Genomic DNA, 72,089 nt, shown 5'->3' on the forward strand with positions numbered 1-72,089 from the left:
CATAAACATATATATTTACATCCCTAATATAGTATCTATATACACCCTTTCTTTTATAGTCCTCAAAAATGCTAAAATGCCCTCGAGCCCCTAAGCCTGACCTCAAGGATGTCCCGAAAAAGAAACATTCATATTTGGGTGAGACACATCTCAGTAAGGGAAGAAACATACATATCAAAACAGCATGTGGCCAACGTGAGGTAAATAGACATCATTTTAATTTCATTTGCAAATCATCAAGTAACATTGAAATCATTTTCTAAACCAAATCAACCATATGCAAAAATTTAACCCACGAGATTACTTAAGGATAGGGGTGATTACCCGCCCATACAAGTAGCACCCCTCTGCTCTAATACATAGGTAACCCTAAGGTCACAACTAAAGCATACCAGGGTACTTACCTTACTCAGTAAGCCCTCAAGTGTTAGATTAATCTCATACTCATGCATTCAATAACAGTTTACCGGCAAAGGCCCTAAGGATAGGGAAATCTACCCACCCATACAAATAGGTTCCTTCTGCCCTAGTACATTATGCAGCTACTGCCACATCTGAAGCTATTAGTGCACTCGCCTTTCTCAATAAGCCCTTAGGCAAAGAGTTCGCCTTGCCCAATCGTAACATGTTTTACGTACATACATACTTCTAATATCATAATACATAATTCCTTTTTGTCATTATACATTCATACACAATCATTCATGTTCATAGCTTAACTTTGCAATTCATTTCACTTTAAGTGACTCTTTCCCATTCATATCGTTCATATTTCACATTTCATTTCATTGCATAACATTTCATTTCATTACATCGTTGTACAGCTGGTCTTTAGCCATCATCAGTCAGTTTCCACATAAAAAAGCGCTAGAATCTGCTACAGTTAGTTTCCACATAGAAATGCGCTAAAATCTACTAACATGGCTGTCTTTCAGTTGTCTTACATTTACATGGTTGTATTTAATATACACAAGTAGCATATTCCATATCATATTTTATTAATAAGCTTTACTTACTTAACCTGCATCTCGTATATCTAACATATATTTGTAAAGAATCTCATGCCACATAGTTTTAGCAGTAAAATTTATACACATACCATACAAAATAAGCCAACCCATAATTAACATTGATATACTGAAAATACATTTCATCACTTACTTAATTTCTCAGAAAATCCCTTTCACTTTCATTCATTTATTTTCACATATACACAACTGTATAAACAATCCTAGGCTTAGAAAACATAAATTTCATGACTGGCATTTTAAACCCACATATAAGCATATATACATAAATAACATAGAATCCATTTTAATTCACGAAAAACCTGATTTAATATATAAATTTCCCCTTACCTAACTTTCAAACTATGCCTGTAGGATCCTTGAACTGATACCCACACGGCATTCACCTGGACCCTGAATCCAAAAATCCTAACTTAATTAAAATAAATTCCAATAAACCTAAATCTTAAAGAAAATACTTATTTACTATTTCCTAGACTCCAAATAACAACATTCCTTAAGAAAATCCAAAAATAACTAACTTACCCTGATTTTGGGATGTTTCCCAAACCTCACAACCCAATGATCAGCTCCTACAGCCTTGAAGAGAATGATCCCATGAAACTCGTGGCGGTTCTAGATCGTCAAATCGGGTCAAAACCAGCCAGAAATCGAAGAGAGAAGGTTGGGAGGTCATTTTCTAGAGAGAGAGAGAGGAGAGAGAGTTCGAGAATTACACTGAAAATGAAGAAAATCCCTTTTTATACGCAGGGCTTTGTCGACGAGACACGTGGGTTCGTCGACGAGGCACTATAGAGTCTTCATCGACAAGAAGGTACCTTCATCGACTAAATTCAGGGTTTTCAAATATACTCTCTCGAGATTTCTTTGTCGACGAGAAGCAAACTTCATCGACGAGCTTAAAAGGACACTCGTTCGACGAATACAGGACATTCGTCGATGAGGCCTGCTTTTCCTTCTAATAATATTTCCTTTTTCCTTCATTATCCATTAATCCATTTCATTTATCATATTTTCTTATTATTTAAATTCCCGGGTCATTACATTCTCCCCTCCTTAAGGAATTTCTTCCTCAAAATTTTACAATCTAATCATCCTTTTACATGTCTTAAACTCATTTACTAAATACCATCATAAGAAATTAACATGCATATAATCACATAAGTCATTTAATCATCATTCATTAATTTAAATTATCTCATACTTGCTTCTCTAATGGCATCCTCCTCAGCTTGGAGTGTGTATAGTCGAGGCAGACCACCTCTTCCAAGTGGTATCTATTGTTTTCCCCTGTCCTGATTCTGAGTAGCTACCATAGGCAAGGGTTCTCAGCAATCTTTCCTATGGTGCCCTGGCTTACCGCACCTGAAGCAATTCGGAGTGCCATACCAGCATTCGCCCCTATGCCTCTTATCACACTTTGGTCATACAGAGCCCATTGCTTCTTTCCCTTTCTTCGCTGATCCCTGACTAGCCTCATACTGAAAGCCAAATGGTGCAGGTCTCTTCTTCTGCTTTGAAGGCTCAATGCTGCCTTGGATACTCTTCTCTAACACTGAGGCCTTGTCAACTATTTCTGAAAAACTCTGGACCTGAAACCCGGCCACCAGCTCGTAGATCCTACGCCTCAGGCCTTTCTCAAATTTCCTAACCTTTCTTACTTCATTTGGGATCAGAAATGGAGCAAAATGCGACAGTTCCACAAATTTAGCTGCATACTCCATGACTGTCATGTCTCCCTAGGTCAAATTGGTAAACTCTTCAATCTTCTCCTCTTTGACAGATGAAGGAAAATACATATCAAAGAAAAGCTCCTTGAACCTCTCCCAGGTAAGAGCTATCTTTACGACCCTCTGATCCTCCAACAACTTCGTAGGAAGCCACTAGCGCTTTGCTTCTCCTGTCATTTTGAAAGCAGCATAGCGGACCTTTTGCTCGTCCATGCAGTTGAGTACAGTCATAATCTCTTCTATCTCCTATACACAGTTCTCTGCTGCCACTGGATCTGGTCCTCCTGTAAAGGCTGAAGGGTTCATCCTCATAAACTCTTTTATGCTAAAGCCCCGCCCAGCAGGTGGACAATTTTGTTCTTTTAGATCCTTCTTCATTTCTGCTTTAACTTGACGGGCGATACCTCGCAGCACCTTAGAGGTATCTATTTCCTCCTCGCTAGAGGTCACTGAATCCTCTCTTCCTTCAGCCTCTATATTCTCATCTCCCGAATCCATCCTGAAAATGGGACAGAAAAGAGATAAGATTTCCACATTAAACCTCCAAATAACATAATCATTAAATAAAATCCAAAATCTCCTTATAAGGGCTAGTCTCACAGTTCAGAAACAAAAACATCTAAGGTTTACCATGGCTTTTCTGAGGCCGTCGACTGCTTCAGAAAAATCAAAGGAAATCATTGACATAATTTCGCCTCTAAATCACAAAACAAGATCCTTTACTTCCCTACACCAAACCTATTTCTCAATATCTAACATATTCATCAAGTATCCTTATCCTAACTATTTCCTATACTCTGGTATAAATCATTTCCTAAATCCTCAAAATCCAAAATCATTGCTCTGATACCAAAATGTAATGTCTCGAACCCCTAAACCCGGGTCCGGTGCATTAAGCCTAACCTGATAAATCATAAATCCTTACATACATTCGAAGCGGAAAACATAAACATAATCTCCATAAATATAGTTCAACAATATCAAAATTCCATAATACCAGAGTTTGCTATATCCTAACTAGGAATCCATAAAATTTATCCATCACTTGCATTTCCATATATACATATCCCTTAAAACATTTCAGTACTTTCACAATCATTCATCCATTAACATCCTTAAAAGATAACGACATATAACATAATCATATATATTTACATCCCCAAAATAGTATCTACATATACCCTTTCTTTTAAAGTCCTCAAAAATGCTAAAATACCCTCGAACTCCTAAGCCCGACCTCGAGGATGTCCCGAAAAAGAAACATTCATATTCGGTGAGACACATCTCAGTAAGGGAAGAAATATACATATCAAAACAGCGTGTGGCCAACATGAGGTAAATAGACTTCATTTTAATTTCATTTGCAAATCATCAAGTAACATTGAAATCATTTTCTGAACCTAATCAACCATATGCAGAAATTTAATCCACGAGATTACTTAAGGATTAGGGTGATTACCCGCCCATACAAGTAGCACCCCTCTACTTTAATACATAGGTAACCCTAAGGTCATAACTAAAGCATACCAGGGCATTTACCTTAGTCAGTAAGCCTTCAAGTGTTAGATTAATCTCGTACTCACGCATTCAATAATAGTTTATCGGCAAAGGCCCTAACGATAGGGAAATCTACCCGCCCATACAAATAGGTTCCCTCTGCCCTAGTACGTTATGCAGCTACTGCCACATCTGAAACTACTAGTGCACTCGCCTTTCTCAGCAAGCCCTTAGGCGAAGAGTTCGCCTTGCCCAATTGTAACATGTTTTACATACATACATACTTCTAATATCATAATACATAATTCTTTTCTATCATTATACATTCATACACATTCATTCATGTTCATAGCTTAACTTTGCATTTCGTTTCACTTTAAGTGACTCTTTCCCATTCATATCGTTAATATTTCACATTTCATTTCATTGCATAATATTTCATTTCATTACATCGTTGTACAGCTGGTCTTTAGCCATCATCAGTTAGTTTTCACATAAAAAAGCGCTAAAATCTGCTACAGTTAGTTTCCACATAGAAATGTGTTAAAATCTGCTAACATGGCTGTCTTTCAGTTGTCTTACATTTACATGGTTGTATTTAATATACACAAGTAGCATATTCCATATCATATTTTATTAATAAGCTTTACTTACTTAACCTGCATCTCGTATATCTAACATATATTTGTAAAGAATCTCATGCCACACAGTTTTAGCAGTAAAATTTATACACATACCATACAAAATAAGCCAACCCATAATTAACATTGATATACTAAAAATACATTTCATCACTTAATTTCTCAGAAAATCCCTTTCACTTTCATTCATTTATTTTCACATATACATAACTGTATAAACAATCCTAAGCTTAGAAAATATAAATTTCATGGCTGGCATTTTAAACCCACATATAAGCATATATACATAAATAACACACAATCCATTTTAATTCATGAAAAACTTGATTTAATATATAAATTTCCCCTTACCTGACTTTCAAACTACGCCTGTAGGATCCCTGAACTGATACCCACATGGCGTTCACCTGGACCCTGAATCCAAAAACCTAACTTAATTAAAATAAATTCCAATAAACTTAAATCTTAAAGAAAATACTTATTTACTATTTCCTAGACTCCAAATAACAGCATTCCTTAAGAAAATCCAAAAATAACTAACTTACCCTGATTTTGGGATGTTTCCCAAACCTCACAACCCAACGATCAGCTCCTATAGCCTTGAAGATAATGATCCCACGAACCTCGTCGCGGTTTTGGATCGTCAAATCGGGTCAAAATCGGCCTGAAATCGAAGAGAGAAAGCTGGGAGGTCATTTTCTAGAGAGAGAGAGAAAGAAGAGAGAGTTTGAGAATTGCGCTGAAAAAGATGAAAACGCCTTTTTATACGCAGGGCTTTGTTGACGAGACACATGGGTTCTTCGATTAGGCACTGTAGAGTCTTCATCAACGAGAAGATACCTTCGTTGAAGAAATTCAGGGTTTCCAAATATACTCTCTCTGGATTTCTTCGTCGACGAGAAGCAAACTTCGTCAATGAGCTTAGAAGGACACTCGTCGACGAATACAGGATATTCGTCAACGAGGCTTGTTTTTCCTTCTAATTTCTTTTTTTTTTCCTTCATTATCCATTAATCCATTTCATTTATCATAATTTCTAATTATTTAAATTCCCGAGTCATACAGAAACTTGGAGGCGGCGGGGGAACTTGGCGTCGGTGGTGGAGTATGTGAGGTTGCGTGCAGGTGTGAGGGAAGGAACAAGGTGGGTAGGGTGAGGAAGAGAGTTTGGTGTAAGGGAGGAAGCAAGAGGGCTTCAGAGAAGCGAGAGGATGGAGAGGGGTCGAAGGCTTAGGGTCAGGTTTTGAAAAAGGTCACTATTGGCCTAATAAGGCTTACAATTCTTATTTTGATGATAACAAATCTAATGATATGTTAAATATGTTTCAAGTAAAAGTTTTTAGGAAAATAATAGAGCTCAAGTGCATAAGAAAGTTCAATGGATTACAAAGTGCATGAAGAACAAAGCTATATTGTGGAAAGCGCAAAGGAAAGATTGCAACTACAAAGATGATGGAAGAACAAGCTTGAAGACTAAGCAAATTACTTTTTAGGATATTCTAAAATGTAAGTACTTCAAAGTAAATTTCAAGTATAAAGTGATTTGAAGCTCATAGAAAGTCAAAAATATGTTTTTATACATATACCCTAAAGAATAATTTTCAAATCAATAAAAAAAAAAGAAAAAGGTTTAAGGAAAAGAAAATTTTTTGAAATAATGAAGGGCCAGGCGACTGTCATGATGAGGCAGACAACTGCTAAATTAAATAAAAGGTTTTTAAAAAATTCAGTAGCTAGACAAGCAACTGCCTAAACTGATAGGCGCTTGTGTGAACAAATCAGGCGACTGCCTTGGTTCTGGTAGGCGACTGCTGATTACGCGCCGAAATTGCATAATTGAACGTTTAACCCGAGATTTACGGTTTATATTTTTAATTAAATGTCCAAAATTGACCAATATTTTAATAAAGTGCCAAAATCATCATTCTTGAATTTTATTGCACTATTTTTGATGTTTTGGTATTTTTTTGTCGCAGGAAAATTCCCGGGAACCAAAACCAACACCTGTTTGTATTTTATACATAACTTTTCCGTATGAGCTCTGATCAAGATGATTCAAATTTCTGGAGAAAGATAAAAGGATTTTCTACAACTTTTGTGTTTTGAGTTTTGTGAGATACGGGCTCCAGAAGAGTCATATTTGCGATGAACAGAGAATGAAAAAATGAAAAAATATAGCAATTCGGGTCAACTCCAATTGGGTCAAGTCGCCGGGTCGGGTCTCCTATTCGGGTTTAGGGATTTCCCCTCTATCCTATTTAACCCTTCTCTTCCTCTTCCTATGTAGGCAGCCCCCAGGACTCCCCATTCTCCTCTTCTCCTTCTTCTTCTTCTTCTCCTTCTTCTTCTTTAGTTTTTTTTTTTTTTTTTTTTTTTGTTCTTTTAAATTCTGCTTTGCTCTCTTTCTCTTTTCTCTATTTTCTGTTCTCCTTCCCTTTATCCCTCTCTCTCTCGCTCAAACCTCTTTTTCCCATTGTTGCCGCAGCACAAAAAGCTCCTGCTGCACTTTGTTGCTCTCTCCGGCGGCCGCCAACAGCACCAGCAGATCCGTGAGCCACTCTCCCACTGTTCCTTGCTCCATGCCACAGCCGCGAACCAACCCACACACAGCCGCAGCTGCTGCCACGGCTCCGTGGATTTGTTTCTCTCTCTCTCTCTTTTCCTTTCTTTCTTTCTTTTATTTACTTTTCTTTGAATCTTGGAATATTGAAGAAAGTTTAGTTTTTTTTTTTTTTTTTGAATGTTATTGGAGTTTTCTTTCTTTTTGTTTAAGTTGAGTAATGTTGAGTATTTCATTATTATTAAATTAATCTCTTTGTCTATCTAATTGATAGTTATTTTAATTTAGCATTCTTAAATTAAATTCAGATATTTTTTTTGTCGAAATTCGATTTAGTTAGGGTCTATGATTAGTAAAGGTTGTGTTTTTATTGTGTTCCGTTATTGTTTATGTTTTTTAAATTTTCGTTGAATTCATGTTTGCATTTAAATTGTGAGTCTTGATTTAATCTCTTAATTGTGCTAAAGGTTCGATTTTTAGTAGGTTCGGTTTTTTTTTTTAGTATGTGTCTAGTTTAGTTTCCATTGTGTGTTTTTAATTCCATGTTCTAGGTTACCATTTTTAATTAACGCGTGTCCCAGTGTTTCCTTAAGTAGACTAGGGTTTTCATTATTGTTATTTAATTCCGTGCGTGATAGTTTTAGGACTTTAATTTGTGTTTTCATTTAAGTCTCCACAATCTTGAAAACCCGAATCTAAACTAAGTTCAGTACCTTTTTAATTTCTATTGGAAGAAAGTAAAATCTGAGATTAAAACGAATTCCCTGAGGAGACAATCTAGTCATTGGGCTTAATATTACACGATAGAACTCCTATACTTGGGATAGCTTTTGAGTTGCTCATTTTTCGAGTGAGTCAAGTTTTTGGCGCCGTTGCCGGAGAATGTCGTTTTTAGTCTCAAATTTATGTTTTTCCCGTCATTTTTATTAGCTTTATAAAAAAAGAAAAAAAAAAACAGAAAACAAAAACAGAAAAAATTTTGAGTTTTGAAAAATGGCTGCATCTGCACCGCGCACGATAATGGACTTTTTGCAGTTTGAATATGCCACTGCATCCTCTTCCACTGTTTTGCCTTATAACGAGCTTAATTTCACGATGTAGCGCGGGAGGACGTCATTGCTACCCGAGTTCTACGGGACGGAATCTGAGTGCCCTTATCAGCATCTAGCAGAGTTTGAGTTAACCTGCAACATGTTTTTCTCTCATGCTAGAGCTGACAAATCTACTAGATTGAATTTATTTCTTACTACTTTGTAGGATAGGGCGCTGATTTGGTTTCATTCCTTGAGACCGCACTCTATCATTAATTGGGTTGATATGGAGCGTGAATTCCTGCATGCATTTTGTCCCTCACAGAGAACTCAATTTTTGCAGGAACAGATTCTTAATTTTGTGCAGCAGGATGATGAGACATTTCGGGCTTGCTGGGAGCGATTCAAGGATCTACTAAGCACTTGTCCACATCACGGGTTCGACTCATGGAGGTTAGCTGATTATTTTTATACTGCTCTTACCCCTAATTGCAAGTGTTTTGTCCAGACTATGTCTAATGGAGAGCCCGTCAGCGAGGATCCAGATCAGGTATTATCATTTTTTGATTATTTAGCTGACAATGTCCCACAGTGCAACACACGATACGCTCAGGCACCCATGACTGCACATCCTATCAGCACAATTAGTGGTGGTGATGCATATGAACCACCAAACTGCCCAAACAACCCTCCGCCTCAATATCAGCCATAACAGATCTCTCCAAGCTGTACGTCGTCAGACCTTTTCGAGGATAGCATAACACAGATGGTGAACATGCTCCAGCAGTTCACTCAAACTCAAGTCGATCATAATAATGAATTGCGGGACACCATTAATGCGATAAGCACGAAGTTGGACATTTTAGAAAATGAAGAATTGCCCGTGAAACCTCAACCTAGTTTTCAAGAGTACCAGCTGCCACACCAACAAATACACGATGTTTCTCTTGAGATAGCAGAGGCCACTACTACTTCAAGAAGCGAGAAAGAATTTCCCCAACCTGAGATGCTCATCGTCAGACAACCAGTTGTCTTAGAACTAGAAGTCACGGTTGAACTAGAAAAGGTCAAAGAAAAATCAGAGGAAACGGGGCTAGAAGTGGAGCAGTTAGTTGATGAGGAGACTGATACTCATACGAAGTACCAACCTGTGGTACCTCATACTCCGAGCTCAGAAACCATGAAACCGTCACTCCCGCCTGAATCAGATGTTAAGGAGCCTAGTGTGGAGGCAGACTCTTGCAGTGGTATGATGATATGTACACCCGATAAAGAGGGTGACCAGTTTGGTGAGCATATAATTTTCAAAGAATCAGGTAAAACCTTTAATGTTAATGCTTCTGAAGAACTGCAGGTAATTATTCCGATCACTTTCTCTCAACCGTTAGTTCGTAAAGAAGCAAATTTCCTGGAAACGATGTTGAATAAAGACCCATTCTTGTCAACACAAGAGGGTCAACCTGCACACAAATTGTTTGGTATTTTGACACGCATTAATTCATTTGAGATTGATTTTCGTGCAGGTATGACGACTGATCGATTGTGGCGGCTTAAATTTGGAGAACTGCCGGTACAATTTATAAACCTACGGCTACCAGACGAAATTCCTCCAGAGCCTCCGCCAAGACAATTGTGATGTTTTTCTTTTCCTTCTTTTCCTTTTATTTTATCTTATTTTATTTTTGGTTAGTTTTCAGGTCTATTTTCTCGTAGTTCGATCTTTGTTTTCCATTATTTCGCCACTCAAGTACGCCTTACTTTTCCCGTGCACAGTATTTTCTATTTCCCCTATGCTTTCACATTAAGAACAATGTTCCACTTTAGTTGGGGGGGATGAGCATTCACATGTGACACTGTGCACGTACACGTACTGGGTTTAAAAAAAACAAAAAACAAAAAAAAAATCAAAAAAATCAAAAAATCAAAAAGAAAAAGAGAAAGAAAGGAGGAGAACTGAGGAATTACATTGCATTGTGTCATGCTTAACATTGCGTATACCTTTCGCATACTTGCATAAAACTTAAGAATGACACACTTGAGTCAATCATGCGTAGTTTCTCTTTATATGATCTTATGACTCCATGAAGAACTGATTGGTAGTATACTCGTGTTAATTTGACTATATAATTTCCTGTATCTACATGCATATCACGAGGCTGAATAAACACATTCATGTGATTCATTGCACTTAGGGTTTCCAGTGAGCACTGAGAGAGCACCCGTGGCGACTATGACACCTTGTGTGATATCCTTGAGCTATTTATCGTCCTTTTGAGCATTAATATCAAATCAGAGTTCATGGAACTCAATTCTCTTTTTCTGGATGATTCCTTTGTACACTAGTATATGTTTTGATTTGCTAGCCTAAGGTGACACCTAGTGGAGAGATAGAAACCTAGGTCTTGTAGCCTACTCAAAATGTGATGGCTGAGCCATCCCTAGAGATAGACTTAATTCATGAACTCGTATTCGAGCTAAATTCTCATTGATGGTATGAAGATTACAAAAGAAGTGTTATGATTGTCCTTATTGCTCAAGAAAAGACAGAAAATAAAGAATGAGCAGAAAAAAGAATAAGCAATACACATGCGCATGAAATGAAATGTCAATGCCGGCCCAAATACATATCACAAAAAATCAAGAACGACACATATTTTCCACGTATGAAGATTCTTCAACTGATTAATGCCTCAGATGCATTCACGACAAGTTTGTGAGTAAGTTGATCTAGGGTGGTCTCAGTTGGATATGGCGAGTAGGTGAGAAGATGTTAGGGTGAATGACCCGACACCTCATAGATAGGCTAGATCCTTTCCAGACAGTCCACTCCATATACTTAGCGTTGTTCCTTTTAATATGTGGGATGTTTGATCGCGACACTCCTCCTCACATATGATGAGTGAACCCATTTTCTTTGAGTCTTTTTGAGGGTATACCAGTTAGGCCGAGTCAAAGCGATCGTTCTGTAAGTGTCCACTGGCGTCCTAGGTGTACTGAGTCACACACATTACACACACCTCGAGAGTTTACCTATTTATACTCGAACTCATATGATTGCATTAACTCTGAATGTGCCACTGATTAACTTCATGTGAAGTATACTGCTCTCAAATCACATATAAATGATGAAACCTGCATGAGTGACGTGCTTTGGAGTTATGCGTACTGAATATGAACAATTCTGTGTGAAATTCAATAGTATTCTCGTATGTGAAATGGTATGCTTGTGTTGCATGTGCATTGATTTCATGATTCCTGGAGTATGTAGTTGTAGACACCACCTGAGATTCATTCACGTCATTTGCTAGAGACTAGAAAAACGTTAGTTGGGGGGTGACTGCCTACATTCTGCATTAAGAGTTGTTTTGTGACAAGCGACTGCCAAGTCGTGGCAGGCGACTGCCACTCGAACGTTGACAATAAATTTTTTAACGAGAAGATTTTTGGAACCACATTTTTGAATATATTTATTTCAAAATATTTGGAAATAAATTTTAGAAATCTTTGGGAGTAATGGATGATTTCTAAAGCCTCTATAAATAATCTTAATCTCAAAATTTTAAATGTGTGAAAAATCATAGAGAGAACATTGATGAGATATTCAAAAGAGTTTTGAAATTGTGCAATCTTCTAAAGTTCCCAGATCTAGTAATTTTCATTAAAATTTCTGATTCAGAAATATTCAAAGGCTTATAGATCAAAGTAAGTTTTCAAAGGTTTTAGATTGACTGATCTTCAAGTATTCAAAATTCTTTTTTCAAAGAATCTATAACTCTTTCAAGGTTAAATCTCTGATCTGAAATTGATTTATATTTTGAAGCAAAGTTTTTCAACAATCAGAATCTTTCATTTTCTTTGGAAAAATATTAAGTAGTTCGTACTAAGTATTGAGCTTGAAATTTCTTATATTTGAATTACTTTGAGGTATAAAGTGAGCTGATCGTTGTACTAATTTACTCTATTATGAGAGTTCTCCTTTGTACACAAATTTCCTTATTATCTTTCCAAAGCGATTTAGAGTTGTTGAATCGTTGAGCCAAATAAGGGGTTATTATATGGAGAGGCGGGCTCTAGCCTAATCGAAGGAGAGTGTTGTAAATTGGTATTGTTCCACCAAGTAACGAAACTGATATAGTGGAATCTTTTGGTGTTTTTGCCAAAGGCGAGGACGTAGGCTGTGTTGAAGCCGAACCTCGTGAAAACTCTTGTCTCTTTCTCTTTGATTTACTTTACATTCCTTACTTGCTACTGTTATATGATTTATATGTGCAGGTTGCAGGTTCTAAATTGAGAAAGAAACAAAAAATACTTAATATTTAGAAAGTACGTTTTGATTAATCATTTGCGGAAACCCAAGAAGGGAGTACGTTGATTAATCTGCGGAAATCTTGATCAAGTAGAGTGTATGCTAAGAGTTTACAAGGAAATCAACAAAAGCTTTTACATTTTGATTGAGTGATTGAATTATCATGATTTCATTCATTGACTTGTAAATTTAAATTTCAATATTCTTGAGTGTGGTTATCATTCATATATATCTTGTTTTCTGGGTTATTAAAATCAAAAGACTATAAATCATTAAAATAATAAAAAGAATCCAATTCACCCCCCTTCTTGGGAAGCTATTCCTCATTTCAATTGGTATCAGAGCCTAGTTATAGAAATTCCTAACAAGAATCTATAAAAAGATCAAATGGCAAATATTGGAGTAGCACCTTTTGGTGAAGGACAATCCTCAACTCGTCCACCAATCTTTTGTGGACACAATTACACTTTTTGAAAAAAGAGAATGGAAATATATCTCCAACACGTGGATTGGAAAGCTTGGGAAGTTGTCATGGATGGAAACCTTATTCCCTCTAAGTTACTTGATGGAAAACATATTCCGAAAGAAAAGAAAGACATGACCGACTCAGATTATAAAATGCTTCAAATAAATGCAAGTGCTATAAACGAGTTATATTGTGCACTAGATGCAAATGAGTTTAATTGAGTCATGGCCTGCAAAACAGTTAAGGAGATTTGGGATAAACTAGAGGTAACTTATGAAGGAACGGTTGATGTTAGAGACAATAGGATAGACATCCTGACAAGTAAATACGAAGCTTTCAAAATGAATTCTAAAGAAACAATATCAAGCATGTATACCAAATTTACCCACATAATAAACTCTCTAAGTGCCTTAGGAAAAACCTATACTACATATGAAATGATCAAGAAAATTCTAAGAGGTCTACCTCCTATTTGGGAACCAAAGGCCACAGCTATCACAGAAGGTAGAAATCTTAAGACTACTTCTTTGGATGAACTTATAGGCTCACTCCTTACATATGAAATGGCACTGAAAGAAAGGAATCCCGAACCAAAGCATAAAAAATCCATAGCTCTAAAAGCATCTAGCCATAGTTCTAGTGAAGAAGAAAGTGAAACAAGTGGCCTAGATCAAGATGAATTGGCATTCATTAGTAAAAGATTAGGAAAATTCTATAGAAGAAATAAAAGGTTTCCTGGAAAATTCTATAAAAAGAAAACTGAAAAAGGAGATACAAGTAGGAAAGAAAATAAAGGTAAGAATGAAAAAAATTTGTTATCATTGCAAAAAGCTAGGGCATATTAAACCAGAGTATCCATTACTCAAGAAAGACAAGAAGAAAACGAAGGAAGCAATGAAAACTACTTTTGATGATTCAAGCTCCAGCGAAACTGAAACTGAATCAAGTGAGCAAGAGATGGCAAATATATGCTTCATGGCAAACGATGAAGAAGTAAATTCTTATTACTCTTCAATAGAATCTCAAAATGTGTCATGTGATAGTTTGCCTTCTTATGTGTAATTACAAACTGAATTATATTTACTACATAAAAGATTTATAAAAGTGTCTAAAAGAAATATAACTATGAAAGATCAGAATCAAAAACTAGTAAAGCAACTAGAATCATTCAAAGTTATTGAAGAAGACAAAAATAATTATATTAAGAAGCTGGAAGAAGAAATAAAACAAGAGTTAGATAAAACCCATATAGATGGTTTGAATAAGAAAGAGTTAGAAATAAATGAACTCAAAAAGATAGTAAAGGATAAAGAAAAGATTATCTATAATTTCACTAGAGGCAAAGAGAACTTTAAAAAAATGATTGGATAGCAAAGGCTTTATGGAAACAAAGAAGGAATAGGCTACAATGGTAAAACAAATAAAAAGAACAACAAGCTATACATGGGATTCTTTAATAAGGAAGCTAAGTTCTATGCTAGCACTTCATCAAATAACAAACATGAACACACCACTTGCTATATGTGCAAGACTAAAGGTCATATAATGTTTAATTGTCCATTAAAGAGAAAATATGTTAAAGTCCAAGGAGAATGGAATAATGGAACTAATAGTAAAACAATTAAAGTCAAAAGAATTTGGGTTCCAAAAAACTAACACTTAGTGTCCCTCATTATAGGTTTGCCTTAGGACAACAACGACAACAGACAAATGGTACTTAGTTAGCGGATGCTCAAGGCATATGACCAGTGACAAGACCAAGTTCACTATCTTAAAATAAAAGGATGGGAGATACGTCACCTTCGGCGACAATGCCAAAGGTAAAATTGGTAAGGAACCTTCACTTACTATAGATAATGTGTTATTAGTAGAAAGATTAAAACATAATCTTTTAAGTATCAGTCAATTAAGTGATAAAGGGTTCGAAGTAATGTTCATGAAAGAAAAATGTGTCATCCAGAGTCCCAAAAATAAAGAAACCTTGTTTATGGCTCATAGAATAAATAATGTTTACTGTATAAACCTTGAGAATATAACAAATCAGAACATAACTTGTTTAACAGCCATAAATGAAGCAAGTTGGTTATGGCATAGGAAATTAGGACATGCTAGCATGGACCTACTATCTAAATTATCTAAGAAAAATCTTGTAAAAGGATTACCATATATTAAGTATGTAAAAGACAAGATATGTGATGCTTGTCAAAAGGGAAAACAAGTAAAAACAAGTTTTAAAAAGAAAAAAATTAATATCCACTAAAAGACCTCTAGAACCCCTACACTTAGACTTATTCGGTCCAACTAGAACCTTAAGCTTAGGTGGAAAACAATATGCTTTTGTAATAGTAGATGATTTTTCAAGATTTACTTGGGTAATATTTTTAGCAAACAAAGATGAAGCTTGTAATCAATTGATAACCTTATGCAAGAAACTACAAAATGAGAAAGGTTATAATGTAATGAGCTTTAGAAGTGACCAAGGTAGAGAGTTTAAAAATAAGGAAGTTGATAAATTTTGTAATGAAGATGGAATAACTCACAATTTTTCAGCACCTAGAACTCAACGGCAAAATGGAGTGGTTGAAAGGAAAAATAGAACTTTGCAAGAAATGGCAAGAACAATGCTCAATAAAAATAGTTCACCTAAATATTTTTCGGCAGAAGCTGTAAATATAGCATGTTATGTTGTAAACAGCGATTCAATAAGATCAAAAATAGATAAAACACCATATGAACTTTGGAAAGATAGAAAACCAAATATATCCTACTTTCATGTATTTGGTTGCAAATGTTTTATATTAAATACTAAAGACGACCTAGGAAAATTTGATGCAAAGTCAGATGAAGGTATTTTCTTAGGTTATTCTACAAATAGTAAAGCTTATAGGATTTATAGTAAAAGAACTTCTACAATTATGGAATCAATTCATATAACTTTTGATGAATCAAATCATTATACAATTAAAGATATGAATGATGAAAAAGAAGTCACTTCACAAAAGAAAGATGTTCTTGAAATAAAAGAAGAAAAGAACAATGATGCATTAAATGAAAATCTTTCAGAAAAATTGAAGCTTCCTAAAGAGTGGAAATATGCAAAAAAATCACCCAAAACAACAAATTCTTGGTGAAACATCAAAAGGAATAACTACTAGAGTCACACTAAAAAATATTTGCAATCATTATGCTTTCTTATCTCAAAAAGAACCAAAAAATATTGAAGATGCCTTAAGTGATGACTCTTGGATCATAGCTATGCAAGAGGAATTAAATCAATTCGAAAGAAGTCAAGTATGGAAACTAATACCTAAACCCAAAAATAAATCCATTGTAGGAACCAAATGGGTGTTTAGAAATAAGAAAGATGCAAATGGAGTTGTTGTAAGAAATAAAGTTAGGTTAGTGGCACAAGGATATAATCAAAAAGAATGAATTGACTATGATGAAACTTTTGCACCCGTGGCAAGGATGGAAGCCATTAGGATGCTTTTAGCCTATGCAGCCCATAAGGATTTTAAGCTATATCAAATGGATGTAAAGAGTGCATTTTTGAATGGAATATAAATAAAGAAGTATATGTCAAACAACCTCCAGGGTTTGAAAATTCTAAAAATCCAAACCATGTATTCAAATTGACAAAAGCTCTTTATGGTTTGAAACAAGCTCCAAGAGCTTGGTACAAGAGATCAAGTAAATTCTTACTTAAAAATGAATTTACAAGAGGAAAAGTTGATAGTACCTTATTCATTAAAACTAAAAACAAAGATTTGTTATTAGTTCAAATATATGTGGATGATATTATATTTGAAGCTACAAATAAAGATCTATGTAAAGAATTTGCCACATGTATGCAAAAAGAGTTTGAGATGAGTATGATGGGAGAATTAAACTACTTTCTTGGATTACAAATCAAACAAGCAAAAAATAGAATCTTTATAAATCAAACTAAATATATTAAAGACATGTTAAAAAATTTTGATATGGAAGAAAGTAAACCAATAGGAACTCCTATGAGTACTTCAACTAGTCTTGACAAAGATGAAAAAGGGAAACAAGTTGATACTAAGCATTATCGAGGAAAGATAGGAAGCCTACTCTATTTAACAGCAAATAGGCCAGATATTATGTTTAGTGTATATATGTGTGCAAGATTTCAGTCAGCCTCAAAGGAATCACATCAAACAGTAGTCAAAAGAATTCTTAGGTATCTCCTAGGTACACTTGAACTAGGTTTATAGTATCCAAAGCAATCTGGATTTGAAATGTTTAGTTCTTCAGATGCAGACTTTGCAGGATGTAAAATAGATAGAAAAAGCACAAGTGGAACATGTCATTTTCTAGGACATTCTCTAGTTTCATGGTCTTCAAAGAAACAAAATTCTGTAGCATTATCCACAGTAGAAGTAGAATACATTGCTGCAGGAAGCTGTTGTGCTCAAACATTATATATGAAACAATAGTTAAAAGATTTTCAAATACAATATCAAACTATCCCTATCAAATGTGGTACACAAGTGCTATTAATATTTCAAAGAATCCATTATCTCACTTAAGAACAAAACACATCGATATAAGACATCATTTCTTGAGAGATCATGTACAAAATGAAGATATAGTACTAGAATCACATGATCAATTAGCAGATAGTTTTACAAAACCGTTTTCGGAAGAAAGATTCATATTTATAAGAAGAGAATTGGGCATGCTTCACAATCGTGAAGTAATCTAGAAACTGTTCTGGTGGGCAAGCGACTGCCACCAGAGTACCAGGCGACTGCTTGCCTACTGTCTTTCAAAATTCAACAGAGACAGGCGCCTGCCACATTGAAGCAGGGGACTACCTCGTGGCGGGTAGGGTTTAAAACCCTATTTTAAGTCATTTTAAAACCCACCAGTCACCTGACCATTCTTTTCTATCTCAGAAACCCTTTGTCTCCATCATTTTCCATACAAAAATCTTGCTCAAAACATCTTGAAACCTAGTATTAAATCCTTCCTCCACAAAAAAACCGAGCTTAAGCTTATAGTCTCCTTGATTTTTTTATCTTTCTTCCAAACATGCCTAGATCAAAATTCGTTGGTGTTAAATGATCTTCCTCTTCCACAAGAATCAATAACGATGAAGTGAAGAAATGGTTAGTCACTCCACACGCCAAGCAACTTTACCGAAATCAAATTGCTTCAGCTGAACCACTATTGGGTAAAGTTCTCGACGTAACATTTTTCAATATTGATTTTCCCGAAATCATGGAACTTTTCAAGAACATTGGGTGGGATAATTTTATCACCTACAAAGCTAAAGGCTATTATCCAAATGTTGTGCGTATTTTTTATGCAAACGTGGAGCAATGCGATAATGGAATCAAAACAAATTTTCTTAGGAAAGACATCCATCTAAATCCCATATTTTGGGAAAGATTCTTCGAATTAAGCCAGGGGATTTTGGGATTCACATTATTGAGAAACAATGGATTATCGCTCAAGGTTTTACACCACAAGAGTTTTTTCCACTGGTTATGACTGATACTCCCATAAACTTTGGTCATCCTCCACTTTACAAGCAACTTAGTTTGAAAGCCCTCATTTTGCACAAGATCATTACAAACAATATTTTACCACGATCTGGTTCTCATGATCACATTTCATATTTGGACTGTTTTGTAATGTGGTGCATTCTGAAAGGGAAGAAGATGGATCTTTCAAGTTTGATCATACAGTGGATTGTCATGAAAGTCGATGCTCCTCGTATTGTTTTACCCTATGCTGGAATGTTGAATATGGTTTTTGCTCATTTTAACGTTCTAACACCATCATTCAATTTCACTAGCAAGACTCACTATGATATTTTTTCTGATAGCGTTCTCAAATGGATGGGGTATAAGAATACTCCACAAGGGTGGTTTCATAAAAGCAATATGAATGTCTCATTTGTTCCACCACCTTCTTCATCTTCTTTTTCAACACCTTCAGTTCAGCTTACTCCAGACACTCCTTCATGGTTTGCTAAATTTTTTAACCATTACATGACAATTAGTGATGGTATGAAATATGGCCTCAGTACTTTACAAGAGAAGGTCACAGCCATAGAAACTCATTGTTCACAAATTGATAAGCGAATTGAAAAGATTGAGCAACAGATGACTAGTTCCTCTAAAGGAAAATCTCCAATGAGTATCAGTTTTGCTACATCCAGTGAGGATGAATCTGCAGAACAAGAAGAAGGAGAAGATGAATCTGGAGAACAAGAAGAAAGAGAAGATGACAGTGACCAAGAGGAAGGAAATTATAACTCTAAAGAACAAGAAGAAGAAGACGATGAAAGTGAAAATATGGAAGCCTCAGATTGATGTGCCTTTACCTATTACTTATGTGTTTATATGGGTTATTTTCTGTGTTTTTTATGTGTTTTTATCGGCTAAGCTATTTTTGATGTTCTTACACTAGTATTTTGACTTGCAACATTACTCTGTTCTGCATTTTCTCCTTTTTGATTGATGTCCAAAGGGGGAGAATGTTTGAGAGGAAGTTATAAGTGCAAAAATATGATACAATATGAGAAGTATAGTTTGTGAATATGATACTATATGAGAGTATGTATGGTATGTATGGTTTGTGAAATTTTATACAAGCTTATTGATAGGGGGGGCCATGAATATTAAAATCTTATTATTTTTGCTCTTGATTTGTCATCATCAAAAAGGGGGAGATTGTTGGCCTAATAAGGTTTACAATTCTTATTTTGATGATAACAAATCTAATGACATGTTTAATATGTTTCAAGTAAAAGTTTTCAAGAAAATAACAGAGCTCAAGTGCATAAGAAAGTTCAATGGATTACAAAGAGCATGAAGAACAAAGCTATATTGTGAAAAGCGCAAAGGAAAGATTGCAACTACAAAGATGATGGAAGAACAAATTTGAAGACTAAGCGAATTATACTTTTTAGGATATTCTAAAATGTAAGTACTTCAAAGTAAATTTCAAGTATAAAGTGATTTGAAGCTCATAGAAAGTCAAAAATATGTTTTTATACATATACCCCAAAGAATAATTTTCAAATCAATAAAAAGAAAGGGTTTAAGAAAAAGAAAATTTTTTGAAATAATGAAAGGCCAGGCGACTGCCATGATGAGGCAGGCGACTACTAAATTAAATAAAAGGTTTTTAAAAAAGTCAGTAGCTAGACAGGCGACTGCCTAAACTGATAGGCGCCTGTGTGAACAAACCAGGCGACTGCCTTGGTTCTGGCAGGCGACTGCCTACATTCTGTGTTAAGAGTTGTTTTGTGACAGGCGACTGCCAAGTCGTGGCAGGCGATTGCCACTCGAACGTTGGCAATAAATTTTTTAACGAGAAGATTTTTGGAACCACATTTTTGAATATATTTATTTCAAAATATTTGGAAATAAATTTTAGAAATCTTTGGGAGTAATGGATGATTTCTAAAGCCTCTATAAATAGTCTTAATCTCAAAATTTTAAATGTGTGAAAAATCATAGAGAGAACATTGATGAGATATTCAAAAGAGTTTTGAAATTGTGCAATCTTCTAAAGTTCCCAAATCTAGTAATTTTCAACAAAATTTCTAATTCAGAAATATTCAAAGGCTTATAGATCAAAGTAAGTTTTCAAAGGTTTTAGATTGACCGATCTTCAAGTATTCAAAATTCTGTTTTCAAAGAATCTATAACACTTTCAAGGTTAAATCTCTGATCTGATATTGATTTATATTTTGAAGCAAAGTTTTTCAACAATCAGAATCTTTCATTTTCTTTGGAAAAATATTAAGTAATTCGTACTAAGTATTGAGCTTGAAATTTCTTATATTTGAATTACTTTAAGGTATAAAGTGAGCTGATCGTTGTTCTAATTTACTTTATTATGAGAGTTCTCCTTTGTAAACAAATTTCCTTATTATCTTTCCAAAGCGATTTAGAGTTGTTGAATCGTTGAGCCAAATAAGGGGTTATTATATGGAGAGGCGAGCTCTAGCCTAATCGAAGGAGTGTGTTGTAAATTGGTATTGTTCCACTAGGTAACGGAACTGATATAGTGGAATCCTTTGGTGTTTTTGCCAAAAGCGAGGACGTAGGCTGTGTTGAAGCTGAACCTTGTAAAAACTCTTGTCTCGTTCTCTTTGATTTACTTTACATTCCTTACTTGCTATTGTTATATGATTTATATGTGCAGGTTGCAGGTTCTAAATTGAGAATGAAACAAAAAATACTTGATATTCAGAAAGTACATTTTGATTAATCGTTTGCGGAAACCCAAGAAGGCAGTACATTGATTAATCTGCGAAAATCTTGATCAAGTAGAGTGTATGCTAAGAGTTTACAAGGAAATCAACAAAAGCTTTTACATTTTGATTGAGTGATTGAATTATCATGATTTCATTCATTGACTTGTAAATTTAATTTTCAATATTCTTGAGTGTGGTTATCATTCATATATATCTTGTTTTCTGGGTTGTTAAAATCAAAAGTCTATAAATCATTAAAATAATAAAAAAAAATCCAATTCACCCCCCCTCTTGGGAAGTTATTCCTCATTTTAGTCGCGTTTGGCTAGCTAATATTTGAAGTGTTCCAACAGTTTTCATCGACAAGGACCCTATGTTCGTCGACGAGGTTATAAGACATTTTGGCGATGAAACCTCTATGTTCGTCAACAAAAAACTTATACTTCTCGGCGACAAATCCCCTATGTTCGTCGAAGAGGCCAGTGAAAAAAAATGAGGTTCAGCTAGTTTGAGCTTTAGAGTGGAGGAGGAGGGACAACTAGAAGTTCCTAAGATAGATCTATAGGAGTACACATGCCCAGGGCATGCCGGATTTTATTGAACCTTTCTTCATTAAGAGGTTTTGTTAAGATATCAGCTAGCTGATTTTCAGTAGGAACGTAAACTAACTCAACATCCCCCTTTTGGACATGATCTCTAATAAAATGGTGTCGTATCTCAATATGTTGGGTCCTAGAGTGTAGACACGGGTTTTTTGAGATGTTGATGGTACTAGTGTTATCACATTGAATTGGGGTACCCTTGATTAAAACTTTGAAATCCTCAAGCTGTTGCTTCATATATAAGGCTTGAGCACAGCAACTCCTAGCTGCAATGTATTCAGCCTTAGTGGTTGAGAGAGTAACAGAAGTTTGCTTTTTGCAAAACCATGACACAAGTGAATGTCCTAGGAAGTGACATGTTCCACTAGTATTTTTTATATCGATTTTGCAACCTCCATAGTCGGCATCCGAGTAGCAGGTGAGATAAAAGGGAGCATTCTTAGGGTAAAAGAGTCCTAAGTCATGTGTTCCTGCTAAGTACCTAAAAATTCTCTTGACGGCATGAAGGAGTGACTCTTTGGGACATGTTTGGAATCTAGCGCATAGATAGACACTGAACATGATATCGAGTCTATTAGAAGTGAGATACAACAAACAGCCAATCATCCCGCTATAAAACTTTTGGTCAACATTCTTCCTTTTTTCATTAGTGTCAAGTTTCGTTGTGATGCTCATAAGGGTTACCTTAGATTTGCCCATTTCAAGACCTAAATTCCTAAGCATGTATTTAATGTATTTGGCTTGATTAATAAAAATTTCGTGTTTCATTTGTTTTATTTGCAACCCCAGGAAAAAGGTTAATTCGCCCATCATACTCATCTCAAATGTTTTCTGCATGGTTTAGTCAAATTTTTGACACAGAGTCTCAACTGTTGCACAAAAAATGATATCATCTACATAAATTTGTATGACTAGCATATCTTTTTCTTTATGTTTTAAGAATAATGTAGTATCAAATTTACCTCTTGTGAACCCATCTTCTAGGAGAAATTTGCTTGAACGTTCATACCATATTCTTGGTGCTTGCTTAAGTCCATGAAGGGCTTTCGAGAGTTTGTATACATGTTCGGGATGTGTGTGGCTCTCAAATCCCGGAGGTTGCTTGACACAGACTTCTTCATTTATGTATCCATTTAGAAACACACTTTTTATGTCCATTTGAAATAGGTTGAAGTCTTTGTAACAAGCAAATGCTAGTAGCATCCTAATAGCTTCTAGTCTTGCCACAGGAGCATAAGTTTCATCATGGTCAATACCTTCTTGTGGGTTATACCTTCTTTGTTTCTAAATTCTTTTCCTATATCACTCCTAATGTGAACAATTGACATTCCTTTTTCATTTTGAATTTTTCCACAAAAATGGATGAAGGCATTGCAAGTATCACTTTTGTTCGCAAGAAAGATTACCCCTGAGAATCTAGAGAAATCATTAACTATTACAAAGACATACAATTTTCCACTAATACTTGCAATATCATTAGGTCTGAATAAATCAAGATGGATCAATTCTAAAGGTCTTGAAGTGAATATCATTTTCTTGATTTTGAAATATGATTTAACTTGTTTTCCGTATTGACATGCATCACATGCTTTGTCTCTTACATAATTATCTTTTGGTAGGCCATTCACTAGTTCCTTAGATGATAGTTTATGCAGTAAATTCATGCTAGCATGACCTAGTCTTCTATACCATAACCAAAAATTCTCATTAGTTACCGCCAAACATCTAACATCACAAGTTTTAATGTCATCAAAATAGATTGTGTAGATGTTGGATTCACATTTTCCTAGTAGAATGGTATTTCCATTTAAATCATTTATCAAGCATTGGGTGGATTGGAATGTAATGTTTAACCCTTTATCACACAATTGACTAATACTTAATAGGTTATGTTTAAGTGTATCTACAAAAGCAACATTTTCAATAACCAAGGATGAATTACCTATTTTATCTTTACCGATGGTTCTTCCTTTGGCATTATCTCCAAAAGTTACCAAACCTTCCTTCTTGTAGGTGAGTGAAATGAATTTTCCTGCATCTCCGGTCATGTGTCTTAAGCAGCCGCTATCCAGGAACCATTTATTTCTTGTTGAGTTGGTCTTTAAGCATACCTGCACACAGCACTAAGTGATTTGTTTTGGTACCCATATTGTATTGGGTCCTACGGGGTTAGTGTTCTTAATCACCCATTTGTATTTTATTTCTTTTCCTTTGTTTCCCCTAAAGGGGTAAGTAAAGCGTACATGACCCTTTCTTTCGCAGTATAAGCAAACTTTATTGGCATGTAAGGGGTTTGGTTTAGGTGCAGGGATTTCTTTTAGCACAAAGATTTGCAAAACCGATTGATTCGGATAATGATAAGCCATATCCTAATCCTTCTTTGAAAATTCCAAATCTTCAGACTCCAAGTAGCTTATCAAAATTCTCTTTTCCATTTGTAAATTTGTAAATTTTATTATTTTGATCTTCAACCTTCTTTTTCAATTTTGAATTTTCTTGAAAAATTTCCATAATCTGTTTTTTCAAACTTCCAACTTCTTTTTTAGAGGACTCCTTGTAATTTTTACACTCCTTAATAAGGTTTTCATTTTCAAAATAGAGAGATGCATTTTCCTTTTTTAAAGTATCACTTGAGCAGATTTTTTTTTTCTTGCATCTTGCATGAGTTTCTTCTAAAAGTTTGTTTTTCTTTTTGGCGGTGATCAATTCAATGTAAAGCTTCCTATAGTTTTTTTCTAATTCTTCATATGATGGAAGGTATTCCTCGTCAGAAATTGCCTCATTTTGTTCGTCCGCCATAAAGCAAAAGTTGGCAACTTCTTATTTGATTTCTTCATCGATTGAGGTTCCATCTAGCTTATCCCATTCGGTTGCGTTCATGGCTTTGAACTTCTTTTCGTCTTCTTGCTGATTGTTACTTTTGTTTTTGAAGAGAGGGTAGTCAGTCATGTGGTGCCTGATCTTTTTGCAGTTGTAGCACCTTATGCTTCATTCTCCTTTCTTCTTTTGTTTGCCACCTCGTTTGTTCATCAAAAAATTTCCGAATCTTCTTGTAAGGAGAGCGACTTCATCATCGTCATCATTTTCTTCTTCCTCCATGAGCTCTCCTTTTGTTTTTCAGCTTTTAAAGCAATTTCAGTAGCCTTCTTTGGTGCCTCAGCTTCTGCGGTAGCATTTTTCTTTTTGATTTCATAGGTCATGAGAGATCTAATCAGCTCGTTGAGAGTGACCTTTGATAGGTCCTTTGCCTCCTCAATTGTTGTGGACAATGCGTGCCAAGATTCTGGTAGAGAACGAAGGACTTTCTGCACATTATCTTTCATAGAATATTCTTTATCAAGAGCTTTTAGTCCATTTGTAATATGTGTAAAGTGAGTAAACATAGCAGTAATTGTCTCACCCTCTTTCATTTTAAACATTTCGTATTCTTTAACTAACATATAAATTTTTGACTTCTTCACCTGGGTTGTTGACTCACTCGAAAAATGAGCAGCTCGAAAGCTATCCCAAGTATAGGAGTTATGTCGTGTAATATTAAGCCCAAGGGCTAGATCGTCTCCTCAGGGAATGCGTTTAATCTCAAATCTTACGTTCTTCCAATCAAAAATAAAATTGCACTGAACTCGGTTTAGATTCGAGTTTTCAAGATGGTTCAATTTCACTTTTGATGAATTAAATGACACGTAATTTAAAACTCTAAACTAACATTCACTAAATAAAAGAAAACAAGAATAGAAACCCTACGTCTACTTAAAGAAACATTAGGACACGCGTTAATAAAAACTGGAAACCTAAAACATGGAACTAAAACATGCAAGAATGGAAACTCTAATCTACCTAAGGAAACATCGAAACACGCACTAATTAAAAATGGTAACATTAATCATGGAATTAAAGCACATAATGGAAACTCAATCACACACACACACATTAAAAATCGAAACTTTAACAAAAATCAAGAACTCGAACCAAAATAAAAAAAAACACAAAAAAAAACCTAAATTTAAATGCTATCGAAACACAATAAAAATGCAAACTTTGATAAATCTGACCCTAATTAAGCTGAGCTTCAAAAAGAACCAAAAATTAAAAACATTCGCAATTCAAAATTTCAAATAACCCAATAAAAAATTAATACTTAACAATTATCCGACTAACACAATATTAAAATTCAAAACTTTAAATAATCTTCAAAAGATAACATTTAACACTTATTCAACTAACCAAAAATTATATAAAAAGAAAGAAAAGATGAGAGAAAGAGAAAAAGAAAAGCCATGAAAGCTTTAGGCCGTGGCAGCAGGGTGCTGTGCTATGGACTATGCAGCAGCTCGTGGAGGCTCACGGGTGGTTTGTTGATTCACGTACAGCAGAGAGGCTGGAGGTTGGGTAAGAGAAAGCAAAGAAATTGGAGAGAAGAGAAGAAGGAGAGCAGGGAAGAATAAGAGAGAAGAGACAAAGAGCAAAGCAGAATTGAAAAGAACAAATAAAACAAACTAAAAAAGAGGAAGAAAAAGAAGAGGAAGGAGAAGAGGAGAATGGGGAGCCATGGGGGCTGCCTCCCTAGGGGGAAGAAATAGAGGAGCTTAAATAGGAGGCATTGGGTGCCCTAGACCCGGATGGAAAGGATTGACCCGGATGGGAAAGGGTTGACCCGTCAACTTGATTTTTTTTATTTTTTTCATTCTCTGTTCATCGCAAATTCTTCTCTTCTGGAGCCCGTATCTCACAAAACTCAAAACACAAAAGTTGTAGATAATCCTTTCCTCTTTCTCTAGAAATTTGAATCGTCTCGATCGGAGCTCTAACGGAAAAGTTATTTACAAAATACAAAAAGGTGTCGGTTTTGATTCCTGGGAATTTTCCTGCGACAAAAAATTACCAAAACTTCATAAATAGTGCAATAAAGTTCAAGAATGATGATTTTGTCATTTTATTAAAATATTGGACAATTTTAGATATTTAATTAAAAATATAAACCGTAAAGCTCGGGTTAAACGTCCAATTACGCAATTTCGGTGCGTAATCACACCCCCCAACTAACGTTTTGCTAGTCTCTAGCAAATGACGTGAATGAATCTCAGGGTGGTGTCTACAACTACATACTCCGGTGATCATGAAATCAATGCGCATGCGATATAACTATACCACTTCACATACAAGAACATAACTGAATTTCACACAAGCTCGTTCATATTCAATGCACACGACTCCAAAGCACGTCACTCATGCAAGTTTCAACATTTATATGTGATTTGAGAGCAGTATACTCACATGAAGTTAATCAGAGGTACATTCAGAGTTAATGCAATCATATAAGTTCAAGTATAAACAGGTAAACTCTCGAGGTGTGTGTAATGTATGTGACTCAGTACACCTAGGATGCCAGTGGACACCTACAGAACGGTCGCTTTGACTCGGCCTAACTGGTATACCCTCAAAAGCACTCAAAGAAAATGGGTTCACTCATCATATGTGAGGAGGAGTGTCGCGATCAAACATCCCACATATTAAAAGGAACAATGCTAAGTATATGGAGTGGACTAGTTTGGAAAGGATCTAGCCTATCTATGAGGTGTCGGGTCCTTCACCCTAGCATCTTCTCTCCTACTCGCCATATCCAATTGAGACCACCCTAGATCAACTTACTCACAAACTTGTCATGAATACATCTGAGGCATTAACCGGTTGAAGCATCTTCATACGTGGAAAATATGTGTCGTCCTTGACTTTTTGTGATATGTATTTGGGCCGACATTGACATTTCATTTCATGCGCATGTGTATTGCTTATTCTTTTTTTCTGCTCATTCTTCATTTTTTGTCTTTTCTTGATCAATAAGGACAATATAACACTTCTTTTGTAATCTTCATACCATCAATGGGAATTGAGCTCGAATAAGGGTCCATGAATTAAGTCTATCTCTAGGGGTGGCTCAGCCTTCACATCTTGAGTAGGCTACAAGACCTAGGTTTCTATCTCCCCACTAGGTGTCACCTCTAAGCTAGCAAATCAAAAATAAAGACTAGTGTACAAGGAATCATCCAAAAAAATAGAATTGAGTTCTGTGAACTCTGATTTGATTTTAACGCTCAAAAGGACGATAAATAGCTCAAGGATATCTCACAAAGGTGTCATAGTCGCCACGGGTGCTCTCTCAGTGCTCACATGAAACCCTAAGTGCAATGAATCACGTGAATGTGTTTATTCAGTCTCGTGAGATGCCGTATAAATATAGGAAATTATATAGTCAAATTAACACGAATGTACTACCAATCGATTCTTCATGGAGTCATAAAGTCATATAAAGAGAAACTATGCATGATTGACTCAAGTGTGTCATTCTTAAGTTATACGCAAGTATGCAAAAGGTATGAGTCAGTGTTAAGCATGGCATAATGCAATGTAATCCTTCAGTGCTCCTCCTTTCTTTCTCTCTTTCTTTTTGATTTTTTTTTTAATTTTTTTGTTTTTTTGTTTTTTTGTTTTTTTTTGAAATATAAAACCCAGTACGTGTACATGCACCGTGTTACATGCGAATGCTCATCCCCCCCAACTAAAATGGAACATTGTCCTCAATGTGAAAGCATAGGGGAAATAGAAAGGACTGTGCACGAGAAAAGTAAAGCGTACCTGAGTGGCGAAATAACAAAAATCGAACTGCGAGAAAATGGTCCTGAAAACTAACTAAAAATAAAATAAAATAAAATAAAAGGAAAATACGGAAAAGAAAAACATCACAATTGTGTGGCGGAGGCTCTGGAGGAATTTCGTCTGGTGGCCGCAGGTCTATAAATTGCAATGGCTGTTCTCCAAATTTGAGCCGCCACAATCGATCAGTCGTTATACCTGCACGAAAATCAGCCTCAAATGAATTAATGCGTGTCAAAATACCAAACAATTTGTGTGCAGGTCGACCCTCATGTGTGGATAAGAAAGGGTCTTTATTCAACATTGTGTCCAGGAAATGTACTTCTTTACGAACTAACGGTTGAAAGAAAGTGATCGGAATAATTACCTGCAGTTCTTCAGAAGTATTAACATTAAAGGTTTTACCTGGTTCTTTGAAAATTATATGCTCACCAGACTGGTCACCCTCTTTATCGGGTGTACATATCATCATATCACTACAAGAGTCTGCCTCCACATTAGGCTCCTTAACATCTAATTCAGGTGGGAGTGACGGTTTCATGATTTCTGAGTTCGGAGTATTAGGTACCACAGGTTGGTACTCCATATGAGTATCAGTCTCCTCATCAACTAACTGCTCCGCTTCTAGCCCCATTTTCTCTGATTTTTCTTTGACCTCTTCTGGTTCAGCCATGACTTCTAGTGCTGGGACAATTGGTTGTTCGACGATGAGCATCTCAGGTTGGGGAAATTCTTTTTCGCTTCTTAAAGTGATGGCGGCCTCTGTTGTCTCAAGAGAAACATCATGTATTTGTTGTTGCGGTTGTTGGTACTCTTGAGAACTAGGCTGAAGTTCTGCGAGTGTTTCCTCATTTTCTAAGATGTCCAACTGTATGCTTATCGCATTAATGGTGTCCCGCAATTCATTATTATGATCGACTTGAGTTTGCATGAACTGCTGGAGCATGTTCGCCATCTGAGTTATGCTATCCTCTAGAAATTCTGACGGCGTACAGCTCGGAGAGATCTGTTGTGGCTGATATTGAGGTGGAGGGTTGTTTGAGTAGTTTGGTGGTTCATATGCATCACCACCACTAATTGTACTAATAGGGTGTGCAGTCATGGGTGCTTGAATGTATCGTGTGTTGCACTGTGGGACATTGTCTGCTAAGTAATCAAAGAATGATAATACCTGATCTGGATCCTCGCTGATGGGCTCTCCACTAGACATAGTCTGGACAAAACACTTGCAATCAGGGGTAAGAGCAGTATAAAAATAATCAACTAACCTCCATGAGTCAAACCCGTGATGTAGGCAAGTACTGAGCAGATCCTTGAATCGTTTCCAGCAAACCCCAAATGTCTCGTCATCCTGCTGCACAAAATTAAAAATTTGTTCCTACAAAAATTGAGTTTTTTGTGAGGGACAAAACGCATGCAGAAATTCACGCTCCATATCAGTTCAATTAGTGATAGAGTGAGGTTTCAAGGAATGAAACCAGATTAGTGCCCTATCCTGCAAAGTAGCAAAAAATAAATTCAGTCGAATAGATTCATCAGTTTTAGCATGAGAGAAAAACATGTTGCAGGTTAATTCAAACTCTGCTAAGTGCTTATATGGGCACTCAGATTCCATCCCATAAAACTCAGGTAGCAATGATGTTCTCCCGCGCTGCATCATGAAATTAAGCTCGTCATAAGGCAAAACAGTGGAAGAGGATGCAGTGGCATATTCAAGCTGCAAAAAATCCATTATCGTGCGTGGTGCAGGTGCAGCCATTTTTCAAAACTCAAAAAAAATTTTTGTTTTTTTTTCTAGATTTTTTTTTTCTTTTTCATAAAACTAACAAAAATGACGGAAAAAACGCAAATTTGAGACTAAGATCGACATTCCCCGGCAACGGCGCCAAAAACTTGACTCACTCGAAAAATGAGCAGCTCGAAAGCTATCCCAAGTATAGGAGTTATGTCGTGTAATATTAAGCCCAAGGGCTAGATCGTCTCCTCAGGGAATGCGTTTAATCTCAAATCTTACGTTCTTCCAATCAAAAATAAAATTGCACTGAACTCGGTTTAGATTCGAGTTTTCAAGATGGTTCAATTTCACTTTTGATGAATTAAATGACACGTAATTTAAAACTCTAAACTAACATTCACTAAATAAAAGAAAACAAGAATAGAAACCCTACGTCTACTTAAAGAAACATTAGGACACGCGTTAATAAAAACTGGAAACCTAAAACATGGAACTAAAACATGCAAGAATGGAAACTCTAATCTACCTAAGGAAACATCGAAACACGCACTAATTAAAAATGGTAACATTAATCATGGAATTAAAGCACATAATGGAAACTCAATCACACACACACACATTAAAAATCGAAACTTTAACAAAAATCAAGAACTCGAACCAAAATAAAAAAAACACAAACAAAAACCTAAATTTAAATGCTATCGAAACACAATAAAAATGCAAACTTTGATAAATCTGACCCTAATTAAGCTGAGCTTCAAAAAGAACCAAAAATTAAAAACATTCGCAATTCAAAAATTCAAATAACCCAATAAAAAATTAATACTTAACAATTATCCGACTAACACAATATTAAAATTCAAAACTTTAAATAATCTTCAAAAGATAACATTTAACACTTATTCAACTAACCAAAAATTATATAAAAAGAAAGAAAAGATGAGAGAAAGAGAAAAAGAAAAGCCATGAAAGCTTTAGGCCGTGGCAGCAGGGTGCTGTGCTATGGACTATGCAGCAGCTCGTGGAGGCTCACGGGTGGTTTGTTGATTCATGTACAGCAGAGAGGCTGGAGGTTGGGTAAGAGAAAGCAAAGAAATTGGAGAGAAGAGAAGAAGGAGAGCAGGGAAGAATAAGAGAGAAGAGACAAAGAGCAAAGCAGAATTGAAAAGAACAAATAAAACAAACTAAAAAAGAGGAAGAAAAAGAAGAGGAAGGATAAGAGGAGAATGGGGAGCCATGGGGGCTGCCTCCCTAGGGGGAAGAAATAGAGGAGCTTAAATAGGAGGTATTGGGTGCCCTAGACCCGGATGGAAAGGATTGACCCGGATGGGAAAGGGTTGACCCGTCAACTTGATTTTTTTTATTTTTTTCATTCTCTGTTCATCACAAATTCTGCTCTTTTGGAGCCCGTATCTTACAAAACTCAAAACACAAAAGTTGTAGATAATCCTTTTCTCTTTCTCCAGAAATTTGAATCGTCTCGATCAGAGCTTGGACGGAAAAGTTATCTATAAAATACAAAAAGGTGTCGATTTTGATTCCCGGGAATTTTCCTGCGACAAAAAATTACCAAAACTTCATAAATAGTACAATAAAATTCAAGAATGATGATTTTGTCATTTTATTAAAATATTGGACAATTTTAGATATTTAATTAAAAATATAAACCGTAAAGCTCGGGTTAAACGTCCAATTACGCAATTTCGGTGCGTAATCAGTTGTTCCTTCATACGTTACCTAAAACTTTTCCCACATCTCCTTTGTCGTGTTGCATCCACAGATTCGGTTGTATTCTTCATTGTTTACAACACAATAAAGGAAGTTTTTAGTCTTGAAATTTAGTTATGCTTGCTTTGCATCAGTCTCGGGAAGTTTCCCAATCGATATGTCATCGCCTTCCTCATTCTTGAAAACGTAGTCTCCTTTGGTGATGATATTCCACATTCGGTAGTCATAAGCTTGGATGAAGATTGACATCCGATCTTTCCAAGCCAGGTTTTTAATTTCGTAGAACTTGGGAGGATGATCCACAGATTGACCTTGGGTAGACATATCCGCCATTTTGATCCTTGCACCTGGAAGTTACTCAGAATGTCTAGCGACTGGCACTCTAATACCACTTGTTGGCCCGGATATGCATCTAAAGGGGGGGTGAATAGACGTCTTTCGCGGATATGCAAATTTTTCTACAAACACATATATTTCTTGGCAAGAACAAGAGTATTATATCACAGTATATAAATAAGGCAAATAGCAATGACTGAGCAACACAAAACAGAAAATAAAAAAGAGGCTTAATGCAGCGATGTTAACGTGGTTCGGCACCAAGCCTACGTCCACACCTTGAGACCAACTCAAGGATTCCCCTAATAGACTATGTGATCTTCTTTTCAATGGAGAAGCCTATATAAGCAGCTACTCACAACAAGCTTTTACAATGGTGTTCACCTAGAGTCACCTTACAATGGCTCACTAAGAGCCTTCTAAGACAAGGAATTTGAAAGCGAGTAGATACAATGTGAAATGCTCCTCCTTGAGCTGAATATCCCAATAAAAACCTCACACTATTCCCTCTTTGTCAATAGAGTGTAAAAGAAAAGGTGTGAAACCCAATGAGTATGGAAAGTCAAAGAATCACCAACACCTAACCCATCAAAAATAAAAGATAGAAAAATGGTTTGGGTTGTTAAGAAAATAAACTTCTTGATATTCAAGGAAGAATTTACTCAAATAGGAATTACATGATCACTTAATTCTTCCTTAACATTTAGGATTAGCCATAAGGGGTAGTGTTGAATAAGTGCTTAGGAAGCGGCTCAGGCTGAAAATATAAAATCTTAGTATATGTCCACTATTCAAAATTTTACATACTAAGTATTTTGAAAAATCAAGCCAATCTGCAAATCCAAGTATATAACCAATCTGAACTTAATGCATATATTCATTATTAAAATATGAAATTATTGGCTATAGCTCAATTAAAATCTGCTTCCAAATGGACAAAAGCATCCTTGCTTGATATAAAATTCTTAATGCTGAATTCATGTTTGAATATAAAAGCCTTAACCTTAGTTTAGTCATCACTCTAGGCTTAAGCACTAATAATCATTAGTCCCTATTCTAACTAGTGCTTACTTAAAGACATCTTTCCCTAATGAAAATTAGAGGCAACCATTAAGGGATTCTAGTTTCACTGATTAATCAAAATATTCCCTTTGAGTTTAATATAAATCCTCAAATTCTGGTTTATATCCTCTATAGGATATCTTTACCTTATCACGATCACATCAAGTAAACATCCATCCTCTCATTGGTTTGTATCCTTGCTCCAAATTTGTGATCTTATCTAAAGGGTACATTCCAACCACCAAAGGGCGTCGATTACTAGTTATTCATATCCTCCACAATGCTCCTTGCCAGAATAAGTTAGGACACATTCTTTAGTATGCTTATCTTGTACAATGTCCTGCTACTACCAAAATACTCTTCTGAACATAATAGATATTAAAACTATAAGAGTATTTATTTTAATTCACTTCATAAGCTCTCAAACATTAAATAAAATCCATTGAATGGCTAAATTGGTTGCCTAGGTCTCAATCTAGATGAATGTATCAAAATTCAAGTAGATCTATACACATGCAGTTTAAATCAAAAGTCATTCCAACTTGGGGCCTCTTACGTTTTGTAAATCATAAGAAAGGAGGCAAATATAGGCTTAGAACTCTCAAAGAAATAATCATTGTGACTTTTTGGTCCGTTAAGCCTAAGAACTCAAAGCCAAGTTAGAATCATTGAAAATATTATAACTCTTGGTTATTGAACTTGAAGATGAAAGAAAAGGCATAAAACGAGCTGAGCGCATAACTCAGGGGGAGCATATATTCTTTCATGATTATATACATTAAAATGCTCTCAATTTTTATTTATGCTTATATGTTTGTATGCTCTCGTGAGAATAACTCTGCACAAATCTCATAAATATCTATTATTAGTTACTGGTCATGTCATATGTTGGATAGTTCACTTCTTTTATGAGTTGTTGATTGAACTACAGGAAAGCATGCTTGTGTCAAATGCCTCCTGTATGGCAGATGTAGTAATATAATTTGCATGCTAGTTGTGGATATTAAGTTGTTACTTGCTTTATATAATCTATCTGTTGAAAACAACCCACTATCAGGTGCAAGTTTTATAGGAAAATGTCCTATAAACAAATGGCATGCTGCCAAAATTTCTCCAGGATTTTCTCATATAAAACCTTGTATTAAAGATGATTATGATAAAATTAACATTAAATATTTTTGAAAGGATGAGTGAAAACTATTTGAAAATTAAGTTTCATCCTTGCTTAATCATCAGGTAGTTAGGAGAGATGAGCACCTTTCCTATAGAAAGAACTCATAGGTATCACATGCATCACTATCGTTTATTGAAATATTGAGACTCTTCTGAGATCCCTGAACATTATATTCTTTTGATATGAAATGTTCTTGGGTCATGAATTGCATAGAAGGCCTTAATATCTATTTCTGATGCACTCGTTGTCTATAGGGATGACTATACTGATTAGAGATAAATATTGTTGATAAATATCCAATATAGTTGTTGAAGAATGGTTTGTGTGCTCACTTATACTTTGACTATTCAATGAAATCAGTCCCTTGCAAAGTATAAGTAATTTATAGTATCTAAGCAATAATTCAAATTGATAGGGGGAGCATCTAAAATTAAAATGCCTATCACATTATGCTCACAAACTTTTGAGGTTTAGATATGTTTTAAATATAGCGTGGCATACGCTTAAACGAAATGATCTTTGTGAAAATCTTAAGTTTATATTTATTACTTTGCCACAAGTTGTTTGTGTTTGACATATGATCTTGCATGTGATTATCAAATCTTTAGGATCATCATGGTTATGGTTTTCTGTTTATATTTTTGTATGTGCTAGATTGAAAAACCAGAAAATTGGTGCTTGCTTGATCTTTAAAACTTCTTTTTCAACAAGCAATCCCCAGTTTTTGAAGCAAACATCATAAGGGGGATATATATTTATATATATACATACATACATACATATATATATATATATATATATTTACATATACTTTTTGGCAAGAACTAATTTCAAAACTAATTTTTTTCTCTCTTGCCTTATTATTATTATTATTATTATTATTATTATTATTATTATTATTATTATTATATACATATATGGTTTAAAAGTTGCATAACTGGTTCAGGAACTACATATAAAATGCAAACGAACTAGTTAGACTGTGTTTAGGCTCAAACCTATTCTTTATATACCGCATATTTTTAAATTCCAATTTTTCGCGGGTCTTATGAAATGCTTTATTTGCCATGGTTTGAGGATATTTCTCGTTTAACTACGTTTTTCATGTCATTTAAATATTTTAATAATCAGTTATATAGTTTGTGTGCTTAACTACTAAACCAGTCATTACTTTATACTCTATGAATTTGTCTGTGCTCTGAAATGCATAACTATTCTATCTCTTGAATGACTGAAATTTATACTTCTATTTCATGTTTTGAGAATACTAGACGGTTTGAGTAAGTAGTTGTGGATATATTGTAAATATATTACTCAATCAGGTCATTTCTATACAAGTATTTTTGGGAAAATGTTCTGTTTTCAAACGGCAGCTGCCAAATTTTCTAAAAACTTTTTCCCAAACATATCTCATATACAAATGATTATTTGCCTATGTACTTAAATGTTTAATTAGGCCCTTTTTTCTATTTCCAAAAGGGGGAGAAGTAGGCAAGTATTTGTCATCATCAAAAAGGGAGAGATTATTGACCTTATTGGTCATATCCCATTTAGATTATGACAAATACTCTGATACTTAATGGTTAATGAGTTTGTATGCAAGATCAATTGGGAGTATCATATGGTGCTCGCACATGGGCTTAAAGACGAAGACTCAAAATGTTTATTCATTGTAATTTATATTTATCATTTTGGGTCTATAATAGTAACATAAGAAAATGTCTGTAATAATTAATGTCTTACCTGCATGGTAGGATGGATAAGCTCAAGACCATAGATGGAGTCGACCGACACTGGATTTTTTCGGTGTCCTCAAATGACCTAGACTGACCTTAGGACTCCCTACACTACATGAGAATATGCCCAATCTTCTTAAATTTAATCATCATATAAGTAGGGTTTATATACAGAGGGATTGGAACCGAAATACATTAAAAATGCACGTTCGTTCGACCGAACTTGCTAGTTCAAAAGGTCAACACTTTGACCACCTCTCGGTCGACCAAACTTGTGAGTTCATTTCCACCCGGTCGACCAAACTCCCTCAAAGTCAACATATTGACCATACGATCGACCGAGCCCAAATTGCATGTCAACGCCCTAGTCGACCGAGTTCCCATGTGTGAGAACTCAATGCCACAGTCGACCAAACTACTCAGTTCAAAAGCTCCTGGTCAACCAAACCGTGCTAAATAGAAAAATCGCCCTTTGAGACACTATGTCCGGTCGACCAAACTTGTAGTTCAAATGATGCCCAGTTGATCGAACTTGCACAACTCAATCAACCGATCCTGCCTTCAGTCAACCAGTGCTCTCAGGTTGCCCTAGTATTTTTACCACAGTTATATTTTTTAAACATGATTAATTGTGTTAAAATGTTTTTAAACTTTCCTAATAATACCCTATGTATCCTAAACAGTTATATTTTTGGGGAACTCTATATATTCCCCCTCATTTGCAAAAATTAGTATGAGATTAGTAAAGTAATTAGAAAAATCCTCTAAATCTTAAAAAGCCTATTTTTCATATTCAAATTTTATACTCCCATTCTTACTCATCCCTATTGCAAATACCACTTAGTAAGAGTGCTCTTGTGTTTATCTCACCAAACTTAAACTCTCACTTACTTGTTTTGATTGAGATTAATTTTTCTTTGAGAGTAAGCTTCTAGTTAATCTAAGGGGCTTCGTAAATAAGCCTTCCGTAGAAAAACTTCTTAGAGCTTATGAGTTTTGCATTTTCATTGCAATACTCAAGAGTTCATATTGTGTTTATGTTGTGAAAAAATTTTTTCAAATCATTTTCAAATATCTCATGTGCTTATCTTTGAGAAATATTTTGAGATATTTGCTTGCGTGCTAAATTTCTTTGTTGCTATACCTTTTAATTGGGATTATCATTTTATTACAAAGATCAAATGAATATTTTACAAACCATTTTTGAATATCTATTGTGGTTTATATTGAGAAAAATTATTTGTTAAAATATTTGAAGTGTGCTTGTGATCTTTGTTTGTGCATTGTGATTGAAATCATTACTTGACACAAAGATCATATCATTTACACTCTCACGCACTAATTGCAATATTTGCATAAATATTTGAGAGTAGACATTTAGACTGCACCGAGCTTATCAAATCCTATCTTTTTGTAGTGCATTGATTATATTGTGCATATTGTAGTACATATCTGCTTAGCTGAGAAGCACATTTGTTGTACAAAAATTTTATTGAGAAATCTGTTGTATTCCAGGCGTGGTCGGAGGGGGTAGTAATCCAGCCCAGAAGGATTGTGTAGGTTGAGGTCAGCCTTGCATTAATTGACCTGGTTGTAAAGGTTGAGGTCAGCCCTGTGTCAATTGACCTGGTTGTTTAGGTGCCGCTCCACCCGTTAAGTGAGCCTATAGTGGTAATCCTTATGCTTGTTAGCCAAGGTAAGGACATAGGCACTTTGGCCGAACCTCGATAACATATCGCGTGTATCATTTAGTTTTTCCGCACTTTACTTTACTGCACGTGTATGTTTATTTATTGATTGCATAGATTGACCCTAGGTTTTTCAATACTGTTATTAAACCCATTGACCTAAGCGATAATTTTTAAATACCCAATTCACCCCCCACTTGGGATTGCACTAAAACTAACACAGGACCAAAATTATAACCGTTGGGGATACCAAGGGAATTATTAAAATTATTTTAATTAAGTTTTAAAAAATTAACCCTTTTTAAACCCAATTAATCACGGTAAAAATTGAGCCAACCCAAAAGTTTCGGACAACCAAGCCCTAGGTTTGGTTGGCCGAACGTCTACATAAGAAAAAGGCTATTTTTAATTTTGGGTGCTTGAAAAATGGTTCGGGTGGCTGATCAAGATGATTTTCCAAACTATCCAAGGCTTGGTTGCCAATCCTCAAGTTTGGTCACCCGAGTTATTGGTAAAGGTCAGGGTAAATGTTCGGTTGACCGAAGACCCTAAGGTCTTTTTTGGTTCAGTCACTCGAAGTCAGGTCAACTCTCTGACTTTTCCTATGTTCGGTCGACCGAGGTGTTTTAAACACCAAGGTTCAGTCGCCCGAAACCTCACAATTTTAGGACCTATATAAAATATATTTCCCTAATTGCATATTTGAAAGTGGGGACTTATTCTAAGTGTATGTGCAAGGTCTTTGGGTCTTTCTAAGGTCTTTGAGCTTATCAGTTCCTACATGCATGATATGCATAAATTATTATTGACCTTTCTTAATTAAATATTAAATATCCAAATTGAAGAGAATATAAATTACAAAGAAACTAAATATTTTGGATCTTTATGGTCTTTAAGTCACCTTATGGCATCATATGATCAGCCAATATGATCCTACACACAACTTGACATACATTAAATACTGGAGTATTTGTCATAATCAAAATAGGGTATGACCAATATGGTCAATATTCTCGCCCTTTTTGATGATGACAAATACATCATGCAAAAGTGGGTACAACCAAGAAGGGCTCCCCCTGTCAATAAGCGTAATGAGAATTTTGAAGATTTAAAAGTCCAGACATTTATCCCAAGTACCCAATTTTGCCTCTTCTCCCCCTTTTGGCAACAACAAAAAGGGTCATGATAAATTTTAAGCATATAGGCAAGGCATTGAGTAAGAATTATTTAAATATAAGATATGGTTTGGGAAGATTTTTAGAAAATTCGGTAGCATGTCGTTTGAAAATAGAACATTTTTCCAAAAATATTTATATAGAAATAACTTGATTAATTTCAAATTTACAATTATTCACTATAAACAACTCAAACAGTCCAATATTGATCAAAACAAAAAACATAAGTACAGATCTCAACATGCAAGAGATATGATAGCCATGTAATGCAAACCATAAACAAATCTACAAGGTATAATGGCAATGATAGATTTATTAAAGTTTTCAGAGCCATATATTTCTATGTTGAGTAGCTCTCCCTAAGTTTGTGCACTCTATCTATTTTCTATGTGGCCTCTCTACTATGCATTAGACCTAGCTCACGTCTAATCTGTATGAACCTATCTTCCTGAAGAGGTTTGGTGAAAATATCAGCCCACTATTCATTGGTGATAAGACATACACAGACATAATGAAATATGATGAATAACCTTGAGTTACAATTTGTCATGATGAAAGCCTCATCTCACAACAATTTGCCATCAAGCATAATGATATCTTTCCAAAAGCAAATAATTATAGGGACTATTTTATGTGTTTGTGTGAGGACCTAAGGAATTTCCAAGGTCTATGAGCTTACAATTACCTACATGCATGACATACAAAGATTATTACACACCTTTTCCTATATTTACTATTATAGACTTGAACTAAGCAATAATATAAATTACAACAAAAGAAAACTTCAGGGTCTTTATACTTTGAGTCTTTATGTTCCATCAATTGATATGCTAATACATACCTACACACAAACTCGATAACCATCAAATACTTGAGTATTTGTCATTTTCAAAACTGGGTATGACCTATGCGGTCAACACCGCGTATTAATTGTTCGCATATCTACTATTTTCATATATTTCGGTGTCTAACTGATTCAGTCAGTAGAGCACGGTACTGTTGCTATTTTTAGATCAGAGTGCAACCACATATCTCAGACAGTGTGTGGATTCTGTCAACTGTGCCTATGGAGAGATTACATTCTCCCCAGTATTCTGGGCATAATTGAATGGCGATACTCAAGTTACTCATGTTTGTTGGTTATTGACCTCATAGGCAGTTGTCGAACTGGGCTCTTCTCAACTCGCTCGCCGTTACTAAGGGAATCCTTATAAGTTTTTTTTCCTTCGCATATTGATATGTGTAAACTCATCGGGAAGCCTTGCTTGACCTGGGGCCGCGATTTGAGTGAGATTTTTATGTTAATGCAACTTAAGGGAATGGAAATTTAAAAGTATTTGGACAAAAAGAGTATTTGCAAAAGAGAGGATTCTTGGCTAATGAATTTGCTAATTAATTACTAATCCTCACAGATGAGCCTATATTTATAGGCAATGTAAAAATTATAACCTTTTGGAATTCTTAGAAATGTTCCAAAATGTTTAAACACAAATAACCCATATTAACCTGTATTTACCACAGTTAAGATATTTTTAACGTAGCGAGGTTCGGGTGGTTGAACCGTGGTTCGGTCGCCCAAACAAACACATTCATAAAAGGTCTTTAAATTAGTTCGGCAGCCCAAGTTTCAGTTCAACGGCCCGAACAAAAGTCAAAAACATTTCTTTGTATTTTTGGGTGACCGGTCATAGGTTCGATAGCCCGAACTTAGATATTCGGTCGCCCGGACTTTAATTTGAACTAACATCCTCGGTAGCCCGAGTTGGTGAGAGGTCTTTTTAGGTGGTTTAGGTGCCCGTGGAAGGTATGCACAAAATTGTTCGGTCGCCTGAGCGCCTAAGTCAATTGTTGACTTCTCAACAGTTTGGGCACCCGAGGAGTTTTGAACTCTTGGGGTTCGATCGTCTGAGCTCTCCCAAATTCCCTAATAATATTCAATTAAGTGCATTTTTAACACTCCTAAATTTTTTATGATATATGTGCATGAGTGTTGGGACCTAGAGTTATACTAGGGTCTTACTGAGCTTACCATATATCCTATATGCAAGATATGCATGTAATTATTACAGACCATATTCCTAGTTGCTATTACAGACCCATATTACATAAATTGAATTTACAATATGAAATGACATCTTCATGGTTTTCATGTCTTGCTTCAAGTATCATTCCTTCAGACGTTCATCTAAGCCCGTGATTACGCGTCAAAACTGCGTAATTGGACGTTTAACCCGGGCTTTACCGTTTATATTTTTAATTAAATGTCCAAAATTAACCAATATTTTAATAAAATGCCAAAATCATCATTCTTGAACTTTATTGCATTATTTATGATAATTTGGTAATTTTTTGTAGCAGGAAAATTTTCGGGAATCAAAACCGACACTTGTTCGTATTTTATGCATAACTTTTCCGTCCGAGCTCTGATCGAGACAATTCAAATTTTTGGAGAAATAGAAAAGGATCATCTACAACTTTTGTGTTTTGAGTTTTGTAAGATACAGGCTCCATAAGAGCAGAATTTGCAACGAACAGAGAACAAATAAAATGAAAATTTTTTTTTAAAAAAAATAGATAGTTGATGTGACCCGGCCATGCATAGCCGGGTCGGGTGGGCTAATTGGGTAGGGCTTCTTCTATTTTCTTTTTTAAAATCCCTCCTCCAGCGCAGCCTCTTGCCCTCTGACGCTGCCTTTGTTCCTGTTCTTGGTCTTCTTCTTCTCCTTCTTCTTCTTCTTCTTCTTCTTCTTCTTGGGTTTGGTATTTTTTTCAATTGTTGTTTTTTCTCCTTCTCGTTCTCTCTTCTCTTTCCTTCTTTCCCCCTCTGTTCTTTCCCCTTTCCTTCTTCCTCTTCCCCTATATCCCTCTGTTCCTCTTGTTTCCCAGCCACAACCGAAGCACAGCAGCATCCTTCTGGCCAGCCACCCGAGGCCTCCTCTTCCTGACAGCAGAGCGCAGCAGCCAGCAACAGTCCCTGCTGCCTGCAGCTCCATCTCCACCCCCGACCAGCAGCAACCGAGCACAATACAGCCCTCCCGCCAGCAGCAACACCAGCAGATCTTCTCCTCCACCGCCAACAACAACAGCAGCAACTACAACACTGTAGCAGTCACCAAAGCCACGGCCATTCTCTAGCAACCACACTCTGTTTTGTTCTCTCTCTCACTCTCATCTTTTCTTTTCTTTGCTGTTTTTTTTAAGTTGCAATGAATGATGTTTTTTTTTTTATTTGTTTAAGTTTATTTGAGACTTGGGATTTGAGTATTTGTTAAAGGACTTAATTTTTTTAGTGAAGTGTAATTTTTTGTTTACTCTTATTGTTCTTAATTAAAGTTAGTATTAGATTTAAGGCATTTAAATTAGTCGTGTTTTATTTATCTTCGCTTACTTTAGATTTTGATTTTGTTTCTTAAAAAAAAAAAAAATACGAAAAGAAAAAAAAGGAAGTGTTTTGTTTTTAACGAAATTAGAATAGTCATCTTTTCAAGATTTAATTTTTATTTTTCGAAACTTGATTTAGTTTAGGGTCGGTTTTTATTGAAGTCTGTGTTTTTATCGTGTCTTGTTTTCGTTTAATTCATTAATAATTTAGTTTTAATTCAAGGTTCTTATTGTTAAAGGTTCGTTTTTTTTGTGTGTATTCATATCTAGTTAAGTTTCCTTTGCGTGTTTTAAATTTATATTCAAAGTTTCCTTCTTTAATTGACACGTGCTTTAATGTTTCCTTAGGTAGATTAGAGTTTATATTCTAGCGTGTTTTAATTCCTTATTTGTAGTTTCTATTTTTAATTAGTGCGTGTCCCAATGTTTCCTTAAGTAGACGTAGGGTTTCTATTCTTGTTTTCTTTTATTTAGTGCATGTTAGTTTTAGGGTTTTTAAATTACGTGTCATTTAATTCGGCAAACGTAAAATTGAACAACTCTTGAAAAACCCGAATCTGAACTTAGTTCAGTAACTTTTTAATTTCGATTGGAAGAACACAAAATCTGAGATTAAACGCATTCCCTGAGGAGACGATCTAGCCCTTGGGCTTAATATTACACGACAGAACTCCTATACTTGGGATAGCTTCCGAGCTGCTCATTTTTCGAATGAGTCAAGTTTTTGGCGCCGTTGCCGGGGAATTGCCAGTTTTAATTTCAAATTTTGCGTTTTCCCAATTATTTTTTGCTTTTCTTTTATTAAGTAGAAAAAAAAATGAAAAAAATTGAAAATTGAAAAATTGAAAAAAAAAACAAATTTTGTCTGTTGCTGTGTTAGTGGATTTCTATTGGCGATTGTGAGGTTTGATGCCCTGGGTTCGAGATAATTCGAATCGATTGTGTAGACTCTCACCTAGCACTAGTAGGAATACACATAGCACTGAGTTTGACTGTTCATTTGTTAGTCCTGTGAGTGATTCCGAATTTGAACTGAATAATCTTTTGGCAATTATTTTGAAGAAGCTATGGCTGCACATGCACCACGTACACTTGAAGATTTTCTACAGCCTGCACGCACATCTACACCTTCATGCATTGTGTTGCCCCAAGATGCCCCGAATTTCACTCTTAAGCATGACATGTTATCTGTGATTCCCCAATTTCACGGGATGGACTCTGAGAGTCCGTACCAACACTTGACAGACTTTGAGATGGTTTGCACTACTTTTATTAATAGGGTTGGGACTGATGAATACATTAAACTGCGTTTGTTTCCCTTTTCTCTGAAAGACAGGGCAAAAATCTAGTTTAATTCTTTGCGCCCTAACTCTATTACTAGCTGGGCTGAAATGCAGCGTGAGTTTTTACATAAGTTTTTTCCTCTTCAGAGAACTCAGTACCTGCAGGAGCAGATCAGTCAGTTCATGCAAAAAGAAGGCGAGACATTTCAGGCATGTTGGGAGAGATTCAAGGACTTGATGAACATATGCCCGCACCATGGTTTCGAATCGTGGAGGTTAGTGAATTATTTTTTTACTGCTTTAACCCCTGTGTGCAAACAATTTTTCCAGTCTATGTGCAATGGGATGTTCTTCCGTAAGGAACCAGACGAGGGCTTATCATTTTTAGACTATCTCGCTGAGAGTGCCCAGCAGTGGAACACACGACCTGAACGGGTGCCGATAGCTGCCCAACCTATCCGAGCAATCAGTGGCGGGGGCAGATATGAGGTTAAAGAGGACACTAGCTTACAGGCCCTTGTAGCTGCGTTATCTAAAAAATTGGAAGTCATGGAATCCGAAAAGTCGAAAGCTGAGATTTGCACGATTTGTGAGACTTCAGACCACAGACCTCAGGATTGTTAATTCTTACCTGTGTTGCAAGAAAGCAGATCTGATCAGGTGTCATCGGCAAATTGGGTTAACAAGACGCAGAATCAGCCGCTCTCAAATACTTACAATCCGGGGTGGCGGAATCATCCAAACCTCCAATAGAGAAATGATCAGCCTGGTCCATCGTCTTCACGGTATCAGCAGGCACCTCAATCATATCCACCGCCTCCGCAACTGACATACAATCCAGGCGTAGCTCCTCAACCGCAGTATCAACTGCAACAGTTTTCTCGGAGCTAGACACCATCAGGATTCCAACCACCGTTAGTCCCCATTCCAGTAAAGAAAGCTTCAGATGATAGTGTAGCGTAGGTGGCAACCATGCTCCAGCAATTCATGCAAATGCAAGTTACGACCAATGGAGAACTGAAAGATGCCGTAAGCAAGATGAGTACATAGCTTAATACCCTGGAAAAAGGAAAATTCCCTGCACAGCCTCAGCCTAATCCCCAGGTATATAGACAGCCACAACAGTTAGTGCACACTGTTTCATGGGATACGTTTGAGTCAGCAAAAGCAGTTATTACTTTGCGAAGTGGAAAGGAAGTTCCCCATCCTGAAATGGCCACTGACCAACAAACAACCACGCCGACACCTGAGGTGACGAATGAGACATATAAAGGAAAAGAAAAATCAGACGAGGCCAGTTCAAGTTTAACAAAGTCAGATAATAAAAAGGATAAGCCAGTTAAGGAATACCAGCCGGTGGTCCCATACCCTCAGTGTTTGACATCTGGACAAAAGAACAAGTATCATACGGAGATTCAAGAGATATTCAAGCAGGTAAAAATCAATATTCCACTCTTAGATGCCATATAGCAGATCCCTGCATATGCAAAATTTCTGAAAGATTTATGCACCGTAAAAAGGAAACTGAACGTGAAGAAAAAGGCTTTCTTAACTGAGTAGGTCAGTGCATTGATTCTTAGTCAGACTCCACAGAAACTTAGAGATCCTTGCTCCCCCACAATACCCATTATGATTGGTGAATCTCGTATTGGGAGGGCTCTACTTGACCTAGGGAGTAGTGTGAATCTGCTTCCGTCTTCATTATATGACCAGTTGGGTTTAGGTGAATTGAAGAGAACTACTATGATGCTACAGTTGGCAGACAGATCTGTAAAGGCTCCACGAGGTATTGTTGAGGATGTTTTGGTTCAGGTTGACAAATTTTACTATCCCGTGGATTTCGTTGTTTGAGATATGCAGCAGCCTGTTTCCACCATTTATCAGGCTCCTGTCATTTTGGGGCGACCATTCCTTGCTACTTCAAACGCCCTGATTAACTGTCGGAGCGGAGTCCTGAAGCTCACATTTGGGAACATGACACTGGAAATGAATGTTTTTAATGCTCATAGGATGTCAAGTGGGTGTGATGACGCAGATACTCATGCAGTCGATGTGATAGATGACTTAGACACTTCAGAGCTACTGTCGGTACTCAATGTCGATGTCGCACTTGAAAATGACTCTTTTGCGCAGTTTGAAGGGACTGATGAATTATTGCTAGAATCAGAGGAGCAGATCCTAGATAGTGGTCCTCATATGTTTGATGCGAGTTATACAAGTAGTTGGCGTAAGCCTACCTTTGAGGCCATTGACCTACCAGAAATTCTGAAGTCATCCGCAGAAGAAATTCCAACCCTTGAGTTGAAACCATTGCCTGCCGAGCTGAAATATGCTTTCTTGGGTCCAGTAGACGGCACATTCCTTGTGGTAATTTCTTCACACCTTACTCATGAACAGGAAACTAAATTATTGCAGGTACTTCGAGAGCATCGAGGAGCGATTGGATGGACCATTGCTGACATCAAGGGTATCGACCCTTCCATTTGCACTCATAACATCTTCCTCGAAGGAGACGCTAAACCAGTTCGAGATGCACAAAGGAGGCTGAATCCAGCCATGAAAGAGGTGGTGAAAAACGAAGTGTTGAAATTATTAGCTGCAGACATCATCTATCCAATCTCCGACAGCAAATGGGCCTTTGAAACACTAAAGCGACACTTGACTATTGCGCCTATCATGCAACCTCCTCGGTGGGACTTGCCGTTTGAGATCATGACCGATGCTAGTGACTACGCTCTTAGTGCTGTTCTAGGTCAACGAATTGATAACAAGCCATCGGTTATTTATTATGCCAGTCGAACTTTGAATGATGCTCAGAGAAATTATACTACCACTGAGAAGGAATTGCTAGCTGTTGTTTTTGCTTTAGACAAATTTCGTTCTTATGTCATTGGTGCACCTGTCATTATTTTTACTGACCACTCTGCTTTGAAATATTTATTAGCAAAGAAGGATGCCAAGCCCAGATTGATCAGGTGGATTCTACTCCTCCAGGAATTCGATATCACCATACGCGATAAAAAGGGCGTGGAAAACGTTGTAGCTGACCATCTTTCTCGGTTGCAGCTACCCGAGGTACTGGTGTCCCCTCCCTTGAATGACGAATTTCCTGATGAACGTCTCTTTGCTATGTCACACGCTCCATGGTTCGCCGACATTGTGAATTATCTCGTCACCGACCGGATGCCAGACCATTGGCTCACCCAAGACAAGCGTAAGTTCCTAGCTGAGGTAAGACATTATTATTTTGATAATCCATACCTGTTCAAATATTGTTCTGACCAATTAGTGCGTAGATGTGTTCCAGATGATGAATTTAATTCTGTGATACATTTTTGCCATGGTGGGATATGTGGAGGCCACTTTGCTGCTAAGAAAACTGTTTCAAAAATATTACAAAGTGGACTCTACTGGCCCACCATGTTTAAAGATGTTGAAAATTTTTGTAAAGCATGTGAGGCCTGTCAAAAATTAAGAAAAATTACTGCCAAGAATGAAATGCCTATGTCCCCTATATTGACTCTTGAGATTTTTGATTGTTGGGGTATTGATTTTATGGGACCTTTCCCCATTCTTTTGGGCATTCTTACATTTTGGTCGCTGTGGACTATGTTTCTAAATGGGTGGAGGCAATACCTTGTCGAACCAATGACCACAAGGTTGTCATACGTTTTCTCAAAGAGTTATTTGCACGCTTTGGCATGCCTAAGGCAATCATTAGTGATGGAGGGTCCCATTTCTGTAACAAACCTTTTGAAAAACTCATGCAAAAATATGGTGTAACCCACAAAGTCTCTGCCCCTTACCACCCTCAGACCAATGGTCAAGCTAAATTGGCCAATAGAGAGATCAAAATGATACTTGAGAAAACCGTGCATCCTAACCGTAAGGACTGGTCAGAAAAACTTGTTGACACACTTTGGGCCTACCGAACAGCTTTCAAGACAAACTTAGGGATGTCTCCCTATAGGTTAGTATACGGTAAGGCGTGTCATTTACCTGTTGAAATTCAGCATCGTGCATTATGGGCTATCAAACAGATTAACCTTTCACTTGATGATGCCACAGGTTTAAGAAAATTGTAGGTATGCGAGCTTGAAGAATCTCGCCGGGACGCTTATGATAATGCTCGTTTGGCTAAGGAGCGGATGAAGTTGCTACATGATAGGAACATCAAGGAAAAGCAACTTTTCCCTTCTCAACAAGTGCTACTCTATGACTCCCGACTGCATGTGTTTCCTGGGAAATTGAAATCCCGATGGGGTGGTCCATATATTGTTGAAAAAGTTCATTCTCATGGTGCGGTAGAGATTATAAATCCGAAGAATGGCAACCATTTCACAGTCAATGGACAGCGCCTAAAGCCTTTCATGACCCCATTCGATGTTGACAAAGAGGTCTTGCTTCTGTAAGACCCTAGGGGAGTCCTCTGACCTTTCTATGCTACTGTTTTCTTTTTATTTTTTTTTTATTTTTTCGTTTAATCGTTTTAGTTGTGTTTTTCCCTTTTCTTTCTTGTTACATTAGTCAGTAGTACTTTTCCATTAGTTGTTTACCGTGCACAATTTTATTTCCCTGCGCTTTCACATTGAGGACAATGTTCCACTTTAGTTGGGGGGGATGAGCATTTGCATGTGACACTGTGCACGTACACGTACTGGGTTTAAAAAAAAAAAAAAGAAAAAAATTCAAAAAGAAAGAGAGAAAGAAAGGAGGAGTACTGAGGATTACATTGCATTATGCCATGCTTAACACTGACTCTTACCTTTCACATACTTGCGTATAACTTAAGAATGACACACTTGAGTCAATCATGCATAGTTCCTCTCTATATGATCTTATGACTCCATGAAGAATCAATTGGTAGTACATTTGTGTTAATTTGACTATATAATTTCCTGTATTTACACGGCATCTCACGAGACTGAATAAACACATTCACGTGATTCTTTACACTTAGGGTTCCTTGTGAGCACTGAGAGAACACCCGTGGCGACTATGACACCTTGTGAGATATCCTTGAGCTATTTATCGTTCTTTTGAGCGTTAATATTAAATCAGAGTTCACAGAACTCAATTCTATTTTTTTGGATGATTCCTTGTACACTAGTCTATGTTTTGATTTGCTAGCCTAGAGGTGACACCTAGTGGGGAGATAGAAACCTAGGTCTTGTAGCCTACTCAAGATGTGAAGGCTAAGCCACCCCTAAAGATAGACTTAGTTCATGAACTCCTATTCGAGCTCAATTCCCATTGATGGTATGAAGATTACAAAAGAAGTGTTAATATTATCCTTATTGCTCAAGAAAAGACAGAAAATAAAGAATGAGCAGAAAAAAGAATAAGCAATACACATGCGCATGAAATGAAATGTCAATGCCGGCCCGAATACATATCATAAAAAGTAAAGGGCGACACATATTTTCCACGTACGAAGATGCTTCAACCGGTTAATGCCTCAAATGTATTCACGACAAGTTTGTGAGTAAGTTGATCTAGGGTGGTCTCAGTTGGATATGGCGAGTAAGTGAGAAGATGCTAGGGTGAAGGACCCGACACCTCATAGATATGCTAGATCCTTTTCAGACTAGTCCACTCCATATACTTAGCTTTTGTTCCTTTTTAATATGTGAGATGTTTGATCGCGACATTCTTCCTCACATATGATGAGTGAACCCATTCCTTTTGAGTGTTTTTGAGGGTATACCAGTTAGGCCGAGTCAAAGCGACCGTTCTGTAGGTGTCCACTGGCGTCCTAGGTGTACTGAGTCACACACATCACACATACCTCGAGAGTTTACCTGTTTATACTCAAACTTTTACGATTGCATTAACTCTGAATGTACCTCTGATTAACTTCATGTGAGTATACTGCTCTTAAATGACATATAAATGATGAAACTTGCATGAGTGACATGTTTTGGAGGCGTGTGCATTGAATATGAACGAGCTTGTGTGAAATTCAGTTATGTTCTTGTATGTGAAATGGTATAATATTGTCGCATGTGCATTGATTTCATGATTACTGGAGTTTGTAGTTGTACGCACTGCCCTGAGATTCATTCACGTCATTTGCTAGAGATTAGCAAAACGTTAGTTGGGGGGTGTGATTACGCGTCAAAACTGCGTAATTGGACATTTAACCCGGGTTTTACCGTTTATATTTTTAATTAAATGTCCAAAATTATCCAATATTTTAATAAAATGTCAAAATCATCATTCTTGAACTTTATTGCATTATTTATGAGAATTTGGTAATTTTTTGTCGCAGGAAAATTTCCAGGAATCAAAACTGACACTTGTTCGTATTTTGTGCATAACTTTTCCGTCCGAGCTCCGATTGAGACAATTCAAATTTTTGGAGAAAGAGGAAAGGATCAACTATAACTTTTGTGTTTTGAGTTTTGTGAGATATGGGCTCCAGAAGAGCAGAATTTGCAACGACTAGAGAACAAATAAAATGAAAAAAAAATTAAAAAAAAAATGGATAGTTGATGTGACCCGGCCATGCATAGCCGGGTCGGGTAGGCTAATTGGGTAGGGCTTCTTCTATTTTCTCTTTTAAAATCCCTCCTCCAGCGCAGCCTCTCGCCCTCTGACGCTGCCTTTGTTCCTGTTCTTGGTCTTCTTCTTCTCCTTCTTCTTCTTCTTCTTCTTCTTGGGTTTGGTATTTTTTTCAGTTGTTGTTTTTTCTCCTTCTCGTTCTCTCTTCTCTTTCCTTCTTTCCCCCTCTGTTCTTTCCCCTTTCCTTCTTCCTCTTCCCCTGTATCCCTCTGTCCCTCTTGTTTCCCAGCCACAACCGAAGCACAGCAGCATCCTTCTGGCCAGCCACCCGAGGCCTCCTCTTCCTGACAGCAGAGCGCAGCAGCCAGCAGCAGTCCCTGCTGCCTGCAGCTCCATCTCCACCCCCGACTAGCAACAACCGAGCACAATACAACCCTCCCGCCAGCAGCAACACCAGCAGATCTTCTCCTCCACCGCCAGCAACAACAGTAGCAACTACAACACTGTAGCAGTCACCAAAGCCACGGCCATTCTCCAGCAACCACACTCTGTTTTGCTCTCTCTCTCACTCTCAACATTAGTTTTCTTTGCTATTTTTTTTAAGTTGCAATGAATGATGTGTTTTTTTTTATTTGTTTAAGTTTATTTGAGACTTGGGATTTGAGTATTTGTTAAGGGACTTAATTTTTTTTAGTGAAGTGTAATTTTTTGTTTACTCTTATTGTTCTTAATTAAAGTTAGTATTAGATTTAAGGCATTTAAATTAGTCCTGTTTTATTTATCTTCGCTTACTTTAGATTTTGATTTTGTTTCTTAAAAAAAAAAATAAAATACGAAAAGAAAAAAAGGAAGTGTTTTGTTTTTAACGAAATTAGAATAGTCATCTTTCCAAGATTTAATTTTTATTTTTCGAAACTTGATTTAGTTTAGGGTCGGTTTTTATTCAAGTCTGTGTTTTTATCGTGTCTTGTTTTCGTTTAATTCATTAATAATTTAGTTTTAATTCAAGGTTCTTGTTAAAGGTTCGTTTTTTTTGTGTGTATTCATATCTAGTTAAGTTTCCTTTGCGTGTTTTAAATTTATATTCAAAGTTTCCTTCTTTAATTGACACGTGCTTTAATGTTTCCTTAGGTAGATTAGAGTTTATATTCTAGCGTGTTTTAATTCCTTATTTGTAGTTTCTATTTTTAATTAGTGCGTGTCCCAATGTTTCCTTAAGTAGACGTAGGGTTTCTATTCTTGTTTTCTTTTATTTAGTGCATGTTAGTTTTAGGGTTTTTAAATTACGTGTCATTTAATTCGACAAACGTAAAATTGAACAACTCTTGAAAAACCCGAATCTGAACTGAATTCTGTACCTTTTTAATTTCGATTGGAAGAACGTAAAATCTGAGATTAAACGCATTCCCTGAGGAGACGATCTAGCCCTTAGGCTTAATATTACACGACAGAACTCCTATACTTGGGATAGCTTCCGAGCTACTCATTTTTCGAGTGAGTCAGCCCGCACAAACAAAACTCAGCTGCCCTATCCATAGGCAAAACAGAATATATTGCGGCTGGAAGTTGTTGTGCTTAAACTCTTTATATGAAACAACAACTTATAGATTTTGGGTTGCACTATGATACAATACCAATTAAATGAGATAATACTAGTGCAATCAACATCTTTAAAAATCCTATCTCACATTCACGAAGAAAACACATTGAAATTAGACATCACTTCCTTCGTGATCATGTGCAGAAAGGTGATGTGGCTCTTGAGTTTGTATGCATTAGTGAGCAGTGGGCCGACATTTTCACTAAACCACTTCCAGAAGATAGGTTCATACAAATTAGATGTAAATTAGGTCTCATGCATAGTAGAGATGCTTCATAGATATTTCATAGTTTGCATAAATTTAGGGGGAGCTTTCAAATAATTTTAAGTCTAACAACTAATATAACTATTCATATCTTTCATTGGCTTGAACTTTATGAAATTGATTATATTTTACAATGCACATCTCTCATATCATATTCACACTTTCTTTCATAAACTTTTCTTTCTCATATTCATATTTCAATAGCTTTCATAAGATTTTATTTCTTATTTTCATTTTCACATTCTAGCCCTTGGGTATCCTCCAGTATATTGCACAACGTGTTTGTAACCTATGGTTGCTCATTATCGCGTCTGTAATAAGTAATCACAATCCAGCTCATGAGTTTCTGTTAGTATAGAATCCACTATGTGTCTGTAACTCATGGCTGCCCTAAGGATATTCCCATCTTATCGTCATGCTTCACCCCAAGATTGGATTGTATGGCCCGAAGGCTAGACCTAACCACGGTTGGCCTACCCAATTAGATCAAGGGGGAATGTGTTTGTAGTACGAATGGCCTACCCAATCTTGGTCCAGACACCAGGGCATCACAATATTCATAGGCCCATTCGACTATCTCGCCACACTCACCATGAGACTGTGTGGTTACACTATCACTTCACTAGCAACGGTACCGTACCCTCTATCAACAACAGTCCATCAGGGTACTTAATGAGACATAAGAAACATGAAGGGAATTTTTTTGCTACGGACACCTTTCAGTGTTTTAACCATAACTTTTTCTATACGATTTCAAATTGACGTTCTTAGTGACAATAGAAAGCTAAGAGAAAATAAGACATCTTTTATGTTGAACATGTTTTAAGATGAGAATGGATTAATCAAGAAGATTGCTCATCAATGAGCTAGAAGAAACATGAAGGGGTCTTTGAAAGGCTTGCTTTGGAGTTTTTCATTTCAAAGAAAAGATTTTTTGCACTTGAAATAATTTTTCCATATTTGTAAAATGATTTTCCATGAAATATACAATGCCTAAGGTCAGTCTAAGGTCAGGTATGAGCTTCAAATTAAATCATGAGATGCATGTACAATTAAACCTAATTAATTATCACAATCCAAAAATAAATAAAGTCTTCAAGCTTGCTTTCCTGATTTCCATGGAATACGCCGATTGGTGCGAGCTTGAAGTGCATTTATGGCTTCCATTTTGCATCCTTCACTTGTGCTTCTAGACTTATAAACCTGTATATTCACTAAGTACACACGTGAGATGCTGTTGTTTGTTATAATCAAAACAGAGATCGGACTCAAAAAGTTAACAATCTCTCCCTTCTTGATGATGAAAAACACAAGAGAAAAATTAGGTTCGCCTGACAACGTTCCCCCTAACAATGTGCACAATTTAAAAGATATTCAATAAAGTTCATTTTCATAGACGAAGACTTTAGAAATTTCCAAGTTATACATTTACGCTCAGTGGTTCAATATGCAGTATATGTTTAAAGCTTACGTAAAAAATATTCAATTAAGCACATTTATCAATTTCCATTTTTGTAAAACAAAAGAAAAAGAATAAATGAATTTTAATTTTGCTCATAGATCTTCTCCCCCTTTTGTCAACAGTAAAAGGGTAAAAAGAAATTTTCTTTGTAAAAGAGAACATATAAACTTTCTCCCCCTTTGCCCCTGAATTTTAGAAATATCATGACAAAACGAATTGAAGGAAATTACAAAACATATGTCATGAATGCTTTTAAGCTCACAAACAAGAGATAAAATTTAGAAATTGTAAGATCATTCTTGCCGTAAAAATTTAAAAACAAATTTGCCCTTGGATATTACTAATAAGTTCTGGGGACAATGGTTGTCGAAAAAAAAAAACTTTGACATAAGGACTCGAGCAAGCAAAGTTTTTCTGGTATACATTTAAGCACAAAATATTTCACAACATAACCAGAAAAAAAAAATTAAAGAAATTGTGTCAAAACAATATATTATCACTTACGATTTTCATCAAAATCATTAAACTTTAATCAAAGAATGGATATTTAGATTCAGTGCCCCTCAAATAAGAATCCATGTCAAAAATCATTCATCCAATAGATAATATAAACATTTAATGAAGATGGATATTGACATTCAGTTCATACAAAGCATCCAATATAAATGAAATGATAAAGTATTTAAAATAAGCACATGACAATTAATTGCATATCGGATGAATTTTTAAATTTGTTGCTCCCCCTCAATTATGCAGCCCAAGCATTAAATTTTTATGCTCTTAATTTTCATTTTTCACTTCAAAAATTTAGCCAAGGTTCTAGATTTTCAATAACATAACATTAGCTTGAGTTCTTGGGCTAGACAAATTTAGCCCCTTTTACATTCAACTCATTTTCCAAAGAAATTATATTTTCAATAAATATTATTTGGGATTTTATTCTTATATTTAATCTAATATTTTCAACTAAGGGGATGAGCTTCAAATTGCATTTGAAAATGTTTAAATATTTAAGCTTCATAATGAGTTTATGGTCAAACGGCATGTAGTACAATGATAAATTCCTTAAAGCTCAATTATTATGTGATGGACAAAAATATGCTATATTTAAAATATTTAAACTTTAAGCATATGTATAGCTTTAAGACATAAAAACGCATATGTCCATTGGGAGTGGATTTTACCTAAACATGTTATAGCCAATATTTTTATAACCAATCATAATAACATATATGTATTAAGACATAGGATTGGAAATATTGCTTTAATTTTCATATTGGTTTGCTTTTCTAATAATCTTAGTATAAGAATAGTATATACTAAAATTTAAAATTTTGAGCACAAAACACTATTTAAGCATTTAAAGCATTATAATCCCCTTTTTAAAATAAATTCAAACATCTTATGAGCATTAATAAAATTTCTCTTGAAGACTCCTTATAAGATAACATGCAATCATAATATGATTCATATAAAATGATTTAACATAATATACATCATATGAATCATTTCATGAAACATCCAATAAAGTAGAAGAAGGATAGATATACCTTTACATTTTACTCATTCTTAGTCTTTTAAGCTCGAAATCCTTGGAAATGACAATCTCCTCTCTCTCGGCCTTTGCATACCTCTTATTATTCCCAAAAATTCCTTAGTACTACTACAATATATAAATCTTTTCAAAAGCATTAGTAACAAAATGAAATGCCTGACACTCAAAATGATATGCATTGAATTCATGTCTCACACTCATTCAAATCATTTTCAAGTATGGGAAACTTTGCATTTCAAAACCATTTTCCTTGAGATATAAAATTCTTTATCAATCACTTTCCAAATCCTCCAATCAATTAATTAAAAAAAAAAAAAACTCATTTTCAATATCCAAATAGTAAAATCTACATAATAAAAATAGTGGAAGATATGTAAAAGAATAACCCTCAAAACAGGGATACGCAAAAAACGAGCACTTGCAATTTTTATGCAAAAGCGGTCAAGTTTATTGCAATTGGGCCCTGATACCAATTGTTGACTTTGGTGTATTCCCAAGAGGGGGGTGAATTGTGTTGACCTTATAAGCCACACCCGATTTTGATAATGACAAATACTTAGGTATTTGATGGTTTTCAAGTGTTTGTGCAGACTTAGATGAACATCTCAAGAAACGACACTTGAAGCAAGACATGAAGACCGTGAAAATGTCATTTCATATTGTAAATTCAATTTATGTAATATGGATTGGTAATAACAACTAGGAATATGGTCTGTAATAATTACCTACATATGATGCACATAGGATATATAGTAAGCTCAGTAAGACCCTAGTATGACTCTAGGTCCCAATACTCATGCACATATATCATACAAAATTTAGGAGTGTTAAAAATGCACTTAATCGAATATTATTGGGGAATTTGAGAGAGCTCAGGCGACCGAACCCTAGGAGTTCAAAACTCTTCAGGTGTCGAACTGTCGAGAAGTCAATAGTTGACTTAGGCTCTTGGGTGACTGAAAAATTTTGTGCATACCTTCCACGGGTGCCCGAACATCTAGAAAAGGACCTCTTACCAACTTAGACTACTGAGGAAGTTAGTTCAAATTAAAGCTGGGTGACCGACTATCTAAGTTCGGGCTACCGAACCTATGACCGAGCACCCGAAAATCCGAAGAAATGTTTTTTACTTTTGTTCGGAGCATCAAACTCAAACTCGGGCTGCCAAACTGATTTAAAGACCTTTTATGAATGTTTCTGTTCGGGTGACCGAACCACGGTTCAACCACTTGAACCTCGCTGGGTTAAAAATATTTTAACTGTGGTAAATACTGGTTAATATGGGTTAATTGTGTTTAAACATTTTGAAACTTTTCTAAGAATTCCTAAAAAGTCCCAAACGGTTATAATTTTTACCTTGCCTATAAATATAGGCTCATTTGTAAGGATTAGTAATTAATTAGAAAATTTACTAGCCAAGAATCCTCTCTTTTGCAAATACTCTTTTTGTCCAAATACTCTCAAATTTCCATTCTCTTGATACATTTTGTGATTATGAGAGTGTATATAATGTGCTTGTGATTACTAGATTGTGCTAAAATTCTCATTTGCTTGTTTGACTGTTATATTATTTTTGGGGAGTTTGGCTTAGTTTTATCCCACTGATTTCATATTATAAATCTTTGTTGGGATAAACTAGCAAGCTTAGGGGTCTTTGCATAGCTGCTGCAAGACTTCCATAGCTTTGATTTTTATAGTGCAAAAATATTTTCAACAAGGAAAAATATTTTTCAAACTAGTAGTGTACTTATTTCATTGATGAAAATTTTCTTGAACTAGTTTGAATATCAGATTAATGTCTCTGGAATCTTGATTTGCTATTGAAATGTGCTTTGCTTAAATTCCAAGATACTGCTTGTGTTGAACACTCTTAAGCATTTCATTGATAATACCCTATTGAGTGTTGTTTGCACAACTATTTGCATCATTGAGCTTACACTATATCCATATTATTGATTTGTATGTGATTGTGTGTATTGGACAGATGCTTTACATGAAAATATAATCACTGTACCAGTTGATTGAGAAAAATAATGTTGTATTCCAAGCGTGGCCTGAGGGGGCGGTAATCCACCCCAGTAAGGATTGTGTGTAAAGGTTGAGGTTAGCCCTATGCTAATTGACCTGGTTGTTTAGGTGCCGCTCCACTCGCTTAAATGAGCATTATAGTCTTAATCCTTGCACTTGTTAGCCAAGGCGGGGACGTAGGTAATTTGTCGAACCTCGATAACACTTCTGGGTGTCACTTACTTTTTACTGCTTTCTGGTGCATGCTTAGTTGATTAAATTGTGCTATTTAATTTCTGCTACATATTGCAATTGATTTATTTTACTTGCACAAAATTGACTTTAGGGTTGTGAAAATAATGCTATTAGGATATTGACCTAGAGCATCAATTTTAAAAATACCAATTCACCCCCCTCTTGGGATCACGGTAAAGCTAGCAAATTGTATGAGAGCCACGTAGCATATACTAATAGTTATTTTGTAAAAGATCTTAGATGACACATAGCTCTGTGACCCCTTTCTTTGAGGAACCATCTTCCACACAACCTCTGATTTTCAGTGATGTTAATTACACCTTCTGGAAATAGAGGATGTGCATCTACCTTCAAAATACAGATTGGAAGGTGTGGAGGATCATCTCTAAGGGAAATTATGTTCCCATGAAAACAGAGGGCACAACTAGAGTTCCTAAAACTGAGGAAGAATATAATGATGATGTTATGAAAGCTGTTAGTTCGAGTGCCACTGCTATGAATATTTTGTATTTTGGTCATGATGTGAATGAATTTAATAGAGTAATGGCATGTGCTACTGCAAAAGGAATCTGGGATAAGTTAGAAGTCACATATGAAGGTACGAAGGATGTGAAAGATAGTAGGATAGATATGCTGACCAGTGAATATGAGGCCTTTAGGATTAATGTAGGTGAGTCTATTTAGAGCATGTGCACTAGATTCACACACATTATAAACTCACTGCATGCATTAGGTAAGACCTATCCTACATATGAGATGATTAGGAAGATCCTTAGAGGCTTGCCTCCTGTTTGGGAAGCTAAGGCTATGAGCCATGACTCTATATGAATTGATAGGTTCCCTGATTACCTATGAATTAGCCATAAATGAGAGACTCAATTAACATAATAGGGCGAAAAAGATGACTACATTGAAAGCCTCCACTAATGCATATAGTGAAAGCAGCGAACCTGACTCTGAGGATGATATGGCCATGTTAACTAGAAAATTCAGTAGATTCTTCTGGACGAATAGAAAACCATACAAAAGATATAAGGAGTCTACATCTGAGAAGGGAGAGTCTAGTGAAAGAAAGAAAAATCAAATGCTCTCACATGTTACAATTGTAGCAAAGTTGGACACATCAAGTTGGACTGCCCACTACTGAAAAATGAGGCTAAGAAAAAGAAGAAAGCAATGAAAGTAGACACTTCATGGGATAAATTAAGTAGCAATGACTCAAACTAAGACTTAGACTGCAGCGACTTAGACGTCGCAAATCTGTGCTTGATGGCACATGTTGATGAGGTATGTTTGAGATCGTCCTCCTCTAAGGACAGGTGATACCTAGATAGAGGGTGCTCACAACACATGACCGGCGACAAGGCAAAATTTGCATCAATCATTCCCAAGGATGGAGGGTATGTGACATTCGACGACAATGCAAAGGGACGAATCATCGACGTAGGTAAGGTCGGTAAGGATCCTTCCGCGGTTATTGATAATGTTTTATTAGTTGATGGGTTGAAGCATAATGACTCACTCGAAAAATGAGCAGCTCGGCAGCTATCCCAAGTATAGGAGTTCTGTCGTGTAATATTAAGCCCAAGGGCTAGATCGTCTCCTCAGGGAATGCGTTTTAATCTCAGATTTTACGTTCGTCCAATCGAAAAAAAAAATGCACTAAACTTGGCTCAGATTCGGGGTTTTTCAAGATTGTTCAATTTCACTTTTGATGAATTAAATGACACGTAATTTAAAAACCCTAAAGCTAACATTCACTAAATAAAAAAAATATGAAAATCCTAATTTACTTAAGGAAATACCTAAACATGCATTATTAAAGATGGCAACTACGAATAAGGAATTAAAACATGCAATGGAAACTCAATCGAACACACACACACTAACAATCAAACCTTTAATACGGATCAATAATTCAAACCAAGAACTCGAACAAAAATGCAAACACGTCAAAAATCTAAACTTTGAATGATACCGAAAAATAAAAATAAGAACTTTAACAAAGGGAACCTAACTAAATCGAACGATAAATAAATAAAAGAAACTAAATTAAATTCTTCAAATCTAATGGTAACATTAATTAAGAGAAACATAAACAAATAAAAATTAAACTTCACTAAAACAAATTAAAATTAATTATTACTCATTCAAACAAGTTTTTCAAAAACTCTAATAGATAACTAAATCAAGGAAAAGAAATATTCAATTGCAATTTAAAAAATAAAAGAAAGAAAAGCAAATAAGAGAGAGAGAAAGAGAGAGAGAGAGAGAGAGAGAGAGAGAGAGAGAGAGAGAGAGAGAGAGAGAGAGAGAGAGAGAGAGAAATTTGCAAGGGATGATGGTTTCTCTTAGGTGTTCTCAGTAGAGGCCATGGCTGCTGGTTTGCTGTCTTGTGATGGCCCTCAGCTGGTGGTTGTTCTGGTGCTCTTGGAGAAGCTGCGCAGCAGGATTGCAGAGGAAGGCCGCTGTGTGGAGGTGCTGTGATAGAGCTGGTGTGGCTGCTGTGTGGAAGTCGCAAAGGAGCTCTGTTGCTGTGTTTGCTGCCTGCTGAACGTGCAGAGATGCAGCAATGCTGAAACAGGGGCTACCCCAGCTGCAGATGGGGGCTTGCTTGCTGGGATGGACTGCGGGTGATGGTTGTTGCTGAAGGTTGAGAGCAGGGGCTGGTGTGAGAAAAAACAGAGGAGAAGGAAAAGAGGGAAAGAGAACAAAGAAGAGAGATAAGAGAAAGAGCAAGCAGAATTGAAAAGAAAAAAAAAAAACAAACTAAAGAAGAAGAAGAAGAAGAAGAAGAAGAAGAAGAAGAATGGGGAGAATGGGACAACCGGCTAGGGGCAGCGCCCAACACCAGAGAAAGGGAAAAAATATATATATATAAATAGAAGAGGTTTGAAGCCCTATGACCCGCTAGAGCTATATCGACCCAATTAGATCTGACCCGTTTGGAAAGAGCTGACCCGGATTAGAGATTTGACCCATTTAGAGGACCCGAATTATTATATTTTTTTTTGTTCTCTGTTCATCACAAATCTGACTTTTTTGGAGCCCGTATCTCACAAAAGTCAAAACACAAAAGTTGTATATGATCCTTTCCTTTTTCTCCAGAAATTTAAATCGTCTCGATCAGAACTTGGACGAAAAAGTTATGCACGAAATACGAACAGGTATCGGTTTTGGTTCCCGGGAATTTTCCTACGACAAAAAATTACCAAAACTTTATAAATAGTGCAATAAAGTTCAAGAATGATGATTTTGACACTTTATTAAAATATTGGACAATTTTGGACATTTAATTAAAAATATAAACTGTAAAGCCCGGGTTAAACGTCCAATTACGCAATTTCGGCGCGTAATCACACCCCCCAACTAACGTTTTGCTAGTCTCTAGCAAATGACGTGAATGAATCTCAGGGTGGTATCTACAACTACAAACTCTGGTGATCATGAAATCAATGCATATGTAACATAACTATACCACTTCACATACAAGAATATAACTGAATTTCACACAAGCTCGTTCATATTCAATATACACAACTCCAAAGCACGTTACTCATGCAAGTTTCATCGTTTATATGTGATTTGAGAGTAGTGTACTCACATAAAGTTAATCAGTGGCACACTCAGAGTTAATGCAATCATATAAGTTCGAGTATAAACAGTTAAACTCTCGAGGTGTGTGTAATGTGTGTGACTCAGTACACCTAGGACGCCAGTGGACACCTACAGAACGGTCGCTTTGACTCGGCCTAACTGGTATACCCTCAAGAACACTCAAAGAAAATGGGTTCACTCATCATATGTGAGGAGGAGTGTCGTGATCAAACATCCCACATATTAAAAGGAACAACGCTAAGTATATGGAGTGGACTAGTCTGAAAAGGATCTAGCCTATCTATGAGGTGTCAGGTCCATCACCCTAGCATCTTCTCACCTACTCGACATATCCAACTGAGACCACCCTAGATCAACTTACTCACAAACTTGTCGTGAATACATCTGAGGAATTAACCGGTTGAAACGTCTTTATATGTGGAAAATATGTGTCGTCCTTGACTTTTTGTGATATGTATTTGGGTCGGCATTGACATTTCATTTCATGCGCATGTGTATTGCTTATTCTTTTTTTTTTTTTTCTACTCATTCTTTATTTTCTGTCTTTTCTTGAGCAATAAGGACAATATAACACTTCTTTTGTAATCTTCAAACAATCAATGGGAATTAAGCTCGAATAGGAGTGCATGAATTAAGTCTATCTCTAGGGGTGGCTCAGCCTTCACATCTTGAGTAGGCTACAAGACCTAGGTTTCTATCTCCCCACTAGGTGTCACCTCTAGGCTAGCAAATCAAAACATAGACTAGTGTACAAAGGAATCATCCAGAAAAAGAGAATTGAGTTCCATGAACTCTGATTTGATATTAACGCTCAAAAGGACGATAAATAGCTCAAGGATATCTCACAAGGTGTCATAGTCTCCACGGGTGCTCTCTCAGTGCTCACAGGAAACCCTAAATGCAATGAATCACGTGAATGTGTTTATTCAGTCTCGTGAGATACCGTATAAATACAGGAAATTATATAGTCAAATTAACGCGAATGCACTACCAATCAATTCTGCATGGAGTCATAAGATCATATAGAGAGAAACTACGCATGATTGACTCAAGTGTGTCATTCATAAGTTATATGCAAGTATGCGAAGGGTATACACAGTGTTAAGCATGGCACAATGCAATGTAATCCCTCAGTGCTCTTCTTTCTTTCTCTCTTTTTTTGATTTTTTTTTTGATTTTTTTTTATTTTTTTTTTCAAACCCAGTACGTGTACGTGCACAGTGTCACATGCGAATGCTCATCCCCCCCAACTAAAGTGGAACATTGTCCTTAATGTGAAAGCGCAGGGGAAATCAAATTGTGCACGGTAAACAACTAATGGAAAAGTACTACTGGCTAATGTAACAAGAAAGAAAGGGGAAAAACACAACTAAAACAAATAAACAAAAAAAATAAAAATAAAACAGTAGCATAGAAAGGTCAGAAGACTCCCCTTTGCAAGACCTCTTTGTCAACATCGAATAGGGTCATGAAAGGCTTTAGGCGCTGTCCATTGACTATGAAGCGGTTGCCATTCTTTAGATCTATAATCTCTACCGCACCATGAGAATGAACTTTTTCAACAATATACAGACCACCCCACCGGGATTTCAATTTCCCAGGAAACACATGCAGTCGGGAGTTATAGAGTAGCACTTGTTGAGAAGGGAAAAGTTCTTTTTCTTTGATGTTCCTATCATGTAGCAACTTCATCCGCTCCTTAGCCAAACGAGCATTATCATAAGCGTCCCTTCGAGATTCTTCAAGCTCGCATATATGCAATTTTCTTAAACCTGTGGCATCATCAAGTGAAAGGTTAATCTGTTTGATAGCCCATAAAGCACGATGCTGAATTTCAACAGGTAAATGACATGCCTTACCGTATACTAACCTGTAGGGAGACATCCCTAAGTTTGTCTTGAAAGCTGTTCGGTAGGCCCAAAGGGCGTCAACGAGTTTTTCTGACCAGTCCTTACGATTAGGACGCACGGTTTTCTCAAGTATCGTTTTGATCTCTCTATTGGCCAATTCATCTTGACCATTGGTCTGAGGGTGGTAAGGGGCGGAGACTTTGTGGGTTACACCATATTTTTGTATGAGTTTTTCAAAAGGTTGGTTGCAGAAATGGGACCCTCCATCACTAATGATTGCCTTGGGCATGCCAAAGCGTGCAAATAACTCTTTGAAAAAACGTATGACAACCTTGTGGTCATTGGTCCGACAAGGTATTGCCTCCACCCATTTAGAAACATAGTCCACAATGACCAAAATGTAAGAATGCCCAAAAGAAATGGGGAAAGGTCCCATAAAATCAATACCCCAATAATCAAAAATCTCAAGAGTCAATATGGGGGATATAGGCATTTCATTCTTGGCAGAAATTTTTCCTAATTTTTCAAAGGCCTCGCATGCTTTACAAAAATTTTCAACATCTTTAAACATGGTAGGCCAGTAGAGTCCACTTTGTAATATTTTTGAAACAGTTTTCTTAGCAGCAAAGTGGCCTCCACATGTCCCACCATGGCAAAATTGCATCACGGAACTAAATTCATCATCTGGAACACATCTACACACCAACTGGTCGGAACAATATTTGAACAGGTATGGATTATCAAAATAATAATGTCTTACCTCAGTTAGGAACTTACGCTTGTCCTGGGTGAGCCAATAGTCTGGCATCCGGTCGGTGACGAGATAATTCACAATGTCGGCGAACCATGGAGCGTGTGACACAGCAAAGAGACGTTCATCAGGAAAGTCATCATTCAAGGGAGGGAACACCAGTACCTCGGGTGGCTGTAACCGAGAAAGGTGGTCAGCTACAACGTTTTCGACGCCCTTTTTATCACGTATGGTGATATCAAATTCCTGGAGGAGTAGAATCCACCTGATCAACCTGGGCTTGGCGTCCTTCTTTGCTAATAAATATTTCAAAGCAGAGTGGTCAGTAAAAATAATGACAGGTGCACCAATGACATAAGAACGAAATTTTTCTAAAGCAAAAACAATGGCTAGCAATTCCTTCTCAGTGGTAGTATAATTTCTCTGAGCATCATTCAAAGTTCGATTGGCATAATAAATAACCGACGGCTTGTTATCAATTCGTTGACCTAGAACAGCACCAAGAGCGTAGTCGCTAGCATTGGTCATGATCTCAAATGGCAAGTCCCACCGAGGAGGTTGCATGATAGGCGCAATAGTCATATGTCGCTTTAGTGTTTCAAAGGCCTGTTGACAATCATCAGTCCACACAAATTCAGTTTCATTTTGCAACAAGTTACATAATGGTTTAGCAATACTACTGAAACCCTCAATAAAACGTCTATAGAAACCGGCATGACCAAGGAAGGAGCGAATATCCCGAACTGTCTTAGGGACAGGTAACTAAGAAATCAGCTCTACCTTGCCCCTATCAACTTCTATACCACGCTCAGAAACCAAATGTCCAAGTACTAAACCACTACGTACCATAAATTGACATTTTTCCCAGTTTAGAAGTAAATTCTTTTCCTCACATCTTTTCAAAATCGCAATTAAATGTGTCAAACAATGATCAAAAGACTTACCAAACACAGAAAAATCATCCATAAAAATTTCGCACATATCATCTAACATATCAGAGAAAATACTCATCATACAGCGTTGGAAATTAGCAGGGGCATTGCATAAACCGAATGGCATTCTGCGGAAAGCAAAGGTACCAAAGGGACAAGTGAAGGTAGTCTTCTCTTGGTCCTTAGGTGCTACGACAATTTGATAGTAACCAGAAAATCCATCCAAGAAACAATAAAAAGAATTACTAGCTACTTTCTCTAATATCTGATCTAGGAAAGGTAACGGGAAATGATCTTTTCGGCTAGCCGAATTCAATTTACGATAATTAATGCACATTCTCCAACCCGTTACTTTCCTAGATGGGAGCAATTCTCCATTAGCATTTTCAATAACAGTCAAACCAGATTTTTTTGGAACTACCTTTGTTGGGCTTACCCATTTTCTGTCGGAGATTGGATAGATGATGTCTGCAGCTAATAATTTCAGCACTTCATTTTTTACCACCTTTTTCATGGATGGATTCAGCCTCCTTTGTGCATCTCGAACTGGTTTAGCGTCTCCTTCAAGGAAGATGTTATGAGCACAAATGGAAGGGTCGATACCCTTGATGTCAGCAATGGTCCATCCAATCGCTCCTCGATGTTCTCGAAGTACCTGCAATAATTTAGTTTCTTGTTCATGAGTAAGGTGTGAAGAAATTACCATAGGGAATGTGCCATCTACTGGACCCAAGAAAGCATATTTCAGCTCGGCAGGCAATGGTTTCAACTCAAGTGTTGGGATTTCTTCTACGAACGACTTCAGAATTTCTGGTAGGTCAATGGCCTCAAATGTAGGCTTACGCCAACTACTTGTATAACTCGCATCAAACATATGAGGACCACTATCTAGGATCTGCTCCTCTGATTCTAGCAATAATTCATCAATCCCTTCAAACTGCGCAAAAGAGTTATTTTCAAGTGCGGCATCAACGTCGAGTACCGACAGTAGCTCTGAAGTGTCGAAGTCATCTATCACATCGACTGCATGAGTATCTCTGTCATCACACCCACTTGACATCCTATGAGCGTTAAAAACATTCATTTCCAGTGTCATGTTCCCAAATGTGAGCTTCAGGACTCCGCTCCGACAGTTAATCAGGGCGTTTGAAGTAGCAAGGAATGGTCGCCCCAAAATGACAAGAGCCTGATAAATGGTGGAAACAGGCTACTGCATATCCAAAACAACGAAATCCACGGGATAGTAAAATTTGTCAACCTGAACCAAAACATTCTCAACAATACCTCGTGGAGCCTTTACAGATCTGTCTGCTAACTGTAGCATCATAGTAGTTTTCTTCAATTCACCTAAACCCAGTTGGTCATATAATGAAAACGGAAGCAGATTCACATCACTCCCTAGGTCAAGTACAGCTCTCCCAATACGAGATTCACCAATCATAATGGGTATCGTGGGGGAGCCAGGATCTCTAAGTTTCTGTGGAGTCTGACTAAGAATCAATGCACTGACCTACTCAGTTAAGAAAGCCTTTTTCTTCACGTTCAGTTTCCTTTTTACGGTGCATAGGTCTTTCAGAAATTTTGCATATACAGGGATCTGCTGTATGGCATCTAAGAGTGGAATATTGATTTTTACCTGCTTGAATATCTCTTGAATCTCCGTATGATACTTGTTCTTTTGTCCAGATGTCAAACGCTGAGGGTATGGTACCACAGGTTGGTATTCCTTAACTGGCTCATCCTCTTTATTATCTGACTTTGTTAAACTTGAGCTGGCCTCATCTAATTTTTCTTTTCCTTTATCTGTCTCATTTGTCACCTCAGGTGTCGGCGTGGTTGTTTGTTGGTCAGTGGCAATTTCAGGACGGGGAACTTCCTTTCCACTTCGCAAAGCAATAACTACTTTTGCGGACTCAAACATATCCCCTGAAACATTGTGCACTGACGGTTGTGGCTATCTATATACTTGGGGATTAGGCTTAGGCTGAGGCTGTGCAGGGAATTTTCCTTTTTCCAGGGTATTAAGCTGTGTACTCATCTTGCTTACGGCATCTTTCAGTTCTCCATTGGTCGTAACTTGCATTTGCATGAATTGCTGGAGCATGGTTGCCACCTGTGCTACACTATCATCTGAAGCTTTCTTGACTGGAATGGGGACTAACGTTGGTTGGAAACCTGGTGGTGCGTAGCTCCGAGAAAACTGTTGCAGTTCATACTGCGGTTGAGAAGCTACGACTGGATTGTATGTCGGTTGCGGAGGCGGTGCATATGATTGAGGTGCCTGCTGATATTGTAAAGATGATGGACTCGGCTGATCATTTCTCCATTGGAGGTTTGAGAGCGGCTGATTCTGCGTCTTGTTAAACCAATTTGCCGATGACACCTGATCGGATCTGCTCTCTTGCAACACAGGTAAGAATTGACAATCCTGAGGTCTGTGGTCTGAAGTCTCACAAATCGTGCAAATCTTAGCTTTCGACTTTTCGGATTCCATGACTTCCAATTTTTTAGATAACGCAGCTACAAGGGCAAGTAAGCTAGTGTCCTCTTTAACCTCATATCTGCCCCAGCCACTGATTGCTTGGATAGGTTGGGTAGCTATCGGCACCCGTTCAGGTCGTGCGTTCCACTGTTGGGCACTCTCAGCGAGATAGTCTAAAAATGATAAGCCCTCGTCTGGTTCCTTACGGAAGAACATCCCATTGCACATAGATTGGACAAATTGTTTGCACACAGGGGTTAAAGCAGTAAAAAAATAATTGACTAACCTCCATGATTCGAAACCATGGTGCCGGCATATGTTCATCAAGTCCTTGAATCTCTCCCAACATGCATGAAATGTCTCGCCATCTTTTTGCATGAACTGACTGATCTGCTCCTGCAGGTACTGAGTTCTCTGAAGAGGAAAAAACTTATGTAAGAACTCATGCTGCATTTCAGCCCAGCTAGTAATAGAGTTAGGGCGTAAAGAATTAAACCAGATTTTTGCTCTGTCTTTCAAAGAAAAGGGAAACAAACGTAATTTAATGTATTCATCAGTCCCAACCCTATTAATGAAAGTGGTGCAAACCATCTCAAAGTCTGTCAAGTGTTGGTACAGACTCTCAGAGTCCATCCCGTGAAATTGTGGAATCACCGATAACATGCCATGCTTAAGAGTGAAATTCGGTGCATCTTGTGGCAACACAATGCATGAAGGTGTAGATGTGCATGTAGGCTGTAGAAAATCTTCAAGTGTACGTGGTGCATGTGCATCCATAGCTTCTCCAAAATAATGGCCAAACAGATTATTCAGCTCAAATTCAGAATCACTCGTAGGACTAACAGGTGAAAAGTCAGACTCAGTGCTATGCGTATCCCTACTGGTGCTAGGTGAAAGTCTACATAATCGATTCGAATTATCTCGAACCCAGGGCATCAAACATCACAATCGCCAGCAGAAATCCACTAAGACGGCAACAGACGAAATTTTTTTCAATTTTTCAATTTTTAATTTTTTTTCATTTTTTTTTCATTTTTTTTTTCTATTTAATAAAATAAAATCAAAAAAATAATTGGGAAAACACAAAATTTGAAATTAAAACTGGCAAATCCCCGGCAACGGTGCCAAAAACTTGACTCACTCAAAAAATGAGCAGCTCGGTAGCTATCCCAAGTATAGGAGTTCTGTCATGTAATATTAAGCCCAAGGGCTAGATCGTCTCCTCAGGGAATGCGTTTTAATCTCAGATTTTACGTTCGTCTAATCGAAAACAAAAATGCACTGAACTTGGTTCAGATTCGGGGTTTTTCAAGATTGTTCAATTTCACTTTTGATGAATTAAATGACACGTAATTTAAAAACCCTAAAGCTAACATTCACTAAATAAAAAAAATATGGAAATCCTAATTTACTTAAGGAAATACCTAAACATGCATTATTAAAGATGGCAACTACGAATAAGGAATTAAAACATGCAATGGAAACTCAATCGAACACACACACACACTAACAATCAAACATTTAATACGGATCAATAATTCAAACCAAGAACTCGAACAAAAATGCAAACATGTCAAAAATATAAACTTTGAATGATACCAAAAAATAAAAATAAGAACTTTAACAAAGGGAACCTAACTAAATCGAACGATAAATAAATGAAAGAAACTAAATTAAATTCTTCAAATCTAATGGTAACATTAATTAAGAGAAACATAAACAAATAAAAATTAAACTTCACTAAAAAAAATTAAAATTAATTATTACTCATTCAAACAAGTTTTTCAAAAACTCTAATAGATAACTAAATCAAGGAAAAGAAATATTCAATTGCAATTTTAAAAATAAAAGAAAGAAAAGCAAATAAGAGAGAGAGAGAGAGAGAGAGAGAGAGAGAGAGAGAGAGAGAGAGAGAGAGAGAGAGAGAGAAATTTGCAAGGGATGATGGTTGCTCTCGGGTGTTCTCAGTAGAGGCCACGGCTGCTGGTTTGCTGTCTTGTGATGGCCCTTAGCTGGTGGTTGTTCTGGTGCTCTTGGAGAAGCTGCGCAGCAGGATTGCAGAGGAAGGGCGCTGTGTGGAGGTGCTGTGATGGAGCTGGTGTGGCTGCTGTGTGGAGGTTGCAAAGGAGCTCTGTTGCTGTGTTTGCTGCCTGCTGAACTTGCAGAGATGCAGCAGTGCTGAAACAGGGGCTACCCCAGCTGCTGGGATGGACTGCGGGTGATGGTTGTTGCTGAAGGTTGAGAGCAGGGGCTGGTGTGAGGAAAAATAGAGGAGAAGGAAAAGAGGGAAAGAGAACAAAGAAGAGAGATAAGAGAAAGAGCAAGCAGAATTGAAAAGAAAAAAAAAACAAACTAAAGAAGAAGAAGAAGAAGAAGAAGAAGAAGAATGGGGAGAATGGGACAACCGGCTGGGGGCAGTGCCCAACACCAGAGAAAGGGAAATATATATATATATATAAATAGAAGAGGTTTGAAACCCTATGACCCGCTGGAGCTAAATTGACCCAATTAGATCTGACCCGTTTGGAAAGAGTTGACCCGGATTAGAGATTTGACCCATTTAGAGGACCCCAATTATTATATATTTTTTTGTTCTCTGTTCATCACAAATCTGACTTTTCTGGAACCCGTATCTCACAAAACTCAAAACACAAAAGTTGTAGATGATCCTTTCCTCTTTCTCCAAAAATTTGAATCGTCTCGATCGGAGTTTGGGCGGAAAAGTTATGCACGAAATATGAACAGGTATTGGTTTTGGTTCCCGGGAATTTTCTTGCAACAAAAAATTATCAAAACTTCATAAATAGTGCAATAAAGTTCAAGAATGATGATTTTGGCACTTTATTAAAATTTTGGACAATTTTGGACATTTAATTAAAAATATAAACCGTAAAGCCCGGGTTAAACGTCCAATTACGCAGTTTCGTCGCGTAATCACATAACTTATTGAGCATAAGTCAATTGTATGATAAAAGGATATAAGGTATCATTTAAAAATAATAAATGCATAGTTGAAAGTAAATCAGATAATAAAGTTCTTTTTACTGTAGATCGCCATAAAAATGTATACACTACCACTTTTGATAACTTAGCTTCACAACAAGTAACTTATTTTCTTTGCAATAAATGACATGACACGACAAGACTTACTTGTATATCATGGCTTAGTGCATGGCCTAGTGTGTGTGACTACTACATGGTATGACTTAGTGCATGGCCTATTGACCTTATAGGTCATACCTAGTTTTGAATGGTGATACTCAAGTTCGTTAGTGTTTAGGTGCATCATCATACACCTAATAATAGTCTTTCATGTTCAAGTTCAATAATCAAGAGTTATAATAGTTTCAATAACACTTAAAGCCTTCGAACTTTGAAAACTTGTTTCAAAAATTCAAAACTTGGGAGGGGGGGGGGACAGATACACCTCAAAAATATCCTTATTAAAGAGGGAGACTATAATTTGGCCCATTCATTATAATGCTTTCCATAAACACGCGAGAAGACCAAAGCACTCCTTGATGGGGGCAATTACTAAATCACCCAAGTCAATGCCCTTAAAGGCTAAAGGGATTCACACCTACACAATAATGCGCCCATAAATTTCATATCACCACAAGGTCAAACTCCACCACCATAATGGCATCTTATTCAAACTTTTTCTTTACTGTTGCAATAAATCTCTTGACAAAATTACTTAGGTATCGAAGCGATCCCCCATAGTACACCCTGGGTCCTCCAAAATGTTCATACTCTTTTTTTTCAAGTGGTCGTGATCGAAGAACATCTTAAAGATCATTCAACTTTATTTAGCACCTCCAAACCATTCATACTCTCTTTTTTCTAGGTGGTCGTGATCAAAGAACATCTCAAAGATCATTCAACTTAATTTAGCAACTCCAAGCCATTCATACTCTCTTTTCTAGGTGATTCGATGTAAATCATAGCACAACTTCAAAGGAACTAGTTCAAAGTTCGAAGGCTTCAAGTTCAAAGTCCTAATTGGGTCAGTTAGGAGAACACTAACAAGGAAGTTTAAAACTGTACTCAACAGATTGATTCAAGAGGCATGGATTCAAGAAAATTTGTGGAGGCCCATTGAACATGACCCACGTGAGCAACAAAGATTCATCAACATGATTCAAGTTCTAGAAGAATCTAGCCAAGGCTAAGCTTAAATTGACATGTTTAAGAATACTCCTTTTTGGGTCTGATTGTAAGGCTTGCATGCCATTTATTTTCCTTTTATTTGTTTTGACTTTTGTGGGCGTGTATGTCTAATAACATAGCCATTTAAAGCTCCCCACTTTCCTTCTCTATTTTAGGCATGTGATCAGCCAATTAAAGGGCTGATTGTCTTTTTTCTTTTAGGCAAGTAAGAGTTATTTCTTTACTAGATTTTAACCCTAATTAGGTTAACTATTTTAAGAATTTTCCTTGTAATGGCAAGCCTTTTAAATAGGTGTCTAAGTAATTAAAAGAGGTCGATCATTATTCAGTAAATTGTGATAGTATTTTCTCTGCGATTCTTTGAAGAACTATACAAACTTATCAGGATTTCCCATGGCGTTCACCAACGATTTATCAAATGGTTTTTTTCCACCACCATTTGTGGCGTCTTCCTTATACCGAGGTTCTTATTTCGGAATAAACAACAGGTTGAGGTCATATATACCAAGGTTCTTGTTTGTCGTAAACAACGGGTCGAGGTCTATCATTCAATTCTGAACGTAGAATGATATCTTGGGTTCCTTTT

The sequence above is a fragment of the Malania oleifera genome, chromosome 11, assembly GCF_029873635.1.
Source record: "Malania oleifera isolate guangnan ecotype guangnan chromosome 11, ASM2987363v1, whole genome shotgun sequence".
NCBI lineage: Eukaryota > Viridiplantae > Streptophyta > Magnoliopsida > Santalales > Ximeniaceae > Malania > Malania oleifera.